This window comes from Artemia sp. Qi Xiang Cuo, chromosome 3 (genome assembly GCF_049724085.1).
Source record: "Artemia sp. Qi Xiang Cuo chromosome 3, ASM4972408v1, whole genome shotgun sequence".
Lineage (NCBI taxonomy): Eukaryota > Metazoa > Arthropoda > Branchiopoda > Anostraca > Artemiidae > Artemia > Artemia sp. Qi Xiang Cuo.
The window spans coordinates 64,220,626-64,292,714 of NC_142796.1; the positions used below are offsets into that span (position 1 = coordinate 64,220,626).

Here is a 72,089-nt window from a genome sequence, read left to right on the forward strand (position 1 = left end):
GGAGAATGATAAATTTCACCCACAATAAATTTTTTATTTGGGGACAGCAATAATTCTAAGAACAACGACTCGAAAATTCCTTCAGTATTTCGTGTAAGGTCTTGCCTAATTTGAACAGTGTGTGTGTTGCGGATATAAATTGCTATACCACCCCTTTTTATCTGTTTTCTGTGGAGAAAATGGCTAGTGTAACCTGGAATATCCAAAAGGCTTTCGGTTTGTTGTGTAATAAATGTTTCACATAGACCTATACAATCTGGTCTAAGCTCCCGACATGTCGACTCTAGATCAGAAAATGAGGAATACAGTCCTTGGCAATTCAAATGAAATACCGAAAGTTGAGAATCGGAAGACCTCCCAGTAATTAAATTAGAAATTACATATTTACTTTTAGGAAAATTTTTATCATCAAACAAATGGAAATCATTTTCTTGACCAATTTCTTGATCAAAAATAAGCTTGAGATTTAAATAAGACTCTTCTAAATTCTTTAATCTATCTATATCAAAATCTCTGATACCTCTCGGGGATGAAGCTGAAGAAAGAGTCATCACTTACCAACTGCAATCGGCGGTCCGTCATGAAAATTCCAGAAGAGCAAGGAGTAAAAAACAATATACATACACAATTGAACATCTTTATGGAAAACTGAAATGAAACAAAAACAAACTAAATACCTTTAATTTTGCTAACATTATAGAGGAGAACAGAAAATTGAACAAATATGAAACAAAAAAGGAAGAAAACAAAATTTTTGCTTTACTTCCTTCACTTTCATACAACTTGAAACAGAATTACTGTGTGGCTTCAATAATAATCCAAAAAACTTCTCACGATATCATGTACATAAAAATTAAATATCGGAGAAAAAAAAAAATGACAAAACTACTGGTCAGAAACAACCTCCTCTGGGTCATTTTTGGCAAACAGTTTTAGCGGATCGAAACAGTCATCATCGTATTTAACCCACTGCTGTGAGCTTTTTGACTTTTGTGTCTCCAGCCAGAGTTTTAGATTACGCTGGACCACACGAGTCTTACCGACCTTCTCTGCTCCCTTTGCATTTTTTAGCTTGTAACAGAGAGCCAATAATTCCTTTCTCCGCTTTCCTAATTCAGCAGGTAAGTCAGTTGACACGCTGTAGCCCGTTTTCTTTAGTTTACCGCATTCTTTAAGAATCAATGAGTGATCATAATTCTTGAGCTGCACGAAAATAGGCTCAACTGTTTTTTCCTACCGCTCCGCAGACTAGGGCCAACACCATCATCAGACGCGGTGGATTTTTTCACGCTATACGCAACACTGATACCTATTTAATCAGGATCTGCAATACCGAGTTTTTTTCTGAAGAAATTTTTTACTGTATCACGAAGATTTTCAGATTCATTTGGCGTAAATATACCACATCTCTGCTTGTAAAAAATCCAGAAACAGAAGCCACCAGCCAACTGGATCAAACTCAGTGGGCTAACAATGAAAAAAATGAAGAGGGGAGTACTGAGCACAAAGTAAATGAAGGAGCGTTGATCAGCAAACAGTCACGGATACCAACTCCAGGAACAGCTTTCAAGAAAAAGCCAGAAACAGGAAAACCGGGAGACACTCTCAAAAGACAGTATAGCAATGTCTCCCAAGATTCAGTGGAGTCAAACAGTAAGAAGAAAAAAGGTGCAAAACGAAGCGAAAAGAACAATAGGAATTGAAACAGAAAAAAATAATAAAGGCCTTTTCAAAAATATGGCTTTCAGAATAGGAACTCTAAATTTAAATGGTCTAAAACAGGAGAAAAGACAAAAAATGCTAGTAGATTTTATTTTAATAAATAAATTGGATATTTTGTGCGTCCAGGAGGTAGACACGACGAATATAAGGTACCTTTGAGAGAAAGGTTATAAGTTTGCATCAGCAGGGCTGGCACCTGACACAGGATTCATTTTTCGAAATAATGAAAACATAAATAAAGAGACCCTGAAATATGAAACCGATGGAAAAGTGAGCAGCATCACATGGCAAAATATCACTTTGGTTAATGTACACTTACCGTCTGGCACAAATAATCTTGAGCAACCCGAAGAAGTCCTCAGAAGGAAAATTATCTAGCATCTCACTGCAGAATCAATGATTGTCTTAGGTGACTTCAATTGCTTATTGCAGCAAACATACATCAGATGCAAAGCCAAGAAAATGACAAGAGGAAACTAAGCAAAGAACTAAAAGAAATTGTACGTGTTTGGGAGCTGAAAGATGCCTGGATCGAAAAGAATAAAGAGGTATCTTAGACACGTATTGACGCAAGAGGTGCGAGCCGTATGGACAGAATTTACTGCACTTCAAACCTCGTGAAAAATGTGACGAAGATTGAAAACATTGTGGTACCTTTCACTGATCACACGGCCTTAGTTATGACGTTCAACTTTGATCCAGACAGGACAGTAGTATCGACATAAAAAAAACAAGCATTTTGGAGAATGGACCCAAATATATTACGAGAAAAAGAGACCAGAACAATAATTCAATGTAAAGTAAAATAATTATTAGAAGTTTACGCTGAACAAACAGACGTTGTCAGTTTTGGATTACGTTCCAAGCAAAAATACGTCATTTAATTAGAGGCCTTGAAAAGCAACAGAGAAGAGAGAAAAAAGCTCACAAACACCCCCTATATAGGTCTTTAACTGACCTAAAGGAGGAAATGGATTTAGGGCAAAGCATCTGGCAAGAGTATTACCAAATAAAACAGCAAATAAGACAAATTAAAGAAAAAGAGTTTTAAACGTTCAAGATAAAAAATAGATTACAACACTTGGAAGGATTAAGACTGGTAACGATGTCAGAAAAGATTAAAGTGCAAGCAAAGAGAAACGAAAACTAAATTGGAAAAGTCAGAACCAAAAACGGTGGAACAACCTCTGATCAAACGACAGTATAAAAAGAAACCGCCTCCTTTTACAGGGTGTTGTATAAATTACCTCCCGTAAGAAACACAACAGAGAACTGCTTCGGTGATTTCCAGTCCAGATACCAGGTTACAGAAGAAGAAAATGCGCAAATAGGGGAAGACATTAAGAGACATGAAGTAGGAAAAGTGATATCCGGGTTAAAAAATGGAGTATCGGCAGGAATGGACGGGCTAAGCTATGATTTTTATAAGTTAACGTGGAGCAAAACCAAGGAATTCTTAATGAAAGTACTAAATCAATTTGGATCAAGAGGATACCCTGAAAGTGAACTGTCAGTTATATCACTGTTGCACAAGGGCGGACCTAGAAAAGACCTCCGAAACTTGCGACCAATCTCCTTAACAAACTGCTACTTTAGAATATGCACTAAAGTATAGTCTAAAAGACTGGAGAAAAGCGCATCGAAAATAATGGGAGATTACCAGTACGGTGGAATAAAAAGCAGGAAAGCCCAACATGTTAAGTACTTAAAAAACAGTACGTTACGTTAAAAGGAAACAAGTTCCTTTTTAAAGTACTTAAAAAACTATAAAGTACACTGTCCCTATCTCACTGATAAGATAAGATAATATTTATTTTCAAACGGCCATCACAAGCTCTAATAGAGCCGAATTAGCTTCATATGTCTATAAGAACAGAATAAGCAAAACAAAGAAACAAATAATACAGCAAGAATTACATTTATCCGTGCTTCATTTTGATCAATCAAACGTTTAAACGTTTAACATTTAAACATTTAAAGCTTAAACGTTTTAAATGACCTTAAATTAGAATTAGTGCCTTTGGAATTTTTTTATTTCTGTTATTGGACTTTTACTTTTGCCTTGGCTTGTCTTTTGTCATTATGAAAAACGTAATGCCGACCTTTGTTTTTTAACAGAGGTTGATGCAGTATCAGGCTCTTGGATAACGTCCTTATAAACTCTAATGTCGTGATTTATAGCTATTTCATTATTTGGAGCTCTTATAAAATGTGGAACGTCAACTTCCGCCCCGACTTGTCTTTTGTCTTTATAAAATACATATCGCAGAAACTTAATTTTTCTTAACAAAAGCATGGTAAGCATCGATGACCTTATCAAACAGTTCGTGGTAACGAACTGTAAGTAAGGAGCGATACGGCTCAATAGTAACCGAAACTCTAAAAAACGGGATTTTAATACCACTAGATACATCAAAAGAATCAGATTTTATGCTGATTTCAAATATATAAGTTTCATCAAGTTTAGTCATACCCATCAAAAGTTACGCACCTGAGAAAATGTGCTTTATTTTCGAAAAAAGGGGAGGGGGAAACCCTATAAGTCATAGAACCTTAATGAAAACCACACCATCAGATTCAGGGTATCAGAGACCCCTACTATAGAGGTTTCAAGCTCCCATCTTTAAAAATGTTTTAAGAAATATCACGGATGCGTGTTTATTTGTTTTTTTTCCCAGGGGTGATCTTATCAACCCAGTGGTCCTAGGATATCGTAGGAGGGCTCATTCTAACAAAAATTAAAAGTTCTAGTGCCCTTTTTAAGTTAAAAAAATGGAGGGCAACTAGGCCCCCTCCCATACTCATTTTTTCCCGAAGTCACCTGATCAGAATTTTGAGATAGCCATTTTGTTCAGCATGGTCGAAAAATATAAAAACTACGTCTTCGAAGATGACGTAATCCCCCACAGTCCCTGGGGGAAGGGTTGCAAGTTATGAACTTTGCCCAATGTTTACATATAGTATTGGTTATTGAGAAGTATACAGCCGTTTTCAGGGGGGGGGGATTTTTTCTGGTAGTGGGGGGGGGGTTGGGGTTACATGGAAGGATCTTTCCATGGAGGAAGTTTTAATGGGGGAGGGACATTATTATGAAGGAGGTGTCGGATTTCCCAGCATTATTAAAAAAAAACGATCAGAAATTAAGTAAAAATATAACAATTTTTCAACTGAAAAACTTTTCAACATCAAAACTTAAAATAAACAGAAACTATTACGTATATAGTTGGGTTCGCCCCCTAGTCCATACCTCGCTCTTTCCGCTAAAGTTTTTTAGTACTTTCATAAGAGCTATTTATTCTAATTAACGGCCTTTGTGATTTAAGGGTTTCTTAAATAATTCGGAAAAAAATTCGAACTTTAGCATAAAGGGCGAGGTATTGACTAGGGAGTGATCCCCCTAATATACGTAATTGAAATATACGAATATAAGTTCGTTACGTAAGTTAATTCGTAAGTTACGTATATTTATTACTAATAAAAACGTTCGTAAATAAAATTAAACAACTTTATAGAAAGCCATTTAGCCAAAAAAAAAAGTAAAATTAATGTGCAAATTTCATTTTAATTATTAAATTAGCCTACGGTGAGCCAAAATCAAAACCTGCATTAATTCAAAAACGTATAGAAATTAAATAAAAAAAACAAGTTTTTTCAACTGAAAAACCTTTCAACATCATAACTTAAAACGAACAGAAACTATTACCTATATGATTGGGTTCGCCCCCTAATCAATACATCTCTCTTTACGCAAAAGTTTTTTTTAGTAACTTCATAAGAGCTATTTATTCTAATTGTAGGCCTTTGTGATTTAAGGGTTTCTTAAAGATTAAAAAAACAATTCGAACTTTAGCGTAAAAGGCGAGGTATTGACTAGGAGATTAACCCCCTAATATAGGCCTACGTAATAAAATTATGCGAATGTAGAAATTCTCTACGTAAGTTAATTCTTTTAACTAGCACAGAAATCCTTTCAGCAAAGATATTTCTTATAAAAAATAACATAACAATTAATAATCAAACAATTCGTGGTAAATAACTGTAAGTAAGGAGTGACCCGGTTCAATAATGACCGAAACTCTAAAAAATGGAATACTGATACGCCAAAAGCATCCGATTTTTATGCTGTTCGACAATCAAAAGGGCATTAACCCTTTATATTTTCAATCGAATGGGTCCTTTTCGAAGTTCCTAAGACAGCTCCTTCGATACGGAGTGCCCTGGACTAAAAAAAAATTATAATAATAACACATTGTATCCATATCGATCTTTACTATAAAAATGTCAAGCCTTCCAATCACTTTCGACTATTAAAAAGAGCACAAGCCCTTTTAATTTACATTCGAATGAGCCCTTTTTGAGTTTCTACGACAAAGCTCTCTATAAACACCTTATATGCACCACGGCATAAATTACAACCCTTGCCCCGAAGGCTGTGAGGGGGTTGTCATACTCAAATAAATAATTTCCGGACCTTTCAACTACGGTGAACAAAATGGCTATCTCAAAAGTTTTTATTTGAGAGCCCTATTGCTGAAGTTTCAAGCTCCCATCTGCAAAAATGTGGAAGTTTTTTTTTGCCAGAAGAAAGATCACGGATACGTGTTCATTTGTTGTTGTTTTTTTTTTTTCAGGGGAGATCGCATCGAACCAAAGGTCCTAGAATACCGAGAAAGGACTCATTCTAACGGAAATTAAAAGCTATAGTGCCCTTTATAAGTGACGAAAAATATTGGAAGGGATTTAACCCCTTACCACGCCCATTTTCCCCCAAAACCACCTGATCAAAATTTTGAGATACTATTCTGTTCAGCATAGTTGAAAAGTCCCAAAACTTTGCCTTTTGAGATAACATGGAACAGGGAAACTTGAAAAGCTACAAATAAAAATGCTATACTTTCCTTTGGAATGGGGCGGAACTGGGGTAGCAGATTTCAGGGTTATATGCAAGACGATCTTCCTCAGAAATATTTGTGAACTTGTGGTTAAAGAGGAGCCATCAACTACAATTTTGAGGCAGTGGTTTCTCCCTATAGTGAATGAGGATGCAGAGGAAAAGGTGAAAAAATTGAGCAAAAAAATTCCGACCCCTCTGCGATCGCCCTGAAGAAAGCAAAGGAATTGGGAGCACTGAGATGTGACTTGGGAAAGGAGGAACTAAAGAAGGTATCACGGGATGTTTTTAGAATTGAGAAAGAACCGAATTATAGCCTCCTGGGACCTGATGTCCAACCGGTTGTATATTCGTTTACGAATTTTTATCATCCAACCTACTACAAATCGGGACTTAAAGATTGCCTCCTTTTCTGCAAGAGGCGTTTGCTGCCGTCTGTGATTTTTTTCAGTCCAGTAACAGTAATGGAGGCCGAACCAGGAGCAAGTGAAATAAAGAAAATCAACTTACGAAAAAGATCAAAAGGTAAGAAATTAGATAAAAAATATAAATAGATAGGCTAGACAATAGAAAAAATCAGGCGATAAACCCTAAGACCGAAGTATTGACAGGTTTGATTTTTAACGCAATTACTATTATTGCTGCCATCTGGCAGAAGAACTTTCAGTCTTGTACAATGGGTTGTACATTCGTTCTTACCTTAGAAGTCCAACGGGTTGGAAGATTTAATTTTATTATTTCAATTTTATTTAAGATGTCTATTATTTTTACTTTTTAACCTATTAAATTTTAAACATAGTTTTGAATTTATTTGTTTCTTGCTGCTCCGTATAGCCAAATATAACAATGCAATAACATTATTTCTCGGGCTTAGTGCTGTGGTGAGTTGTTAGTAGCAGTCAGTTATCACAGAATGACTGGTACCCCGTTTTAGTTCAATAATATTTAAGTGATTTGTGTTTATGGCATGTATTTATTTCGGAAATCTATTTTTTGTTTATATATGTATGAATATATTGATGTTGTATGTTTAAATTGTCTTTTGCTTCGTTTGATTTAGTTTTTATTTTGTCCTTGAGCTATTTATAATTTTGCGTTCTTATTTGATTTTTATTGTTTTTGTCGATATTTATCTCTTGCTATCGTTTTCTTTTCTTTAGCTTTTTTTAATATTTTGCTCAGTCAGTTCTAGGGTTTTTCATTTAATAAATAAATAAATAATATATTAATTAATTATAGATCTATATATTTTAATTATTTGTCTCTATGCTCTCTACATTCCGTTTTCTCTACACCTTTTTTTCTCAACATTATATTCGTATTACGAACTCTTTTTATACAGCTTTCCACCGTTTCGGGTTTTATTTTCGCCACTTTTTCGGTTTAATCCCAACATTTTTTTCTTCAGTGAGGCTATTTAAATGGAGTTGTTGTATGTCTAAAGTTTCCTACTGTGAGGTCTAAAGCGCTAACATTTTTTTTTCTTTTGCATTATCCTTGGAAAAAGCCTTGTATTTGCTTTAAAACAGCGATATCCGCGACATGTACTCTAGCGTATAATGACCCGACCCTTAGTAGTGTTTACCTTGTACCAAATGTGTAACAGATGCAGAACAAGTGTCCTCTGATAGTGAAGAAGAGTCTCAAGGATTTCTAGATCGGGCTAATCTCAATGACTTCTCAGTCCTATTTGACGAAGAAAATGACGACATTCCACTAGCGCAGCATATTCCAGCATTCAAAACTGATTCCGTATCAACAAGTCGCTCAGGAAAAAATCGCCGCCCCAACAAAATGTGGACCAGTTCAGGTACCTTGAACGAGCATCATTCATACATTCCCTTGTACTCAGATTCAAGTCAACGGGAGAGCTGGAAGCCACATGAATACTTTTTAAAGTACTTGCCTGACTCATTTTTTTAGACAATTACTTTTGCAATGAATTGTCATTACCGGAAGGCCACAAACAAATCTTTGCTCGCTAGTGCCTACGAACTGAAAGTATTCTTTGGCATTTTGATCGTCATGATTAATCTGAAGTTTCCTCGTCTTCGAATGTTTTGGAGCAAGATATTTCGTGTCCCTATCATCTGCGAGAAAATGCCTCGAGATCGGTTTTTCAAGCTTAGACAGAATGTGAAGTTCATTTTGTATGAAGAGGTTGACGAGGATACCAAAAGAAATTATCGTCTTTGGAAAGTGTGGCCCTTGCTGAATTTTGTGCAATATGAGTGTCTAAAGCTTGAGTGAGAACAATTCGTTTGTATTAACGAGCAAATGATTCGCTTTGCTGGGCGATGCAGCCTGAAGCAGTACGTACCAAATAAGCCAAATCCTGTTGGCTTGAAGAACTTTTTTTTAGCAGGCTCATCATGTCTGGTGTATGATTTCGTAATCTATCAAAGAAAGACAACCTTTGGGCCAGAACTACTAGCTAAAGGTCTCAGTAGTGCCGCTGTGCCGCACCATTGCCAAGATCTAAGTGAAGGTTCATATCTCTTCTTCAATAGGTAATTCAATAGCATATCTTTGCTCGAAAAATTATCAGAAAAGCGCATAAATGCAACCGGCACGCTCATGAAAAATTGATTTGAAGGTCTATCAGCGAAGACCGATCGCGAACTACAGAAAACTGGACGTGGGATGTCCTTTACGTTCACGCCAGAAGATCGAGTTGTAGCCGTTACGCAGTGGTACGACAACAAGCCCATTTTTCTAGCTTCAAGCTGCTATGGCAAAGAACCCGAGCTACCTGTGTCAAGATACGACGAGTCTGAAAGAAAATATCTGGATATTCCCAGTCCTCTTGTGGTAAGACAGTACAACTAGAACATGGGCGGAGTCGATCTCTGTGACCGCATGGTGAGTTATTACAGATTCAGCAGCAGGACAAAGAAGTGGCCAGTTCGAGTTCTTCACCATTTCATTGATTTGGCTCTTTCGAATGCCTGGCTACTCTACAAGCAGGATTCAATCAAAGGAAACAAACCCAACAATCAGTTGATTGACTTCAGATTTCAGGTAGCTGAATATTTAGTTGAAGATCTTCGGCGATCAACCGAGGGTGACTTTAGCGAATATGAAGACGATAATGATGAAGATAAACTGGAGCAGTCGGCAAAAAGAAGAAAAAGATGCCCTTTGCCATCCAGATCGGAAAGGGAATCGAATGCAAAGCCTCTTCCTCGCTTTGACGCGACGCTGAAGAATTTGGCTCAATGCCGGATGCCTGGATGCGAAATGCGAACGAAAGTGTTCTGCAAATCGTGTCAGGTCTATTTCTGCTTTCAGATTGGCAAGCAAGTTCGAGAATGTTTTTCGGATCTCCATAAATGATAAAGGATATTTTTGTGTGTTATGTACGCTGATCGTATGTTTTCTCATGGCATTTGGTAACTTGTATTTGAAAATTATATGAAGTTATGTCCCAATGTCCAACATGTTGTACATCCCCCCAGGCCCCCATGACGTAAAAAAAAACTTTCCTTCCATCATCTTGTGCTATTTTTTTTATCGGTAAATTCCAAATTCCATATTCGCCGCTACTCAGGAACATACCGAGGACTCAGGAGGATAGAGATAGAGAAAAGGAGCCGTTCATTGATTATCAGTTATCAAACAGTTCGTGGTAACAAACTGTAAGTAAGGAGCGACCCAGCTCAATGGTAACCAAAACTCTAGAAAACGGGTTTTTGATACCAATAGATACATCAAAAGAATCATATTTCAATGCTGATTTCAAATATATAACTTTCATCAAGTTTAGTGCTACCCATCAAAAGTTACGTGCCTGAGAAAATTTGGCTGATTTTCGAAAAAAAGAGTAAACACCCCCTAAAAATCAAAAAACCTACGTAAAATTCACACCATCATATTCAGCGTATGAGAGAACCCTGCTGCATAGGTTTCAAGCTCCTATCTACAAAAATGTGGAATTTTGCATTTTTTGCCAGAAGAAAGATCACGGATGCGTGTTTATTTGGTTTTTTGTTTTTTTTTCCCAGAGGTGATCGTATCGACCCAGTGGTCCTAGAATATCGTAGGAGGACTTATTGGAACGGAAATTAAAAGTTCTAGTGCCCTTTTTAAGTGACCAAAAAAAATGGAGGGCAACTTGGCCCCCTCCCACGCTTTTTTTTCCCAAAGTCACCTGATCAAAATTTTGAGATTGCTATTTTGTTCAGTATGGTTGATAATATGGTAAATATGTCTTTTAGGATGACTAAATCCCCCGAAGTCACCAGAGGGAGCGTTGAAAGTTTTGAACTTAACCCAATCTCATCACATGGTATTGGTTACTGTGAAGTTTACAGACGTTTTAATGAGGGTTTTTTTTCTGGTAGTGGGAGGGAAGGATGGGTGGGGGGTTATGTTGGAGGATCTGTCCATGAAGGGAGTTTTCATGGGGGAAGGTGGCGCCAGACTTGCCAGCATTATTTATTGGTTATTGGGAAGTATACAGACATTTTCAGGAAGGATTTTTTTCTGGAGAGGGGGGGGCTAGAGGAGGGGGTTACTCTGGAGAATATGTCCGTGGAGGATGTTTCTTTGGGGTAAGGGACATGTCCATGAACAGGGTGCCGGATTTCCAAGCACTATTTAAAAAACGATCAGAAATTAAATTAAAAAAACAAGTTTTTTCAACTGAAAGCTAGAAGTAACATTAGAACCTAACACGAACAGAAATTATAACGTATGTGAGGGGGTTCTCCCCCAAGTCAATACCTCTCTCTTTATGCTACAGTTTTTTTAGGGCTTTCAAAAGAGCTATCTATTCTAATTAAACGGCTTTCGTGATTCAGGGGTTTGTGAATGAAATTTTTTTTTAACTTTTAACGTAAAGAGCGTGGTATTGACAAAGGGGAGAACCCCCTCATATACGTAATAAGAAAAACAATAAAAAAAAATAAGCGATACGGCTCAATAATAATCGAAACTTTAAAAAACAGAATTTTGATGTCAATAAATGTATCAAAAGAATGTGTTTATAATGCTGATTCTAAGTATATAAATTTTATTAAGTTTAATAGTACTCACCAAAGGCTACGAGCCTGAGAAAATTTACCCGATTTTTTAAAGAGGGGGGAAACATCCCCTACAAGTGAAAGAATTTTAATGAAAATCACACCGTCAGACCCTATTACAGCGTACCAAGACCCTATAGCGTATCAAAACACCCTATTACATAGGTTTCAAGCTCATATCTGCAAAAATCTGCAACTTTGTATTTTTTGCCAGAAGAAAAATATACGAATATAGAAGTTAGTTACGTAAGTTAATTTGTAAAGACATCCATTTAGCAAAAGAAAAGTAAAATTTTTATGAAAATTTTGTTTACTTATTCAATGACGGTTAGCCAAAATAAAAGCTGCATTAACTAAAAAACGATCAGAAATTAAATAAAAAAACAAGTTTTTTAAACTGAAAGTAAGGAGCGACATTAAAACTTAAAACGAACACAAATTATTCTGTATATGAAATGGGCTGTCCCCTCCACAACGCCACGCTCTTTAAGCTAAAGTTTGACTATGTCTTACAACTTTATTTTTTAAAACAATAAAAAACTTTAGCGTAAAGAGCGAGGCATTGAGGAGGGGACAGACCCTTTCATATACGGAATGATTTCTGTTCGTTTTAAGTTTTAATGTCGCTCCTTACTTTCAGTTTAAAAAACTTGTTTTTTTTGTTTAATCTTTTAAAAATCTAAGTGAATTGCCGTTTAGTTATGAACAGAAAGAGTTTGTGTACTGCATGATTCATGGAATATTACCCTTTAGTGATAAAGTTAGTCGCATATTGAAAACTCAAACACCTACTTGTTTGATGTGTGGAGACGAAGTGCTTGACGGACTATTGCACGAATTGATTCAATGCCCCTCGAACGGTGGATTACCCCAAATATTATTGGAAATATTAGAAAATGAAGGAATAAAAACAACGTCTGTAGAAGAAAAGAAAAAAGCTATAAAGCTGTCATTTTGTGTTAAAGGTAAGCAAAGGAATTATGCGCTGTGTTTGTTAGTGATTAAATAAAAAAAACAAGTTTTTTAAACTGAAAGTAAGGAGCGACATTAAAAATTAAAACGAACATAAATTATTCCGTATATGAAAGGGACTGTCCTCTCCTCAACGCCTCGCTCTTTACGCTAAAGTTTTTTATTGTTTTAAAAAATAAATTTGTGAGACAGAGTCAAACTTTAGCGTAAAGAGCGAGGCGTTGAGGAGAGGACAGTCCTATTCATATACGGAATAATTTCTGTTCGTTTTAAGTTTTAATGTCGCTCCTTACTTTCAGTTTAAAAAACTTGTTTTTTTTTATTTAATTTTTGAACGTTTTTGAATAAATGCAGGTTTTGATCTTGGCTCACCGTACATGAATAATTAAAAAAAAAAATTTCATATTAATTTACTTTTATTTAGTTAAATGGCTTTCTCGAAACTTGTTTAATTTTATTTACGAACGTTTTTATTACTAATAAATATACGTATATGAAAGAGACTGTCCCCTCCTCAACGCCTCGCTCTTTAAGCTAAAGTTTTTTATTGTTTTAAAAAATAAAGTTGTGAGACAGAGTCAAACTTTAGCGTAAAGAGCGAGGCGTTGAGGAGGGGACAGTCCCTTTCATATGCGGAATAATTTCTGTTCGTTTTAAGTTTTAATGTCGCTCCTTACTTTCAGTTTAAAAAACTTGTTTTTTTTATTAAATTTTTGAACGTTTTTGAATAAATGCAGGTTTTGATCTTGGCTCACCGTACATGAATAATTAAAACAAAATTTTCATATTAATTTACTTTTATTTAGTTAAATGGGTTTCTCGAAACTTGTTTAATTTTATTTACGAACGTTTTTATTAGTAATAAATATACGTAACTTATGAATTAACTTACGTAAAGACCTTCTATATTCATATATTTTTAATTTGTTTATTAGGGGGTTCGCCCCCTAGTCAATACCTTGCTCTTTAAGCGAAAGTTCGAATTTTGTTCCAATTCTTTAAAAATGACCGCTTAATCACAAAGGCCGTAAATTAGAATAAATAGCTCTTATGAAAGTACTAAAAAACCTTTGGCTTAAAGACCGAGGTATTGACTACGGGGTGAACCCAATAATATATATAATATTTTCTGTTCGTTTGAAGTTTCGATGTTGCTGCTATTGCAGTTGAAATACTTGTTTTTTTATATTAAATTTCTGATCTTTTTTTAAATAATGCTGGGAAGTCCGGCGTCCCCTTTATAGCAATGTCCCTTCCCCCATGAAAAAATCCTTCATGGAAAGATCCTCCCACATAACCTCCGACCCACCCCTCTCCCCCACTACCAGGAAAAATCTCCCCTGAAAACGTCTGTATACTTCCAAATAACCAATACGATATGTTAACATTGGGTAAAATTCATAAGTTTCAGCCCTCCCCCGGGAATTTAGGGGGATTAAGTCATCCTAAAAGACATACTTATTATATTTTCGAACATGCTGAACAAAATGGCTATCTCAAAATTTTGATCAGGTGACTTGGGGAAAAAAATGAGCGTGGGAGGGGGCCTAGTTGCCCTCCATTTTTTTTGGTCCCTTAAAAAGGGCACTAGAACTTTTAATTTCCATTCCAATGAGCCCTCCCACGATATTCTAGGACAACTGGGTCGATACGATCACCCCTGGGAAAAAAAAACACAAAAAAACAAACAAACAAATAAACACGCACCCATGATCTTCTGGAACAATATGCGATAGTCCAAATTTTTGTCGATAGAAGCTTAAAACCTCTACAGTAGTGTTCTCTGATACGCTGAATATAATAGTCTGATTTTCTTTAAGGTTCTATTGTAGTTAGAGGGTCTTTCCTCATTTTGTCGAAAATCAGCCAAATTTTCTCAGGCGCCCAACTTTTGATGGGTAGAATTAAACTTGATGAAACCTATATATTTGAAATCAACATTAAAATCTGATTCTTTTTATGTATCTATTTGCATCAAAATACCGTTTTCTAGAGTTTCGGTTACCATTGAGCCGGGTCGCTCCTTACTTACAATTCGTTACCACGAACTGTTTGACAAGTGTTAGCATGCATGTGTGGAAAGTGCGGAAACGTCAGAAGCAGGTCAAAATTCCTTTGGCGAATGTTTGGCTTGAAAGTTATGACTTGAGACGGAGTCGAGACGGAGGGAGAGAGTAGATGTGGAATGGATGAGTAACATTGAGTTTTAATTTTGAAAATTTTGATTTAAATGATGTAAATTATTTAAAAAAATAAAAAAAAATTGAGGAATTGATGTTAGTATTATGATAAATCATATTAATTTTTTTGTTGGTTTTTGTTTGATTTTTGAGTAGCCAAATGGGTATTAAAAAGGTTTTAGTAGTTTTTTTGTTTGTTATAAACGAAGGATTAGAATGGCGTGCCTAATGATATTGTAAGGGCACAGCTTTCTACTCCTCCTAGGTTTGTTTTCGGGTTGAGGGAAGGTTGGGAGGATGGAGGATGATGTATAGTTGATTGAGAACAAGGTTTTATGAAAAGTATTTGTCTATTATTAATGTATTTCCACGGTGAAAGGGGTGCCCTATGGCAGAAGGGGACCCTGCTAAACCGGGAATGGTACTTTTTTGTAGTTTTGATTTTTTTTGTAGTATACTTTGTCTTTGTCAATTATGTTTGGCTACCCAAATCCAATTTTCAAAAAAATAAAAGTTGTTCTTAAATTAGTGTAGGTGACATTAAAGTTTAAAATTAAGTGAAAAAGATTATTATGTCACCGAGAGAAGAAGAGGTGGGATTTTTTAATTAATAAAAAAAAACAAAAAAAAACTTTTTTTTGCATTTTCGCATGTTAGAAATATCTGTTCCAACCTTAAAAATGCAAAGTGAACTTGAAAAATGTATGTATTGTTGTATTATCTGTAGCAAACGCGAGAAGTGAAGTTTGGATAATGCTAATAATATAAAACAAAATAGGATAAAAATGTAATAGTTCAGAAACAAATTTTGGCTATATATTTGCAAATCAGGGGGGTGGGGGTTAAGCACAGCATATATTAAATACGTAACCTAACCTAAACTCTGTACCTTTTTTGCCCCTAAACTCCAAAAAACAAAAGCTTAAATATTGCAAACGCAGTGATAAATCACTGTTTGCAATTCTCAGCAAAGGAATTGTCCTTTGAAAGAAACCTGTTTGACTAGTTTCTTTAGCAAGTTTGCTGTACAATATTGCCCGTGTGTTACAGATAGTACAACAGTACCAAAATATAATTTGATATATGGATAAAGCTGAACTTGGCGTAAAAAAAATAAAGAAAAAAAAATGTCACCTCGCGTTAAAAATTTAGATCAGGAGGGGGGGGTGCAGAAATAGAACATAAAACCCATACACAATGAAAATCTTTTTTAAACTGTGTATTAGGCTAATAAAAGCTTCTCTGATATGACTCTATGAATAGTTATAGAACTTTTCGACTATCAACAAAACGGTTTTTCTCGAAGTCTTTAGCACACATCTGTGGGTAAATAAAAGGCTTGTAGAGGAAGGAGGGGGCTGTTTTCCCTCCAATAACTTTTGAATGTGAAGAAGGGCGACAGTTTTAATTTCCAATTGAATGAATCCCTCCGAAGTTTTTACGAAAACTCCTTGTATACGAAGTGCCTTAGTAAGAATTTTTTTTTTTATATAAATATATAAAATAGATATATAAAATAGATAAATTTCCAAATACGTTCTTAAATTATCAGTTACTATGGACTAAAGTTCAACTTTAATAGGTTGCTTCTGACGGTGGTAATAAATAATTATTGGAAAGATTGGAACTGTTCTGCTCCGTGTACAGAGAAACGAGAGAGAGAGAGTGAGAGAGAGAGAGAGAGAGAGAAGATATACTACTACAAATACTACTGCTACTACAGAGGCGAATGGGATTAATGTGAAACTTTCTGAGAATGTTTAGGGGGATGCTGAATTAAATCAAAAGACACTATGTGCAGTCATTTTGCCAAAATGGCGTATCAGCAATATCTCGGGAACGGCTCAGAGTATTAAATTAACAGTTTCAGGACATATTGAAGAAGGGGGGGGGGTGTGTTGAACCAACCAAAAGGCACCATGTGCATGGAAGATATAAAGTCGAACTTACAGTCATGACAAAAACAAAGAGAAAAAGAAATCTCAGGAAGAAGAAGACTGGGATACTACGACTACAACACGTGTTTGCGACTGCTTGTAACTGTAACTGCGACTCCTTCCGACTGCTACTACTAGAATTACTACTACCACTGCTACTACTACTACTGTTACTACTACTACTACTACTAGTGCTGCTGCTAATGGTACTTCTACTGCTACTACTACAGAAACTATTACTACAGTTATAGCTACTACTGCGGCTACTACTTCTATTAGAACTACTATATAACTAACCGAAAGAGTTTAAGTGCATCCAGGTTGTCAAATGGCACACATGCAATATCTCAGAAACGGAATGAGATATTAAGTTAAAACTTCCAAGAAAATTATAGGAAGATGTAAACCTAAATCAAAATAAACTATGTATATCAAGATTGTAAAAAGGGGGCGATATTTCAGGAAAAACTCAGTTTCTATTAAAGCTTCAGGGTATGTTTTTGGGGATGCTAAACAAAATTAAATTCACTATGTATGTCTAATTTTTACAAAGGGTACATCTACAATGTTTCAGGAATGGCTAAGTTGTATTAAATTAAAATTATCAGTACAATTTGGGTGGTAAATTGAACTAAATCAAAATGCTCTATGGATCATAGCGTAATTTGTATTTTCTTGAAAATAAAATAAACTATAAATATTCTCTCTCTTATAACTTTAATAAGCCAAAAATTATTGAGACTTTCAGGAATGAAAAACAGTATATATTGAACTAACAATCTACATTCATTTGTTCTTTTCAATAAGCGGTACTTATGTATTAGTTGTTACCCACGCGATATGTTGCGCTAAAGGGAACTAGTCAAACGGGTATCTTTCAATAGAGAAATGGATCGCAAAACCTCGTTTTTCATTGCATTTAAAATATTTAAACTATTATTTTTGGGGGTTTAGGGGGGGAGGTACCTAGGTTAGGTTACGTATTTAATATATGCTGTGCTTTACACCCCCCCCCACCCCCAGTGTGCAAATATATAGCCAAAATTTGTTTCTAAACTATTATATTTTCATCATATTTTGTTTTATATCATTAGCATTAACCAAACTTAACTTCTCACGTGGGTACCAGCTAGTACATAAGTACCCAATAAGCTTGGTTATAATGGTAATTTTTAGTTTTTGATACTGTGAGAAATGAAAACATATCTTGACACAAAAATTGTTTTCAATACAGTGAAGATTACCTTCTCGTCTTTAAGAGGCACAGGGGGCGTCAGCCTTACTCGTCTTCGTGGTATATTTGGATGGTTTTGAGTTTGACCTATGAAGAGAAAGGAACTGCAATTCTTCACTTTTAAATGATAGCCAACTCGCAACAAATATACAGATTTGAACGAAAGAAGGAATACTTATGATGTGTGACGATGTGTTCAAATGGCAATATCGACCTTTGAAAGCCACGTCCTTTTGCTTGCTTGGTGGAATTCCAAATAAAAAGAAACATTAGGCTGACTTGTGAAGCAAAGGTGGCCAACCTGGCTAATCATGGAATGAGATCGTCAGAAAAAAAGATCCAAAGATGTAAATAGGAGAAAAGAATGTTCAAACAGTCTTTGAAGGTTTTAAATTCATCACAAGACAGGCTGAATTTGCTATTCAGTGATGTCACAAATCTGCTGAATAACATGGTCACAAATTTGTAGAAAGGCTATTACCTTAAAGAAAAAAAAACTGTTTAAACCGTGTGATGGAAAAGGGAGAATGTTGTTAGGTCTGTCATCCACCGATCCATTACATTTTGAACTGTTTACAGCAATATGAAGTATTTACAGAGAAAGCAGCTGCAAGTCTATACTTAAATGATAGCCAACTAGCAAAATATATACTGGTTCAAATGGAAGGAAGAATGCGATTGGATGGTGGATTTTATCAATAGAGTGCTATTCAGTATGTGCGACGATTTGTTCAAACAGCATACCTCCCATGGGCGCCCATAGGCTGGATTTAAGGGGGGCTCACCTGGTCTGATCGGCACTTCCAGTACTGTATAATTGAAATCTCAAGACAAAATATCATAAGCAGCAAGGTAGCGCTGCTTAGGATATTTAGTACTTTTAGCTTATGATATTTAGTACTTTTATGATATTTAGTATTTAGTTTTTTATGAGATTTAGTGCTTTTAGTACTAAACACTTCCTAGAATTTTCACCTTAATACTCTTGGTGTCATTAGTTACAGTAGCTGTAGTTTTAGTGCTAAAAGGATACACACAGTGCCTTCTGGCTAGTTCAAAATCCCCCACAACTTACTCTTAAAGATCTACCTTAATATAATAAGTTATTCTTGAGATATTGCTTTGTCACCTTTTTGAAAGTCCACTTGCTCATAATTGGTTTTGATTTAGTTCAACGTCCGCCTAATTATTCTTATATTTGTTTACTGAAGACGTTGTTATATTCGCTTTGGACTATTGGCTACAAAATGGCTATCTCACAATTGTGAGATAGCCACAAAATGGCTATCTCACAACTCTGGGGAGGGGGGGGGGGTTTATGTCAAACCCAAAGACCATGTTATGAAATCTTTGGACTATTTTTAACAAATGGCTATCTTAAAATTTCTATCGGATGAATTTGGGGAAATCGGCTCTTCAACTTCCGATTTCCAATCAAATGAGCCCCTTCCGAAGTTTATACGACCACCGTTTCCATATAAACCCTAAATGCCCTCGGGGCATACCTTACAACCCTTGCCCTGATGACTTTGAGGGGGTTTTCATCCTCAAAGACATAATTTCAGGACTTTTAAACTACGTCAAACAAAATAACTATCCTAAAATTTTGACTGGAAGCGTTTTGGGAAATGATGGGCGTAGGAGGAGGGGGGGGTGGTGGTTTCCCTCCAGTCACTTTTGACTATTAAACAGGGCACTAGCCCTCTCAATTATCAAGCGATTGAGCCTTTTTCGAAGTTTCTACGACAACAAATGGCCATCTTAAAAAATCAGATGCGTTTCGGGAAAATGCAACTAGGCGTTCCAATTAAACGAAAAAACTGTATACATGCAGGTTTTCAAAAAGCTATATAAGCAATATCAGAGGCAGCACCACTCTATAATAGCTAGAAATATCATTGAAACATTTAAAGAATCTAATTTGATTAAAAATTAAAAGTTCTAGGGTCCTTTCTGAGACTAAAAAGAGATTGGAGGGCAATCAGCCCGTCTCTCAAGCCACTATATTTCCCAAACGTATCTAGTCAAAATTTTGAGACAACTATTTTGTTCAGCATAGTAGAACGGTCCAGCAACTATTTCTTTTGGAATATTGGGCATGTCAAACCCCCCCCCCCAATTATGCTAAACTATAGATTCTTATAGAAAAAAAAACGAAAAGATATTAAACTTTTTTTTTCATGAAAATGACTTTGTCAATAGAAAACGAACAGAAATTCATCTAAAAAAAAACTTTCCACAAAACGAGTTTTTCGAAGAAAACTAAAGAGCTCCATTAAGCCAAAAATGGGCAGAAATAAAGTCAAGTAATCATCCAACCGTAAAACTAACACAAATCACTATCAATAAATAAATGAACAGAAGTCAGAATAAATAGCCGAGTCAAACTCGAAACGAGCAAAAACTAACATTAGTAGGGCTGATAACTCCCTTGCCTTCTCAAAACCAGAACATAATTTGCGCTATACTGAAAACTGAATATGTTTAAATGTTTTCATTTTTTACTTAAATAAGTAAAAAAAAAAATTACTCACTTTTGTTTACCCTTTTTTTTATTTTAAGTAATAAATATCAGTATACGTAGATTAAACTGACAATCCATGGTCATTTGTTCGTTTTTTTTTTTTTTTTTTATTTTTTTTTTTTTTTTTCAGTAAAGCCTAATTTATTATCTGGTCTTGAGAAGGCATGTGGGTTGTCAGCCCTAGTAATGTTAGTTTTTGCTCGTTTTGAGTTTGACTAGGGTATTTATTATAATTTCTGTTTGTTTTGAGTTTCATTTAATTGTTGATAGTGATTTGTGGTAGTTTTACGCTTGGAATGTTATTTTACTTTATTTCTGCCCATTTGTGGCTTAATAGAGCTCTTTACTTTTGTTTGAAAACTTATTCGGTGAAAAAGTTTTTTTTTTAAATTAATAAAAATATATGACACCTTAATTCATCCAGGGGAACTGGCGCCCCCCTCCCCCCTTATGGGCGCCCATGATACCTCCCTTCGGTAGGCGTGCCCTTCTGCTTGCTGAGCGGAGTTCCAATTAAAGAAATATTATAAGAAATCAGTTTAATAATACATCTGAATCTTCTTCGTTCCTCACTAATGGTGAAAACAAGGTTTCTAGCATCAAAGGTGAAAACAGTACAAATGAGAAAAATATTGATCAGAGGTTGAGATGATTTTCCACATAACTCAAGATGGGGGACTGCCATTCACATAAGTATGGTTTTCGGCTTTGGTGCTCCCACTGTTGCGGTTTTTATTTCGATCCGACACTATTACCGTTGGGGGTTCAGGCTATATTTTAAATTCCCATAAATTTGTTTTTGCAACTAGCTTTTATTTTTAATGTTAACTGAAATAATAGTCACCATTCTAAAATCACGTTGAAATGGGTTTCAAAATTTTTGGCTACCATAGATTAGGGTTTGTTCTATGCTAAGGTTGGCTCTAAGGGGGCAACCACGACCACTAATATAGATCGACGCTATTATAATTCAAAGAAAAGTATAACTATCAGTAGATATACACAACCTTTCATCCCAGAAGATAACAGTCATCAACACCTTACTCTTAATCAAAACTTCCTCACTTGTATTTGTATTCATGATTATTCTCATCAAATAAAAGGTGAACTAGAAGATTATCAGTAGAAATACACAACCCTTCATCCCTGAAGACGACAGTCTTCAGCACCCTACTCTTAATTAAAACTTTCTCACTTGTCTTTGTATTCATGATTATTCTGATCAAATAAAAGGTGAAATAGTAGACTATCAGTAGAAGTACACAGCCCTTCATCCGTGAAGACGACAGTCATCAACACCCTAGTCTTAATAAAAACTTCCTCACTTGTCTTTGTATTCATGATTATTCTGATCAAATAAAAGGTCAACTAGTTGACTATCAGTAGTTGACTATGAATAGACTATCAGTAGAAATACACAACCCTTCATCCATTAAGACGACAGTCATCAACACCCTACTCTTAATCAAAACTTCCCCACTTGTCTTTGTATTCTTAATTATTCTGATCAAATAAAAGGTGAAATAGTAGACTATCAGTAGAAACACACAACCCATCATCCATGAAGACGACAGTCATCAACACCCTAGTCTTAATCAAAACTTCCTCACTTGTCTTTGTATTCATGATTATTCTGATCATAGGCAGCGCGCTAGTCATAGGCAGCGCACTAGCGCTGCCTATGTAAACAACGATGTGGCCACAATGTGTTTTTTTTTCTTCGACAGACACTTCCTATAGAAGGAGTTGTCGTAGAAGCTTCGAAAAGGGCTCATTCGATTGGAAATTGGAGTGGCTAGTGCCCGAAAGTTGAAAGTGATTGGAGGGCAGCTAGCCCCCCCACTCCCATCATTCCCCCAAACACATCCAATCAAAACTTTGAGATAGCCATATTGTTCAGCGTATTTGATTTCCAGATAGAATATATGTTTTTGAGGAGGACACTCCCCCACAACCCTCAGGGCAAGGGTTTTAAGTTATGCCCTGGGGGCGTATAAGGCTTTTATAGAAGGCATCATAGAAACTTCAAAACAGGCTCATTCGATTGGAAATTCAAATGGCTAGTACCCTTTTTAATAGTCGAAAGTGATTGGAGGGCAACTAGCCCCCCCCCCCCCCCCCACGCCCATCATTCCCTCAAACATATCAAATCAAAATTTTGAGATAGCCATTTTGTTCAGCGTAGTTGATTATCAGATAGAAAATATGTTTTGAGGAGGACACTCCCCCGAAACCCTCAGGGCAAGGGTTTTAAGTTATGCCCTGGGGAAATATATGGTTTTTTATAGAAGTCGTTGTCGTAGAAACTTCAAAAAATGCTCATTCGATTGAAAATTTAAAGAGCTAGTGCCCTTTTTAATAGTCAAAAGTGACTAGAGGGCAACTAGCCCCCCACCCCACGCCTGTAATTTTCCCAAACACATCCAATCAAAATTTGGTCTTAGCCATTTTATTCAGCGTAGTTGATTTCCTGATAGAAAATATACTTTTGAGGAGGACACTCCCCCACAGCCCTCAGGGCAAGGGTTTTAAGTTATGCCCTGGGGGCATATAAGGTTTTTAAAGAAGGCGTTGTGCCGTAGAAGGCCTAGGCACTAGGCCTTCTTTTAAAGAAGGCCTAGTGCCGTTTTTAATAGTCGAAAGTGATTGGAGGGCAACTAGCCCCCCCCCCACACCCATCCTTCCCCCAAACATATCCAATAAAAATTTTGAGATAGCCATTTTGTTCGGTGCATTGGATTTCCAGATATGAAACATATTTTTGAGTAGGACACTCCCAAACAACCCTCAGAGCAAGAATTATAAGTTATGCCCTGGGGGCATATAAAGTTTTTATTGAAATCTTTTTCGTAGAAACTTGAAAAAGGGCTCATTCGATTTGAAATTCAAAGGGCTAGTACCATTTTTAATAGTCGAAAGTGATTTGAGGGTAACTAACCCCCCTAACCTAACATAAACCAGAGATGACACGCACACAGAGACGACACAAACATAGAGACGACACAAACACAGAGATGAAAAACACACAGAGACAACACACACACAAAGAAGACAAACACACATAGATGACACACACACAGAAACGACACACACATAGAGACGACACACACACAGAGACGACACACCCACAGAGACGACACACACACAGAGACGACACACACACAGAGACGACAAACACACAAAGACACCACACACACAGAGACGACACACACACAGAGACGACAAGCACACAGAGACGACACACACATAGAGACGACACCCATAGAGATAATACACATAGAGATGTGGTTTTTACTGAACTCTTTGTCGTAGAAACTTAAAAAAGGGCTCATTCGCTTTGAAATTCAAAGGACTAGTACCCGTTTTAATAGTCGAAAGTGATTTGAGGGCAACTAACCCCCATCTTACGCCCGCCTTTTCCCCAGACATTCCCTCACAGCCCTCAGTGCAAGGATTGTAAGTTATGCCCTAGGGACATATAAGGTTTTTATTGAAATCTTTGTCGTAAAAACTTGATAAAGGGCTCATTCGATTTGAAATTCAAAGGGCTAGTGTAAAGAGCGAGGCGTTGAGGAGGGGACAGCCCCTTTCATATACGGAATAATTTCTGTTCGTTTTAAGTTTTAATGTCACTTCAGTTAAAAAAAACTTTTTTTTTACAATAAATAACCGAGTCAAACTCAAAACGAGCAGAAATTAACATAAGTTGGGCACAAAACCCCTATGCCTTCCCAAGGCCAGAACAAAATTTGCATTTTACTGAAAAAATACAAATGAATGTGCATTGTCAGTTTAATATACATATACTGATATTTAGTAATCAAAATGTTAATATTATTTGATTTATTAAAGTTATAAAAGTAAAAACATTTATATTTTTTCAGTAAAGTGCAAATTTTGTTCGTTAGGAAAGCGAATGTACGGAAAGCGTTTGCTTACGCTGTTCGTTGTTTGACCGAACATTTAGCCGTTTGAACGAATGTGTATGTTTTGGAAAAGTTCAGTGATTAATTTAACTCATCTTTGCCTATGACATCGAAAAATAGGGTTTTAATTCTTGACTAACACTGATGATCACACAGGAGCCATATTTGGTTTTCGCTGCAACTTAGTTTCTGACTTAAAAATAATTTAGTTGTCTTGTAAAACAATTTTTAAGTAAAAAAAAATTCAATTTTTGTCAGGCAGCTGTGCAATTTTCCAGTAATTTCTTCTAAACAGCGGCAAAAACCATGCAAACCGATGGTCAGATTTGTTGCTCATTTGTTCGATTCCCTAATGCTCCCCACTGCAGCAGTTTGTTCCTAGGTGAACTTAGAGTAAGATCAAACGCCCAACAAATACAATGTTTTATCAAATACTTTTCAGTTTTCTTGATTTTTATTTGCCGACTAACTGCACCTAAATCTTAGTTTGGACCGAATGGTTAAGGATTGTTTCTAAGTATGCAGATCTGCAAGTCTTTTCAACATGACTTTAAATGATAACGTCGTATCAGTTGAATCAATCAATAAAACCGTTTAAACGCTTAAAACCGTTAATTGATAGAACCGTAGAAAACGATAAAACCATGGGTAAGAACATCACTGTTAAGCCAAGACGATAAAACCAACGGTAAATATTCCCAAGGAAGATATAATGGCGCTTTTGACATTAATTTATCAACTATTTGGTAGGAAAATATTATTTTTGTTGATTTGCCTACGTGTTTGAATATGAGTCGTTTTCTTTTGTACATTTTCGTTTACTATTTTAGCATACAGATATATTCGTTAATTTGGTTATATTTATCTTAAAATCTATTTTAAAAAAGGTTAAGAAAATTTTAAAATAAACCTTTACCCCAGTTTTAAACAAACACGTTCCGAATATATTCATACATCTTAATGTAAATAGTAATTTCTTACCTTTCTTTTTATTTATTTATCTTTTTTCTAATTATATGCGGAATTTAGACAGAACTCCATAGGAAGCGTTTGGAGCATGGAAATTTTTAATCCTAACAAATCACTTTTTGAAGGTTTCAGCCTTCCTTTCAAAAGTTTCTAAAATACTACAGCCCTCTAAAAATTTTGAATGTGGCTATATTCAACACGAAAAAAATACAAAATAAAAAGATAACTTTTGACTTTAAAATCCTAGTCTGGTAGCTGTTCCAGTTTCTTGTCCCATATCTGAAAAATCATGAATGTGAAAGTTTCTTTTTGCTTTTTTCTTTACATTACTGTTAAATGTTTCTTTCCTTTTCTCTTGCTTACAATTTATGGTTTTTGTTGTTATGTTGTTTTGCTGTTTTTGTCAAACATTAACAATTACTTTCTAAAAAAAATGATATATCATTTGATTGATATTGTCCTCCCCTCACGGCGAGCCCTCAAACTTTCTAAACTTTTTCACAGGAATACCCAAATTTTGAATTCTAGATTTTGAATATTTTAATTTTTTTGCAGTCGCATAAAATGAGGAGAACTAAGATTAGTTAAGGCTTATGATCCCTGAGAAACGTAAGATTTTGTTAAACATACAAAAAATTATAGCATATGATTTATTGGTTTTAGTCCTATCCATTCACCTAGCCAGAATTATAATGTTACGATAGAATTATGATTTCTTTTAGCAGAATAATCTGAACTTACTAAAAAATAGTAAAACATTCCTATTTTTGCATGTTTTTCTTACCTTTTCATTAGATTTTTCAATTTAAAAAAATACAGAGCAATGAACAATGCTCTGCTATCTCAGCTATCGGTTAATAGTAACAATTTTGCCGTACGTCAAAACATAACAAGCCTAGTACTGCAGAAAAAAAAAGTTCCAAAAATTTGTAAAGGAAATATAAAAGTTGAAATAATAAAAATTGATTGTTTTTACAAAAACTTAATCCAGACATAAGGCAAGAAGCCTTTGAAACTTGCTGGACATGTGTAAATATTTAACCATATTCGTTTGCACAAAATTGTGCCAAAAGAGAAACGTAATGTTATAATTAGGAGTATTTCTTCTCATGAGCTTAAAAACTACAGGAACAAAATCAAATGCGAAGGAGAAATACATCTTTTCTTTTTCGACCACAAACATTTTTGCAGATCCTCTTAGAGTTTGGAAATTTGGTGTATAGCTTTGTATTCTGATAATAAAGTAGTCAATTTTTTAGCCTCAGAATCAAAATTGAAACCCCTCTTACTCTTTGTGCTAGAATAAGGCATATTTTCAACAATTTCGTATGTTTTTTTCACGTAAATGAGTTTGGAAGAAATTTTTATTAAATACATTCAAAAAAAGACGAAATTTAACTCACTTGAACGTTTTGAACCAACAAAGCGCCGAGAGACATTGAAATATGAATTTAGATAAACTCGACGTGTAATATTATATCCGATTTCCAAAAAGTCACCGCTTTCAGTGAGTGTGCGTACACAAAATAACGTTTTGATTTTTTCGAAATATATATTCTGTTTCAAATTATTATTTCTAGCACAATTGATAAACTATACTATGATTACCTTTTTAGCTTCAAAAGTCCATCAGAACGAAGTCGGTGAACATGTATTTGATGGAAGTGACATTGATGATGAAGAAGGTGATTTTTCTGACGAAGACAATTTGTGGCTGCCAATTGGAGGTCTCGATCTAGAAGAGGATGAGGAAGAAACACTGATGAGGAGAGAGCTGAAGAAACCAGGTGTCTTGTATCCTTCCTCTCAGAACGATAGTTACAGCATACTTTTCGAAGAAGAAGATGTATCCAAGTTTGGTTCCAATTGCAATTTGGTTCCAATTGCAATTTGGTTCCAATTGTAATTGGTTCCAATTGCAATTTGTTCCAATTTGGCATCCAATTGCAATCCAATTGGATGCATCCAATTTTTTACACAGTATTTTCCAGATTCTTTTTTTGATAAAATGGCATTCTGTATGAATCACGAAAGTCTCCGTGAAACTGGCAAGTCTGTGTGTGTTACTGGCTCTGAGTTAAAGGTGTTTACTGGAATAAATATTGTAATGGGATGTCTTAGGTATCCAAGGATTGGAATGTACTGGAGCTCAAGACTGCGAACACCTTTAGTTACTGAGAAAATGACAAGAAACCGTTTTTTTCAGCTTAGAAATCGTCTAAAATTTGTAATTGACTCTGATATAACAACGGAAATTAAAAAAAAAATAAACTATGGAAGGTGCGTCCACTCCTTGACACTGTAAGAAAGGTATGCTTAGAGCTTCCACGACCTAAATATGCGTCTATTGATGAACAAATGAGTCCTTTGTTTGGATGTAGCTCAGTACGGCAGCGCGATCCAAACAACCCCAAGCCATTGGCTTTGAAAAATATTGTTCTTGCTAGTTCTGACGGACTGGTTCTTGACTTCACTATCTATCAAGGTGCAACAACCTTTAATCCTGAAATGTTGAAATTAGGTTATAGTGCTGCTTCTGTCTTAACCTTATCTAAATCCTTACGGCCGGGGACTTTCCTATTCTTTGACCGGCAGTTTACTTCTATTTCTTTGCTAAAGATACTTGCTTCCGAGTGTTCATCTATTTTGTTGACCTTTCCCTTGCTAACGGATGGAAAGAGTTACAGTTACATGTGAAAAACAAGGCTAATAAAGAACAGCTAGTGCTTTTCCGTCTGTGCGTTGCAGAAAAACTGATTTTTTCTTCCGAACCAGAACTATTCGTTGATAAAGAGGGTGGTGTTGAGTCTTATGAGCCACCGCAAAAACGTAAGCCCATTCCGTCCGAGCACGTTCGATGTTGTCAAGCCCTCCATCTTCCTGAATATAATGCAGCTCTTAAGAATTCAATGAGGTGCCGGTCAGCTGGGTGTCCTGGCAAATCAAAAATATACTGTATATATTGTAAAATTTATCTATGCCTCAATTCCAATCGGAATTACTTCCGTTTATTTGATGAGCAGAACCGGGTGTGAAGAAATGTGTTTCAAGTGCTTCAGTATTTTTGCTTACTTTTTTATATGAGTTGTAATTGCTTAATTAATTTCTTCGAAGAAATTGAGTAAGAAAACAAAGTTCATTTGATGGAAGTTAAGAGCAAAGACGGAACTTAAAATGAGCAAAAATTATCGCTTCGCAGTTTGTGCAATGTTGGATCAATAAAACTGACTCGACATATTTCCCGGAATTGTAGAATTCTGCAAAACTTGTGTGTACTAAAAACAAAAATCGACACAACAAAAGACGATTAGAAGCAGAAAATAAATAACCTCCGGGAAATAAAAGACTAATTTATAAGGCTTTCAATATTCTTTCACCGGCGATAAAACCAGTAAGCTTGTAGCATATATTTTTAATTCTCTCAAAATCTCAAGTAGTATTAGTTTTCAGTAAAACGCTAGTTTTTTTCAGAATTCTACAAAATTAGGGAAGTATTTCGAGTAAGTTTATTTGAAACAATGTTGCATATGCTACGAAATAGTTATTTTTATTCGTTTTAAGTTTCATCTTCACTCTTTTCGTCCATAAGAAAAACTTCTTTGTTTCAACTAATGTTTGTTCGTTTTTAGGTTCTTAAAATATACACTATAAATCTAACATAAATGTTTTTTTTCTTTTTTGAGACGATGAAACTAAAGAAGTCACATAAGTTCTGTTATAATAGGGCATTATACATATATGGGTTTTACATCACATTCCTCTTACACTTGCCAAAAGGAAATCTGGAATTTTGTCAAATAGAAAGTCCAAGGGGTATATTAAATAATAATAATAATTTATTTATTACCAACTATAAAAAAGAAGTGGAGTACATAAAAAAAAAAAAAAAAAAAAAGCAAACACGCACACTTAAAAATTATTTACATAAAACGACGTAAATTATGGTGCGCAGTAAGACCTGCAGATAACGACAGGTTTCCCACAAGCACAGTCACTTTTGTCCTGTAAATCAGGGAGGCCGAATCGGGATATTAGATGCCGGTTCCGGAACCACGGAGGGAGTTACAAAAGGTACTGAGAAAAATTAAATAATAAGTCCGGATAGATTTCCGATCTTTAGGCTTCAGAATTGGAAGAAAACCAGATAAAAAAGAATAGAATGATCGCAAAACGAAGAATATAATTTCCCAATCGCTTTTCTATTGTAACTCCATCAATTTACAACAATTTTTGAATATCCTCTCTGAATTTTGTTTTTTTTTATTAGAAACTGTCAGAGCCCGAAGTGTTTTGAGATTATTAGTTATGTGAAGACTAAGCCACCGACAAGAAGAGACGCAGGGAATAGAGAAAAAACCACAGTTACGAGGGAGACTCGGCACTCGAATTAAATGAAGTATATTCGCACTTATCAACGTTCAACATAAGCCCAATCCGTCTGAACTGGTCTGAGATCGAGCTGACTGAATGTGAGAGCCCAGCCCTAGAACGACTGACAAGGAGAACATCTTCCGCATAAGCAAGAAACGAGACATCAATTCCATCAGAAATGAAAGTCGAAGGCAAAGATGAAAGGAGGGGAGCAATACATAACTTAAAATAGCTGAAGAATCATGGTATCTTGTCATCGGTATCTTTAAGAAGTTGAAGATAAAAACTACCGTTACTTACAAAACACGAATTTTAGATGCATAGTTAATATAATTTACAAAAATCCATTTTAGGAGTAATATAATTTACTCCAAAAAAACTTGGAGCTTCTCATAAGAAAGTATATCTTCGTGGTTTTTACTTTTTTGACTTCAAAATTTTATCAGAACTAAAATCATTTGATTTTTTTTAAGAAAACAAAAAAGAGAATTGAGAGAAAGAGTCAAGATTTAATAATTACAAGCTACAGCTTAAGGCCTAAATTCACGAGCGGGAAAGTGAAGTCCAAAGACGATTTGCGCTATCGAATCAATTCAAATTATTACCCTTATTGAGTCTCTGGGCACGTTGAGTCAGAGATAAAAAAAAAGAGGAGAGAATTGCGAGCACTGAAGATACAGACATTTTCCATGGGATTCAGGCTCTTTTTTGAAAGGGCTATAAATTTCTTTTCGTAATAAATTTTCTTCTAATTTACAGGACCATTTGTTCAATACGATTGCCCCTGTGTAAAAAATAATAAAATAATAATAAACACGAATCCGTGATCTTTATTCTGACAAAAATACAAAATTCCACAGTTTTGCAGATAGGAGTTTGAAACCTTAGCAGAAGGGTCCTCTGATATGCTGATTCTGATGGTGCGATTTTTGTTAGGATTGCTTTGCTTTGTCGGGGTGTTATCCCCTTTTTAAAAAATCAGACAAATTTTCTGAGGCTCGTTCCTCTTGATTAATATCATTAATTTTATGGATTTTATACATTTGGAATCAGCATAAAAAGTTAATCTCTTTGAAGCATCTATTGTTATCACAATAACGTTTTTTAGAGTTCTGGTTACTATTTGGCCGAGTTACACCTTGGTTACAGTTCGATTCCACGAACTGTTTGACACAAGATAAATAAATCAAATGTATTAGTGCTATGTACAAAAATAACGTTGCTGCGGTTAATGTAGGAAATGAGGTTAGTAGTTGAGCACTGAATCCAATGGGAACAAGAATCAAATGAACACGGAATCAAATTGGGAAGTAAAACTCCTGGCCTTAGATTGTGCTGAGGATTTAAGTATTCTAGTTGAAAATGTTAGCAATAGTTGTGAAATAACTATGTGAAATAATAGTAAGTGAAATAATTGCACTTCCTGTTTTATGAGCTCAAGTAAAGTGATCCTCGCCAATATTTCACCCTTGGAAAATCAATAAATAAAAGTGATAGCATGATAATATCTTCCTGTATACAAGATATTGGTAGTGTGGGGCTCTGGAAAAATAATTTTCAACTTTTTTCTATGGCTAGACCTGCCATGGATGTTTTGCAGTATCTTTCTAACAATAAGACGAATCTTTAATTATTATGAATACAATTTCGATTCTTAAGGGAAAAGAGGGGGTTTGGGGTTGAGGCAGTGGATCAGCGAGAATTCACCCCACTTTTCTTCCCTATACAATTTTACTCCTGTTTTCCGAGCTTATCTGCTGTTTTCCGAGCTTATCCTGTTTTCCGAGCTTATATGAATGATATTTTAGGGATTTTTCCAGTTCAGGATGCAAGAATGAGTTTGAAAATTAATGTTAAGAAGACAAAGTCGCTATGACTGGGAATGAGTGAAAATGAAAAGATGATGTTGGGTAACGAGAAGATAGATTTAGTGGACAGCTTCACTTACCTAGGTAGTATTATTAGCAAAGACGGTGGGTACAGTGAAGATGTTAAAAGTAGAATAGCCAAGGCCCAGGGATTTTTTTCACAGTTGAAAAAAGCATGGAAGAATAGACAGATAAGTATGCGAACCAAGATTGAAATATTGGAATCTAGAGTGATGACAGTGGTCAAGTATGGTTCTGAAGCGCGGGCGCTCCGAAAGATGGAGGAGATTTTACTAGATGTTTCAAGAGTAATTGCTTACGGATTGTTTTTAGTACCCGACTGACTAACAGTATCTGAAACAGTAAGCTGTACAAAAAATGCCGTTCAAATCGTCTTTCTAGGGCTATATGGAGAGATAGATTGAAATGGCTAGAGCCCTTCCTGCGGATGAAGGATACGGATTGCGAAAGATTGTCCTTGTTGGCCAACCGTCTTGGAATAAACGATAAGCATGTCTCCCCGAATAGGGTGGAAGGATGTCGTAAGAAAAGATTTGAATGAAATGTGAATTTCCTCGGAGGGTGTAAAGAGAAAGGCTTTGATTAGATTGGGATGGAATAGGAGCGTGCGTTGCTGAGATAGTCTCGTTTGGTTAGGTGCTGCAGTGGGCTTTCAGAAGTACTAATACTACTTTTTATTCTTTCCTTGCCTTTCCATTCCGGAAATGGTACCCAAAGTTCACTTTTTGGGTGCCATATAACACCTGCTGATGGCATTATCAAATCTAATTTATCAAAAGATATAAAATTAGGTTTTTAAAGAGCGCTTACACAACTCTTTACGATGTTTTAGTGCCCCACTAGCTACGAAGAAAAAAAAGAAGGAGAAAAATAATTCCTGAATAACGTAAAAATAGAAATCTTTTCTCTGGACAGTTTTTTTGAAAATGCATTTTAAAAGTTGTGGTACTATGGACCGAGGTTCACTGTTTCTTAGGTTACAGCTATCGCTGCAACCACGACAAGTCTATAGCAAAAAATGAGTAAGTGTGTGCTGCAAGTTGTGTCAAATTGGTTGGACCTTCAAAAATGGGAGAAGAGGGGTTTTCAAAGAACTTTAAAATGTAATTTGAAGACACTTAGGTGTTTTGTAGCTATGACTCATGAATAAGGGTGGTTAGTATGTAAGAAGTATGGTGTTAATACATAAATGTAAATACTTAGAGAAAAGTAAAAAACTGAATATTATAATGTTTATTTAAAATAATAAGTATAGAATAGTATTGATGAACAATCAATAGTTGCCAGGAAGTATTGAAAGTGCTCTAAATATTTTTCGATCCGCAAGTTAGCAAGTCTCGACATATTTCCAGAAAATTGCCAGTTTAATTGTTTCTGCTAGAAAATTATTGCCGAACGTTCAGAAAAACACTTAAAATGCTCTGTATGAAGCCAAAGGTCTTTTTTGTGCATTTTCAGATGTGCTGCTTTTGTATCGAAGTTCATGTTGAACTTTGTTGACATTTTCTTTTAACTATTGAATGTTCGTTGTACTATTTAAATTTTGCATTTTCGACTTTTAAGCAAAATTGAAATGTATTTGTAATTTACTTCTGTAAAAGTCCTTGCACTTTTATTTATACCGACCCTCTTTAATATCTGTCGGTAGAAAACGATTACCGAGAATTGTGAAAACTACTTTGAAGCAATAGTAAATACTTATTTATCTCAACAATAAAAGTGTATTAGTTCTCTTCAGTGCCATATGTTTTAAGTTCCCATATTTCAGTGCACTGCTCTTTTCTTCTGCTCCACTACTACTCTTTCTTAGTCAATTAAAAATCTGGAGGAATAAAATTCCTATTAGAGGTAAAATATATATATGGAATTTTAGTAGCATTTATGTTGGATTAAGTAGAGGTCAGAGGCAAGATAGCGGTTAAACCTGACATTCGCCATTTGTTAATTTTCACTTGAAAAGTTCTTTTGAAGAAATAGAATAAGTAATAAATTATTTTTCTTGCACTAATTCTACTATTCCACTAATTCTATAAAAATAAAGTATTAGGTCTGTTTTCCGGATTTCAGTTTAAACGCCATAGTTGAGCTTCCCCTCGTACACTACATTTTGTGAAAAATATTCTGCTTAGTTAATCTCATATTGTTCAACATTTATCTTTCTTCTCGCTCATGTATATATTCATTTTTATTCATATGAAAACTCATGATACCAAACAAAATGTACAAAGTACAACGCTATTAGAGATGATCTTATATATTTACATAGACAGTAGTACAAAAACACCTATGTAACAGAGCAAACACCAATACAATGAACCCTTATAGTAAGTTAAATTTTTTAAAAACAAGTTTTTTTAACTGAAAGTAAGGAGCAACATTAAAACTTAAAACGAACAGAAATTATTCCGTATATGAAAGGGGCTCCCTTCTCATCGCCTCGCTCTTTACGCTAAAGTTTGAGCATTTGTCGCAACTCTACTTTTTAAAACGATAAAAAATCCCTCATCAGATTTGGGAACATAAAAAGAAGGAAAAACAATCACTAAATTTTCCTAATAGTTACATAAAAAGAAATAAATGTACAAATTAACGTAATTAGATATTGTTAAGCATAATATTCAAACTTGTTTTTAATTTATTCATTTCTCATTTATTGCAGCAACTGTTTCCCGATGAAGAATCGCAAGGTGAAGTGTCTCTTTCAAGAATGCTAATACTAGAAATATAGCGATAGGATCTATAAACGATTGAGGTGTTACCAGCAGCATAAGCAAGAAGTTGGCCTTCATCTTCAACTAACAGTTTTATGTTCGTATTCTCTTTGAGCACTCTCATCTCTGGAAATTTTACTCTGGTGTATCTGCCACTATTATGTTGGAATTTTTGGGGTGCTCCAATGGAATTTAATTCCTCAATTTTTTGAAAACGTGCACATACATTTCAAATAAGATCCCCATTATTGCCTGTTTAATAGTTAAATTATTTGTCTTTATCAGCATTCAATGTTACGATAACTTTGTCATGTACACACTCCTTCTTGAAATAATTCATCTTCACTTTTTTAAATATAATGTGTCTATCCTTCCAGTACACAATTAAAATTGAACAAAAATATACAATAAACCAACTAGTGGCGATGATAGGTTAAAGAGTACTAGGGGGGGGGCAGCGGCATAAGAAAAATCCTGGAGCCTATGGAACTCGGAGCGGAATTGGTGGAATTGGAACCGTGTAATCAGTGGAGCAGAAGTGGTGAATATGGAATTTGAGCTTACGGAGCCGGAACTGACAGCCGGAACCAGAATGGTTGGAATCGGGACTGGAACTGGAACCGGAGTCGGAGCCAGCAGAATCAGAACTAGAACCACTATGGCTGGGGCCAGAAGCGGAGGAAGCAGAAAAAGATACCAGTTTATTAAAAAATATCTAAAAATACCTAGGGGGTACTCTTGGCTTCATATCACTGCTTCTAGCACTTTCAATATTTTAACAGAGTAAAAGCACTCATAACCAATACTAAAAATAGGTTAAGAATCAAATATAAAAACCAATATTCACAATGTTGACGCTCTGAACTCTTTTCCAATATTGAGGTAAGATGACCAAAACAAATCTCGCGTAAGCTCTATCATCACAAGTGTCGAGGACACGCGAAATAACGACCTCCTCAATAAATTTGCGTAGGTAAACAATTAATACTATTATGTAATAATCACGTATGTACAATTGATCAATAATCTAAAACGCTTGTTGGCTGCTAGCGCATGCTGGCTGGAACTGGTTGCTAGGGTTTTGCATAAGTAAATATTAATATCCCCTAAACTATTACATAGCAACCACGTGTGTGCAATACATCAATAATCAATAATACTTGTTGGTTGCTAAGGCACTGCAGCTGGAACTGGTTGCTAGGGCTTTGCATAATTAAATGCAACCACGTACCAACCACGTTTGTACAATAGATCAATAGTCTATAACACTTGTTGGTTGCTATAGCGCTGCGGCTGGAACTGTCTGCTAGGGCTCAGCGACTTGGAGAAGGCCCTAAGGGGAAAACATCTTGAAAAAAAGAAATCTCAAAGAAAAAACAACCCCCTAAAGTATTGCGTAACAACCAGGTGTGCGCAACAGATCAATATTCAATAAATCTCGAAGCAAAATCAACCCCCTAAATTATTACGCAACAGCCAGATGTTCGCAACAGATCAATATTCAATGACGCTTGCTGGTTGATAGGGCCCAGTCGGAACTGGTAGCTAGGGCTTTGCATAAGTGAATAATAATATCCCCTAGATTATTACATAGCAACCACGAGTGTGCAATAGATCAATAATCAATAAAACTAGTTGGTTTCTAATGCACTGCGGCTGGAATCGGTTGCTCTAAAGTATTATGTAACAACCAGGTGTGCGCAATAGATCAATAATCAATAATAACTGTTTGTTGCTAGTGTTCGGTCGGAACTGGTTGCTATGGTGCTGCGGTTGGATCCAATAAGCCCCACTACTGCTTTCTCGGGATATAATGTTAGAAAGATTGAAATCACTAGGGCATAATCTGCGGATGAAGGCTGAAAGATTTCCCAATATTGTTTTTCTCGGCCAATCGTCTAAGGTTAAGCAAAAAGCAGGTTATCCTTGGTTGGGGTGGGAGGATGTCGTAAGGAAAGATCTAATGGAAATGGGAACTTCCTGGGAGGAAGTAAACAGGTGGGCTTTGAATAGATTGGGATGGAGAAGGCCTGAGGCAGTTTTGGCCTGAGGCAGCTTCGTGCTGCGGTGAGTTGTTAGTAGTAGCAGTATTTGAGTGGAAACAAGATTTTCATCATTTCTTAAAAGTGTCACTGAAAAATGAGGATGAAAATCTTCTCAACCGAGCAGAGATTGTACCAAGCACAATGTACTGTTTTTTGTGACCTAAAACTGTCTTCCAAGTGCCTTATTAAGGTGCTTTGTCCTCAATTTAGATCATTTGGTCACAGCCATCAATGTAAGCATCAATAATCTATGATCTGATCACGCCTACAAAAGTGAGTGTTCATTTTCAGGAAAAAATCTGTTTAAAATGCATCGTTGATTTTTGTATATCTTACGGTACATAATATTCAACATAGGAGCAACTAAAAAAAGACTAAATCCTCCAATATGGGGATAGAGTTTGTCTAGTCTAGAATATAAACGGTAGGCTTCGAGGGGGAATGGTGAGATCAGGCATACAGAACATTTCCTGCCAAGATATAGTTTAGACCATTTCAAAAATGACAGTAATTCACGGATGCTACCTATTCAGTGTCTGCTAAACAATTCACCTCAAGGGCTAATTAGTGCGCAGCATGAAAACACTAGTTAAAATTCAAAGAATTTTCTATGGTTGTTCTTGCAAAATGTGTTATTGTCTATGTTCATCTCGAACAGATAAGCGGCAGGGTTGCCACCGAAGTTATGTTCGTACTATTTTTGGTACACTTTTAAGCAAAAACTTTATTTTTTATGTTGCGGTCCTAAAAACTTTGCCCTATCTTGTCAATAGTCACCAACTTGTATCAATTGAATATGAATCTTGTTTAGTCAACAGTCATACTGAAATTATATAGAGAAGGAGCAAGCTGAATTTAGGAAGAAAAATTAATAATAAAATCATAGGTAGATACTGAAAGAAGCTATTTTCATTATAATTTATTTTTAAATATGCAATAATAAGATGATAAATGTATTTTTCTTTGGGTAACTTTCCAAACCTCCTTCCGATTGGTTGAACATAATATCAGGTTATAAATAAAACTTGCTGTTTTTATAAGGGATCATGAATAGCTAATATGGACAAAATAGTTAAAACTGTTTAAATGAGCCAATTTTCAGTCATAATTAAGGCAATACCCAAGCATTGGGGAAGGGGGAAGATTAATTAAGCCAGAATTTCCAGAATTGCAAGTATCCAGATCACTTTTTTGACAGTGTACACCCCCGTCCCCTCTGAGGTCCCTTATATAACTGTAATAATACATTATTTTATTAGTACCGTGATGACATTCTTTCTTGTTAATTCGAGTTTCTGCTACCTCGACTCCGATCTCGAAGCTATCTGCTATCTCAAAGATAATTGTGAGTCGGAATATTATTAGAAAGAAGGTTCCGCAGTTTTGCTTAATTCATATGTGTCTTGCATTGTTTTTGGCGCGTGACTGAATGCAATACTTGAACAAAACTAGTCTAGACGGTAAATCACTCTCATCAACCACTTGAGTCATTCAAAATTTCTATCAATCACAGTCAACGCTTGACTCAAGCGTCAAACAGGTTCCTAGACGGTCAATCATGCCTGAATAAATAGATTGAAGTGTGCTTCAATCAACCTTCAACTAACCCGTCAATCGTGATCAAAGCTAATTTCAAATTTAATTTTAACTCACGGCCAGATTTTTAGTTTCAGTTCAGAGTCAGTTAGTGAAGTGTCTACCGTGTGTGACATGCAGTTTAATACTAGATTTGACTTTTCTTACCTGCAACTGGATTGTGCTAAAGCGAAAACAAAACGAAAACGGGACACGTCGTCGGTCCAAGTAGTGGTATAAGATGATAAATCGCTTCACTTATGATTATTTACTGAACGTTCTGCACGATGCAGAACAAAAGAGACACAGGACCTTTATCAGAATGGACCAGAATAGTTTTGATTTTTTACTCAAGTTAGTACGGCACAATATAGATAAGAAGGTTCTCACTTTTATGGATGTTTTTTGGACGGTTATGTTTGTTTGAGAGAAAAATTAATATCCTATTTTTAAATAAGGTTTCGTTGATCTTTAGTGTCAGGAATTAGAAATGACATCACTTGTTATCTTGGAATTATGCGGGAGTCTAAAGAGATAGAAATTCTATTTTTAAATACGGCTTCACTGATCTTTAAGTCGGAGAGATAAATTGATATTCTAACGAAATCTTAATAGTGTAGCTAGGAACATTTATGAGATGAAGAGATTAACGTGGGAAATACTTTCCTAGAAATTTCAAATGTGAAAGCGCAGGGTTGCCAAAACAAATGGAACTCGCAGAAATTACGTTTAGGGATTATTGGGGCGAAACTGTTTTAGACAGTTTAGGGAATTATTTCGGCGAAACAGTTAAAGACATTTTAAAAGATGATTTTAGAAGATGTTTTGGAAGAGGATTTGAGGATGAAACTCTGTGGTCATTATAATGCACAAGTTCTATTTAAATAGTGTTGTGAGGTCCTCTACCCCAATCCCCAAAGGGCCCCGATCCCCCTACCCCAACCCCGAAGGAACCCCCCGGCCCCTAAAGGGCCCCCGGGCTCCCAAAGGGTCCCCCGGGCCCTCCAAAGGGCCCCGGACCCCCAAAGGCCCTCCCGGATACCCAAAGCGCCCCTTCCCCATTTTTTTAATACTTTTTTGTGCACTTGAGACACAGAAGGCCCCCCACATTTCAAAAGACTTTATTATATCTTTTCAGAACAAGTTCCTTTCTTAATGTCATTCCAAAACCCATTTTACAAGTTGAAGCACCCATCCTTTTCACCCACAGCTTTACTTTACAGCTTTTTGAATGCCCCAACACCAAGCAATACTTTTCAAAAGGCATTTCAGAACAAGTTCTTTTCTTAATGTCCCTCCTAAACCCATTTTACAAGTTGAAGTAGCCATCCTTTTCCCCATAACTTTACCTTATGAATTTTTGCACACCCCAACATCAAGCAATACTTTTCAAAGGCATTTGAGAACAAGTTCTTCTCTTAATGTCCTTCCTAAACCAATTTTACAAGTTGAAATACTTATCTTTTTCACCACAACTTTACTTTACGACTTTTTGCACACCCCCAGATCAAGCAATACTTTTCAAAAGGCTTTATTATATCTTTTCAGAACAAATCAATTTTTCATTTTCTCAACGAAGTGAAGGAAAGTTCAAGTTCTATTCTGAATTTTCTGTATTAAAAAGAAATTAGTTTTTGATCATTTCTATTTTTCCAAATAATATAGAAATTTTCCACTTTAGTTCAGATCTGTCTCGAAGAGATGAAAAATTTAAAATACTGTTCCAAATTTTTCATGGAAGATAGAAAAGTTCAAGTTCTCTTCGGAATTTTACCAAAGAACACAATTCAATTCTAATTTCTCCGGAGAAAATAAAAATCTTCCACTTCAGTTCTTTATTTCACAAAGACATAAAGAAATTTAAAGTTCAATTCTAAATTTTTCGTTGGAAGATAGAAAAAGTAATACCATACTTGAGAATATTTTCCCGGAAGATAATAAGTTCTAGTTCAATTTAAAATTTTCTCAACGAAGTGAAGAAAAGTTCAAGTTTTCTTCTGAATTTTACCAAAGAACACACTTCAATTGTAATTTCTCCAGAGAAAATAAAAATCTTCCACTTCGGTTTTAAGTTCCCCAAAGACATAAAAAAATTTAAAGTTCTATTCTAAATTTGTCCGTAGTAAATAGAAAAAGCTATACCATAGTTGTGAATATTTACCTGGAAGATACAAAGTTCTAGTTAAATTTTTAATTTTCTCAACGAAGTTAAGAAAAGTTCAAGTTCTATTCTGAATTTTCTCAATGAAAAAGAAATTAGTTTTTGATCATTTCTATTTTTCCAAATAATATAAAAATTTTCCACTTTACTTCCGATCTGTCTCGAAGAGATAAAAATTTAAAATACTGTTCCAAATTTTTCACAGAAGATAAAAAAGTTCAAGTTCTCTTCTGAATTTTACCAGAGAACACAATTCAATTCTAATTTCTCCAGAGAAAACAAAAATCTTCCACTTCAGTTCTCTATTTCACACAGTCATAAAGAAATTTAGAGTTCAATTCTAAATTTTTTGTTGGAAGTTAGAAAAAGTAATACCATACTTGTGTATATTTTCCCGGAATATAAAAAAGTTCTACTTCAATTTAAAATTTTCTCAATGAAGTGAAAAAAAGTTAAAGTTCTCTTCTGAATTTTACCAAAGAACACACTTCAATTGTAATTTCTCCAGAGAAAATAAAAATCTTCCACTTCAGTTTTAAGTTCCCCAAAGACATAAAAAAATTTAAAGTTATGTTCTAATTTTTACGTAGTAAATAGAAAAAACTATATAATAGTTGTGAATATTTTCCAGGAAGATACAAAGTTCTAGTTAAATTTTTAATTTACTCAAGGAAGTGAAGAAAACTTCAAGTTCTACTCTGAATTCTCTTTATGAAAAAGAAAAAAGTTATTGATCATTTCTATTTTTCAAAATAATATAAAAATTTTCCACTTTAGTTCAGATCTGTCTCGAAGAGATGAAAAATTTAAAGTACTGTTCCAAATTTTTCACAGAAGATAAGAAAGTTCAAGTTCTCTTCTGAATTTTACCGAAGAACACAATTCAATTCTAATTTCTCCAGAGAAAACAAAAATCTTCCACTTCAGTTCTCTATTTCACAAAGACATAAAGAAATTTAAAGTTTAATTCTGAATTTTTTGGTGGAAGATGGAAAAAGTAATACCATACTTGTGAATATTTTCCCGGAAGATAAAAAGTTCTAGCTTTAATTTAAAATTTTCTCAATGAAGTGAAGAAAAGTTCAAGTTCTCTTCTGAATTTTACCGAAGAATACAATTCAATTCTAATTTCTCCAGAGAAAGCAAAAATCTTCCACTTCAGTTCTCTATTTCACACAGACATAAAGAAATTTAAAGTTCAATTCTAAATTTTTCGGTGGAAGATAGAAAAAGTAATACCATACTTTTGAATATTTTCCCGGAAGATAAAAAAGTTCTAGTTCAATTTTAAATTTTCCCAACAGTAGAATGGCCTTATTGACTCGTGACAGGACCACGTGGTTTATGGTTTTCTCAGTGAGAATTAAAAAACATGAATTTTCTAAATTGGAAAAACAGGAATTTTCTCACATTTATTTTTGTTTTCATGGACGGTTATGTGTGTTGTTTGATTTATTTGATGTTTTTCTCGGATGTCAACATCAATTTATGGATGTTTTATGGTTTTTGTCAGTGAGAATTTGAAAAACAGGAAATTTGTCACATTTATGGATGTCAACAGCAATTCATGTCTGTTTTATGGTTTTCTCAGTGAGAATGAAAAACAGGAACTATGTCACATTTATGGATGTCAACAGCAATTCATGTCTGTTTTATGGTTTTCTCAGTGAGAATGAAAAAACAGGAACTTTCTCACTTGGAAAACCATAAACCACGTGGTCCTGTCACGAGTAGCACCTGTGAACTTGATTTACATAATCGCTAGGGGAAATTATTGATTCACGAAGGGGAGAATTAAGAAACATTAAGGCTTCTTTAATCTTAGGTCTGAGGGATAAACGTTCTTTAGGTCAGAGAGAAAAATTAATATTCTATTTTTAAATAGGGCTTCATTGATCTTTAGTGTCAGGAATTATAATTGACATCACTTGTTATCTTGGAATTATGCGGGAGTCTAAAGAGATAGAAATTCTATTTTTAAATACGGCTTCACGGAGCTTTAAGTCGGAGAGATAAATTGATATTCTAACGAAACCCTAATAGTTTAGCTAGGAAAATTTATGAGATGAAGAGATTAACGTAGGAAAGGGTTTCCTAGAAATTTGAAATGCGTTAGCGCAGAGATGCCAAACAAAAGGAACACGCTGAAATTATGTTTAGGGATTATTTGGGCGAAACCGTTTTATCCATTTTATGGGATTATTTCGGCGAAACAGTTAGAGACATTTTGAAAGAAGATTTTAGGAAAGGTTTTAGAAGAGAATTTGAGGGTGAAACTCTGTGGTCGTTATAATACACAAGTTCCATTTGAACAGTGTTGTGAGGTCCTCTACCCCAACCCCAAAGGGTTCCAATCCCCCACCCCAACCCCGAAGGAAGCCCCCGGTACTCAAAGGTCCGCCCAAGCTCCCATAGAGCCCCAACCCCCCAAACGCCCTCCTCAGACCCTCAAAGGCCCACCTCTGGTCCTCAAAGGGCCCCCGGACCCCCAAAGGGCACCCCGGACCCCAAAGGCCCTCCCCCCCGGTCCTCAAAGGTCCCCCGGGCTCCTAAAGAGCCACTGGCACCCCCAAAGACCCACCCAGACCCCCAAAGGCCATCCCCGGGCCCCCCAAAGGCCCATCGAGCTCCCAAAAGACCAACGGGGTCCCAAAGGCCCTACACCGGTCCCCAAATGTCCCCCAGGCTCCCAACTGTCCCCCCGGACCCCCAAAGGCCCTCCCCCGGCCCCCAAAGGGCCAATCGGCTCCCAAAGGACCAATCGGTCCTCAAGTGTCCCCCAGACTCCCAAAGGCCCCCCCGGTGCCCCAAAGGCCCTCCGCCGGTCCCCCAAGGTTCCCCGGGCCAGAGAAGTACCGCCGGGATGCGCCGTGGGCCAGGAAAGCGCAGGGATGCGCCGCAAAGAGGCACCGCAGGAAAGCGCCGCAGGATGCGCCGCAGGGATGCGCCGCAAAAAAAAGTAAACTAAAAAGTAAAAATTTCGAAATGTTATCCCCCACACGCCCTCCTCAGACCCCCAAAGGTCCTCCCCTGGTCCTCAAAGGTTCCCCGGGCATCAAAAGGACCACCCGGCCCTCAAGCGCCCCCGGATCCCCACACACCCACCCCGGGCCCCCCCAAAGAGTCCCCTCTCCATTTTTTTAATACTTTTTTATGGCTTTATTATATCTTTTCAGAACAAGTTCCAGAACCTATTTTCCAGATCCACTTCTCAGAACAACTTCAGAGCAAGTTACTTTCTTAATGTCCCTCCTAAACCCATTTTCTAACTTGAAGTACTTATCTTGTTCACCCACAACTATACTTTACAGATTTGGATACCTCAACACCAAGAAATATTTTTCAAAAGTCATTTCAGAGCAAGTTGCTTTCCTAATGTCCCTTCTAAACCCATTTTCCATCTTGAAGTACTTATCTTTTTCACCACAACCAGATCATACAGCTTTTTGGATACCTCAACACCAAGAAATACTTTTCAAAGATCATTTCAGAGCAAGTTAATTTCTTAATGTCCCTCCTAAACCCATTTTGCAACTTGAATTACTTATCTTTTTCACCCAAAACTATACTTTACAGCTTTTATTTTACCTCAAAATCAATAATTACTTTTCATGGAGCATTTCATAGCAATTAACTTTCTTACTTTTCCTTCTAAACCTAATTTGCAACTTGAAGTACATATCTTTTTGACTCACAACAATACTATACAGCTTTTTTGGTTACCTCAAAACCAAGAAATACTTTTCAAAGACCATTTCAGAGAAAGTTACTTTCTTAATCTCACTCCTAAAACCATTTTCCAACTTGAAGTACTTATCTTTTTTCACCCGAAACTATACTTTACACCTTTTTTGGTTACCTCAACACCAAGAAATACTTTTCAAAGACCATTTCAGAGAAAGTTACTTTCTTAATGTCCCTCCTAAACCCATTTTCTAACTTGAAGTACTTATCTTTTTCACCCGAAACTATACTTTACAGCTTTTTGGATACCTCAACACCAAGAAATACTTTTCAAAGACAAATTCAGAGGAAGTTACTTTCTTAATGACACTCCTAAACCCCTTTTACAACTTGAAGTACTTATTTTTTTCACCCACAACTATACTTTACAGCTTTTTGGATACCTCAACACCAAGAAATACTTATCAAAGACCATTTCAGAGCACGTTGCTTTCCTAATGTCCCTTCTAAACCCATTTTCCATCTTGAAGTGAAAAAGATAAGTACTTCAAGTTAGAAAATGGGTTTTGGATGGACATTAAGAAAGTAACTTGCTCTGAAGTTGTTCTGAAAAGTGTATCTGGAAAATAGGTTCTGGAACTTGTTCTGAAAAGATATAATAAAGCCATAAAAAAGTATTAAAAAAATGGAGTGGGGAATCTTTGGGGGGCCCGAGGTGGGTGTTTGGGGATCGGGGGACCCTGGCGGGCGGGGTGGTCCTTTGGGGGCCCGGGGAACCTTTGAGGACCAGGGGAGGACCTTTGGGGGTCTGAGGAGGGCGTTTGGGGGATAACATTTCGAAATTTTTACTTTTTAGTTTACTTTTTTTTGCGGCGCATCCCTGCGGTGCATCCTGCGGCGCATTCCTGCGGTGCCTCCCTGCGGCGCATCCCTGCGCTGTCCTTGCCCACGGCGCATCCCGGCGGCACTTCTCTGGCCCGGGGGACCTTTGGGGACCGGGGGAGGGCCTGTGGAGCCCAGGGGGGGCCTTTGGGAGTCTGGGGGACACTTGAGGACCGATTGGTCCTTTGGGAGCCGATTGGCCCTTTGGGGGCCGGGGGAGGGCCTTTGGGGGTCCGGGGAGACAGTTGGGGGCCTGGGGGACATTTGGGGACCGGTGTAGGGCCTTTGGGACCCCGTTGGTCCTTTGGGAGCTCGATGGGCCTTTGGGGGGCCCGGGGATGGCCTTTGGGGGTCTGGGTGGGCCTTTGGGGGCGCCGGTGGCTCTTTGGGAGCCCGGGGGACCTTTGAGGACCAGGGGGAGGGCCTTTGGGGTCTGGGGTGCCCTTTGGGGGTCCGGGGGGCCCTTTAAGGACCAGAGGTGGGCCTTTGAGGGTCTGAGGAGGGCGTTTGGGGGGTTGGGGCTCTATGGGAGCTTGGGGGACCTTTGAGTACCGGGGGCTTCCTTCGGGGTTGGGGTGGGGGATTGGAACCCTTTGGGGTTGGGGTAGAGGACCTCACAACACTGTTCAAATGGAACTTGTGTATTATAACGACCACAGAGTTTCACCCTCAAATTCTCTTCTAAAACCTTTCCTAAAATCTTCTTTCAAAATGTCTCTAACTGTTTCGCCGAAATAATCCCATAAAATGGATAAAACGGTTTCGCCCAAATAATCCCTAAACGTAATTTCAGCGTGTTCCTTTTGTTTTGCATCTCTGCGCTAACGCATTTCAAATTTCTAGGAAACCCTTTCCTACGTTAATCTCTTCATCTCATAAATTTTCCTAGCTAAACTATTAGGGTTTCGTTAGAATATCAATTTATCTCTCCGACTTAAAGCTCCGTGAAGCCGTATTTAAAAATAGAATTTCTATCTCTTTAGACTCCCGCATAATTCCAAGATAACAAGTGATGTCAATTATAATTCCTGACACTAAAGATCAATGAAGCCCTATTTAAAAATAGAATATTAATTTTTCTCTCTGACCTAAAGAACGTTTATCCCTCAGACCTAAGATTAAAGAAGCCTTAATGTTTCTTAATTCTCCCCTTCGTGAATCAATAATTTCCCCTAGCGATTATGTAAATCAAGTTCACAGGTGCTACTCGTGACAGGACCATGTGGTTTATGGTTTTCCAAGTGAGAAAGTTCCTGTTTTTTCATTCTCACTGAGAAAACCATAAAACAGACATGAATTGCTGTTGACATCCATATATGTGACATAGTTCCTGTTTTTCAAATTCTCACTGAGAAAACCATATAACAGACATGAATTGCTGTTGACATCCATATATGTGACATAGTTCCTGTTTTTCAAATTCTCACTGACAAAAACCATAAAACATCCATAATTTGATGTTGACATCCGAGAAAAACATCAAATAAATCAAACAACACACATAACCATCCATGAAAACAGACATAAATGTGACAAAGTTCCTGTTTTTTCAAGTGAGAAAATTCCTGTTTTTTCATTCTCACTGAGAAAACCATAAACCACGTGGTCATGTCACGAGTCAATAAGGCCATTATAATCATATGTTTGTATTAATTAAAAAAAAAAAATTTCACCGAATAAGTTTTCAAAGAAAAGTAAAGAGCTCTATTAAGCCGCAAATGGGCAGAAATAAAGTAAAAATAACATTCCAAACGTAAAACTACCACAAATCAGTATCAACAACTAAATGAAACTCAAAACAAGCAGAAATTATAATAAATAGCCTAATCAAACTCAAAACGAGCAAAAATTGACATTACTAGGGCTGACAAACCCCGTACCTTCTCAGGACCATGATATAATTTACGATTTGCTGAAAAAAAAACAACAAAAAAACAAATGACTGTGGATTGTCAGTTCAATACATCTATAGTGATTTATTCCTTAAAATAAAAAAGGGTACACATAAGTGAGTAAAATTTTTTTTTTACATATTTAAGTAAGAAAATGAAAACATTTAAATATATTTTGTTTTCAGTAAAGCGCAAATTATTTTCTTGTCTAAAGAGGGTATGAGGGCTATAAGCCCTACCAGTACTAAATTCTGATTGTCTTTTATTTGAATCGGCATTTAATCTTTTATTGGTTGGTTTTAAGTCTCGTTCATTTATCGATAGTGTGCGTTAACTGTTTTATGTCCAGACAATTACTCTCCTTCATTTATGCCCATTTCCGATTTATTAGAGAACTTTACTTTTCTTTGAAAAACTAGTTTTATGGAAAAAGTTTTTTTTTAGATTAATTTCTGTTCATTTTTTATTGACAAAGTCATTTTCATGAAAGAAATTAAGATTTTATATCTTTTCGGTTTTTTCAAACAGTTCGTGGTAACGAACTGTAAGTAAGGAGCGACCCGGCTCAGTAGTAACCGAAACTCTAAAAAACGGAATTTTGATACCAATAGATACATCAAAAGAATCAGATTTTAATTCTGATTTCAAATATATAAGTTTCATTAAGTTGAATCTTACCCATCAAAAGTTACGTGCCTGAGAAAATTTGGCTGATTTTTGAAAAAAGGGGGAAAGACCCACTAAAAGTTATAGAACCTTAATGAAAATGACATACTCTTATTCAGCGTATCAGAGAACCCTACTGTAGAGGTTTCAAGCTCCTATCTACAAAAATGTGGAATTTTCCATTTTTTGCCAGAAGAAAGATCACGGATGCGTGTTTATTTGTTTGTTTGTGTGTTTGTTGTTTTTTTTTCCCCAGGGGTGATAGTATTGACCCAGTGGTCCTAAAATATCGTGGGAGGGCTCATTGGAACGGAAATTAAAAGTTCTAGTGCCCTTTTTAAGTGACCAAAAAAAATGGAGGGCAACTAGGCCCCCTCCCACGCTCATTTTTGACTAGGGGACGAACCCCCTAATATACGTGTTAAAAATTTATGAATATAGAAGTTCGTTACGTAAGTTAATTCTAAGTTACGTATATTTATTACTAATAAAAACGTTCGTAAATAAAATTAAACAAGTTTCGAGAAAGCCATTTAACCAAATATAATATGCAAATTTTGTTTTAATTATTCATGTACGGTGAGCCAAAATCAAAACCTGCATTAATTCAAAAACGTTCAAAAATTAAATAAAAAAAACAAGTTTTTTTAACTGAAAGTAAGGAACGACGTTAAAACTTAAAACGAACAGAAATTATTCCGTATATGAAGGGGGCTGTCCCCTCCTCAACGCCTCGCTCTTTACGCTAAAGTTTGACTTTCTCACAACTCTATTTTTTTAAACAATAAAAAAACTTTAGCGTAAAGAGCGAGTCGTTGAGGAGGGGACAGCCCCCATCAAATACGGAATAACGTAGTAACGAACTGTAAGTAAAGAGCGACCCGGCTCAATGGTAACCCAAACTCTAAAAAACGGGATTTTGATAACAAAAGAAACATCAAAAGAATCAGATTTTAATTCTGATTTCAAATATATAAGTTTCATTAAGTTTAATCTTACCCATCAAAAGTTACGTGCCTGAGAAAATTTGGCTGATTTTCGAAAAAAGGGGGAAAGACCCAGTAAAAATTAGAGACCCGTAATGAAAATCACACCATCATATTCAGCGTATCAGAGAACCCTACTATAGAGGTTTGAAGCTCCTATCTACAAAAATGTGGAATTTTACATTTTTTGCCAGAAGAAAGATCACGGATGCGTGTTTATTTGTTTGTTTGTTTTTTTTTTGTTTTTTTGTTTTTTTTCCCAGGGGTGATCGTATCGACCCAGTGGTCCTAGAATATCGTGGGAGGACTCTTTGGAACGGAAATTAAAAGTTCTAGTGCCCTTTTTAAGTGACAAAAAAAAATGGAGGGCACCTAGGCCCCCTCCCACGCTCATTTTTGATTAGGGGACGAACCCCCTAATATACGTGTTAAAAATTTATGAATATAGAAGTTCGTTACGTAAGTTAATTCTAAGTTACGTATATTTATTACTAATAAAAACGTTCGTAAATAAAATTAAACAAGTTTCGAGAAAGCCATTTAACCAAATATAATATGCAAATTTTGTTTTAATTATTCATGTACGGTGAGCCAAAATCAAAACCTGCATTAATTCAAAAACGTTCAAAAATTAAATAAAAAAAACAAGTTTTTTTAACTGAAAGTAAGGAACGACGTTAAAACTTAAAACGAACAGAAATTATTCCGTATATGAAGGGGGCTGTCCCCTCCTCAACACCTCGCTCTTCATGCTAAAGTTTGATTTTCTCACAACTCTATTTTTTTAAACAATAAAAAAACTTTAGCGTAAAGAGCGAGGCGTTGAGGAGGGGACAGCCCCCTTCATATACGGAATCAAACAGTTCGTGGTAACGAACTGTAAGTAAGGAGCGACCCGGCTCAATGGTCACCCAAACTCTAAAAAACGGGATTTTGATACCAATAGATACATCAAAAGAATCAGATTTTAATTCTGATTTCAAATATATAAGTTTCATTAAGTTTAATCCTACCCATCAAAAGTTAAGTGCCTGAGAAAATTTGGATGATTTTCGAAAAAAGGGGGAAAAGCCCTCTAAAAGTTATAAAACCTTAATGAAAATCACACCATCTTATTCAGCGTATCAGAGAACCCTACTGTGGAGGTTTCAAGCTCCTATCTACAAAAATGTGGAATTTTATATTTTTTGCCAGAAGAAAGATCACGGATGCGTGTTTATTTGTTTGTTTATTTGTTTTTTTTTTGTTTTTTTTTTACCCAGGGGTTATCGTATAGAACCAGTGATACTTTAAAATCTCTGGAGGACTCATTCGAACGGAAAATAAAAATTCTATTTCCCTTTTTAATTTACAAAAAAAAATTGATGGCAACTAGGCCCCCTCCGACACTCATTTTTGACTAGGGGACGAACCCCCTAATATACGTGTTAAAAATTTATGAATATAGAAGTTCGTTACGTAAGTTAATTCTAAGTTACGTATATTTATTACTAATAAAAACGTTCGTAAATAAAATTAAACAAGTTTCGAGAAAGCCATTTAACCAAATATAATATGCAAATTTTGTTTTAATTATTCATGTACGGTGAGCCAAAATCAAAACCTGCATTAATTCAAAAACGTTCAAAAATTAAATAAAAAAAACAAGTTTTTTTAACTGAAAGTAAGGAACGACGTTAAAACTTAAAACGAACAGAAATTATTCCGTATATGAAGGGGGCTGTCCCCTCCTCAACACCTCGCTCTTCATGCTAAAGTTTGATTTTCTCACAACTCTATTTTTTTAAACAATAAAAAAACTTTAGCGTAAAGAGCGAGGCGTTTCGGAGGTGACAGCCCCCTTAATAGACGGAATCACACCGTTCGTGGTAACGAACTGTAAGTACGGAGCGACCCGGCTCAATGGTCACCGAAACTCTAAAAAACGGGATTTTGATACCAATAGATACATCAAAAGAATCAGATTTTAATTCTGATTTCAAATATATAAGTTTCATTAAGTTTAATCCTACCCATAAAAAGTTACGTGCCTGAGAAACTTTGGCTGATTTTCGAAAAAAGGGGGAAAGACCCCCTGAAAACTATAGAACCTTAATGAAAATCGCACCATCATATTCAGCGTATCAGAGAACCCTACTGTAGAGGTTTCAAGCTCCTATCTACAAAAATGTGGAATTTTCCATTTTTTGCCCGAATAAATAACACGGTTGGGTTTTTATTTTTTTGTTTGTTTTTTTTTTTTTTTTTTTTTTTTACAGGGGTTTTCGTATAGACCCAGTGGTCCTAGAATATCGTGGGAGGGCCCATTGGAAAGGAAAATAAAAGTTCTAGTGCCCTTTTAAGCGAACAAATAAAATGGAGGGTAACTAGGGCCCCTCCCACGCTCATTTTTTTCCCAAAATCACCTGATCAAAATTTTGAGTTAGCCATTTTGTTCAGCATGGTCGAAAATATAATAAAAATGTCTTTTAGGATGACTTGATCCACCAAAGTCCCCAGGGGGAGGGCTGAAAGTTATGAACTTTACTCAATGTTAACATAAAGTATTGGTTATTGGGAAGTATACAGACTTTTTCAGAGGAGATTTTTTCTGGTAGGTGGGGGAAGGAGAGGGTCGGGGGCTAGATGGAAGGATCTTGCCATGAAGGACGGGCTCCTGGGCGCAGGCCCATGGCTATGCAGGGGGCGCCGGATTTCCCAGAATTATTAAATAAAAAGATCAGGAATTAAATAAAAAAAAAACAAGTTTTTCAACTGATCAACTGATTGTGATTTAGAGGTCATTTTTAAATAACTGAAAAAAAAATTCGAACTATAGTTTAAAGAGAAGGGTATTGACTAGGGGGCGAACCCCCTAATATACGTGTTAAAAATTTATGAATATAGAAGTTCGTTACGTAAGTTAATTCCAAGTTACGTATATTTATTACTAATAAAAACGTTCGTAAATAAAATTAAACAAGTTTCGAGAAAGCCATTTAACCAAATATAATATGCAAATTTTGTTTTAATTATTCATGTACGGTGAGCCAAAATCAAAACCTGCATTAATTCAAAAACGTTCAAAAATTAAATAAAAAAAACAAGTTTTTTTAACTGAAAGTAAGGAACGACGTTAAAACTTAAAACGAACAGAAATTATTCCGTATATGAAGGGGCTGTCCCCTCCTCAACGCCTCGCTCTTTACGCTAAAGTTTGACTTTCTCACAACTCTATTTTTTTAAACAATAAAAAAACTTTAGCGTAAAGAGCGAGGCGTTGAGGAGGGGACAGCCCCTTCATATACGGAATAATTTCTGTTCGTTTTAAGTTTTAACGTCGTTCCTTACTTTCAGTAAAAAAAAACTTGTTTTTTTTATTTAATTTCTATAAGAATCTATAGTTTAGCATAATAGGGGGGGGGGGTTGACATGCCCAATATTCCTAAAGAAATAGTTGCTGGACCGTTCTACTATGCTGAACAAAATAGTTGTCTCAAAATTTTGACTAGATATGTTTGGGAAATATAGTGGCTTGAGAGACGGGCTGATTGCCCTCCAATCTCTTTTTAGTTTCAGAAAGGACCCTAGAACTTTTAATTTTTAATCAAATTAGATTCTTTAAATGTTTCAATGATATTTTTATCTATTATAGAGTGGTGCTGCCTCTGATATTGCTTATATAGCTTTTTGAAAGCCTGCATGTATACAGTTTTTTCGTTTAATTGGAACGCCCCGATGCATTTTCCTGAAACGCATCTGATTTTTTAAGATGGCCATTTGTTGTCGTAGAAACTTCGAAAATGGCTCAGCCACTTGATAATTGAGAGGGCTAGTGCCCTGTTTAATAGTCAAAAGTGACTGGAGGGCAACCACCCCCCCCCCACCTCCTACGCCCATCATTTCCCTAAACACTTCCAGTCAAAATTTAGGGATAGTTATTTTGTTTGAAGTAGTTTAAAAGTCCTGAAATTATGTCTTTGAGGATGAAAACCCCCTCAAAGTCATCAGGGCAAGGGTTGTAAGGTATGCCCCGAGGGCATTTAGGGTTTATATGGAAACGGTGGTCGTATAAACTTCGGAAGGGGCTCATTGGATTGGAAATCGGAAGTTGAAGAGCCGATTTCCCCAAATTCATCCGATAGAAATTTTAAGATAGCCATTTGTTAAAAAAAATAGTCCAAAGATTTCATAACAAGGTCTTTGGGTTTGACATAACCCCCTCCCCCCCGGAGTATGGGGGAATGGTTTTAAGTTATGCCCCGGGGGATGTAAGGTTTTTAGGAGGTGGTGTTGTGGACTTTAGAGGAGGCTCATTTGATTTGAAATGCATAGCTCTAGTTCCATTTAAAGAGTCTAGCTTAATGGAGAGAAAATAGCCCCTCCCCCCCCCTGATATACTATTTTCCTCAAACACATTCGATCGAAATTGTGAGATAGCCATTTTGTAGCCAACAGTCCAAAGCGAATATAACAACGTCTTCAGTAAACAAATATAAGAATAATTAGGCGGACGTTGAACTAAATAAAAACCAATTATGAGCAAGTGGGCTTTCAAAAAGGTGACAAAGCAATATCTCAAGAATAACTTATATTATTAAGGTAGATCTTTAAGAGTAAGTTGTGGGGGATTTTTAACTAGCCAGAAGGCACTATGTGTATCCTTTTAGCACTAAAACTACAGTTACTGTAACTAATGACACCAAGAGTATTAAGGTGAAACTTCTAGGAAGTGTTTAGTACTAAAAGTACTAAATCTCATAAAAAACTAAATACTAAATATCATTAAAGTACTAAATATCATAAGCTAAAAGTACTAAATATCCTAAGCAGCGCTACCTTGCTGCTTGTGATATTTTGTCTTGAGATTTTAATTATACAGTACTGGAAGTGCCGATCAGACCAGGTGAACCCCCCTTAAAATCCAGCCTATGGGCGCCCATGGGAGGTATGCTGTTTGAACACATCGCCGCACATACTGAATAGCACTCTATTGATAAAATCCACCATCCAATCGCATTCCTCCTTCCATTTGAACCAGTATATTTGTCGCTAGTTGGCTATCATTTAAGTATAGACTTGCAGCTGCTTTCTCTGTAAAATACTTCATATTGCTGTAAACAGTTTGAAAATGTAACGCATCGGTGGATGACAGACCTAACAACACAAGGTTTAAACAGTGACCATGTTATTCAGCAGATTTGTGACATCACTTAATAGCAAATTCAGCCTGTCTTGTGATGAATTTAAAACCTTCAAAGACTGTTTGAACATTCTTTTCTCCTATTTACATCTTTGGATCTTTTTTTCTGACGATCTCATTCCATGATTAGCCAGGTTGGCCACCTTTGCTTCACAAGTTAGCCTCTTGTGACATATACACCGCTTGTCAATATTTTTCTTTTATGTATTGTTTTCACTCTTAATGCTAGATTAGTTCTTTGCTTTTACTAATAGAGAGGAGCGAAGAAGATTCAGTATTTTAAGTGAACTTGCTTCAGGTAATGTTTCTTTTTATTTGGAATTCCACCAAGCAAGCAAAAGGACGTGGCTTTCAAAGGTCGATATTGCCACTTGAACACATCGTCACACATCATAAGTATTCCTTCTTTCGTTCAAATCTGTATATTTGTTGCGAGTTGGCTATCATTTAAAAGTGAAGAATTGCAGTTCCTTTCTCTTCATAGGTCAAACTCAAAACCATCCAAATATACCACGAAGACGAGTAAGGCTGACGCCCCCTGTGCCTCTTAAAGACGAGAAGGTAATCTTCACTGTATTGAAAACAATTTTTATGTCAAGATATGTTTTCATTTCTCACAGTATCAAAAACTAAAAATTACCATTATAACCAAGCTTATTGGGTACTTATGTACTAGCTGGTACCCACGTGAGAAGTTAAGTTTGGTTAATGCTAATGATATAAACCAAAATATGATGAAAATATAATAGTTTAGAAACAAATTTTGGCTATATATTTGCACACTGGGGGTGGGGGGGTGGTGGTGTAAAGCACAGCATATATTAAATACGTAACCTAACCTAGGTACCTTCCCCCCCTAAACCCCCCCCCCCCCAAAAAAAAATAGTTTAAATATTGTAAATGCAATGAAAAACGACGTTTTGCGATCCATTTCTCTATTGAAAGATACCCGTTTGACTAGTTCCCTTTAGCACAACATATCGCGTGGGCACCAACTAATACATAAGTACCGCTTATTGAAAAGAACAAATGAATGTAGATTGTTAGTTCAATATATACTGTTTTTCATTCCTGAAAGTCTCAATAATTTTGGGCTTATTAAAGTTATAAGAGAGAGAATATTTATAGTTTATTTTATTTTCAAGAAAATACAAATTACGCTCTGATCCATAGAGCATTTTGATTTAGTTCAATTTACCACTCAAATTGTACTGATAATTTTAATTTAATACAACTTAGCCATTCCTGATACATTGTAGATGTACCCTTTGTAAAAATTAGACTTACATAGTGAATTTAATTTTGTTTAGCATTCCCAAAAACATACCCTGAAGCTTTAATGAAACGGAGTTTTTCCTGAAATATCGCCCCCTTTTTACAATCTTGATATACATAGTTTATTTTGACTTAGGTTTACATCTTCCTATAATTTTCTTGGAAGTTTTAACTTAATATCTCATTCCGTTTCTGAGATATTGCATGTGTGCCATTTGACAACCTGGATGCACTTAAACTCTTTCGGTTAGTTATATAGTAGTTCTAATAGAAGTAGTAGCCGCAGTAGCAGCAATAACTGTAGTAAGTTTCCGTAGTAGTAGCAGTAGAAGTACCATTAGCAGCAGCACTAGTAGTAGTAGTAGGAGTAGTAGTAACAGTAGTAGTAGTAGCAGTGGTAGTAATAATTTTAGTAGTAGCAGTCGGAAGGAGTCGCAGTTACAGTTACAAGCAGTCGCAAACACGTGTTGTAGTCGTAGTTTCCCAGTCTTCTTCTTCCTGAGATTTCTTTTTCTCTTTGTTTTGTCATGACTGTACAGTTCGACTTTATATCTTCCATTCACATGGTGCCTTTTGGTTGGTTCAACACCCCCCCTTCTTCAACATGTCCTGAAACTGTTAATTTAATACTCTGAGCCGTTCCCGGGATATTGCTGATACGCCATTTTGACAAAATGACTGCACATAGTACCTTTTGATTTAATTCAGCATCCCCCTAAACATTCTCAGAAAGTTTCACATTAATCCCATTCGCCTCTGTAGTAGCAGTAGTATTTGTAGTAGTATATCTTCTCTCTCTCTCTCTCTTCTCTCTCTCTCTCTCTCTCTCTCTCTCTCTCTCTCTCTCGCTCTCTCTCGTCTCTCTGTACACGGAGCAGAACAGTTCCAATCTTTCCAATAATTATTCATTACCACCGTCAGAAGCAACCTATTAAAGTTGAACTTTAGTCCATAGTAAATGATAATTTAAGAACGTATTTGGAAATTTATCTATTTTATCTATCTATTATAACCAAATTACCTGATCTGTCCTGTCGAACTGATCTGTCCTGCTTTGTTGGATTTGCTTCCATCTTGCTTGCTCTCTTTTCTTATAAATAAGAGCCGAATATTGGAAGATTTTAAAATACGAGTCTTTTATTTTTTTTTCAATACTTTGCTTTTATATACATTTTGTGTTTTCCCCCTTTTCTTAAATGTTCCGCTTATGTTAAGTTAGTTAATTAAGTCTTCCAGACATAAACCCGAAATATTCAGACTTTTATAATTATTATTAGTACAAAAAAGTCGTTTGTTTTAAACTCCTTTTGTTTTTACAAATAATTTCGCTTTAATTTTGAATAGAAACACAGCGTGGTCTAAGAATTAATTTACCTTTAACGTGGATTTCTATAGCAATTTTGGAAGTTCACTCCCCCGACTCCCATTACCAAAATGTCAAGGAAAGATTATGTTGCTGAAAAATTTTCGTATTTTTACGTAATATGTGAGAGATTGTTCTCGGATTACAGTAATTTGTGGAAGTTATTCGCTGGGAAAAACCAAATGTTGATGATCAAGGATTAGTTTTACCAGAATGCATCTGTTCGTAACTGGGATATGTCTATTCTGTAAGAAAAGAAATAAAGTATTTTTAGCTTGGCAAAGTTACAAGTAGGCTAACTTTCAACCAAAATGTTACTGCTGTCTATAGAAGTAATAAAGGGAAATTAGTTTTCAAAGCAAATTAATTTTCATGTATAAATTACATTGAAAAACTAAACGAGTATTGCAAGGGAAAGAATTAATTTTAGGAATGCTATTTTTAGATGTGCGCTATTAAAAAAAAAAAAATTCTTACCAAGGCACTTCGTATACAAGGAGTTTTCGTAAAAACTTCGGAGGGGTTCATTCGATTGGAAATTAAAACTGTCGCCCTTCTTCACATTCAAAAGTTATTGGAGGGAAAACAGCTCCCTCCTTCCTCTACAAGCCTTTTATTTCCCCACAGATGTGTGCTAAAGACTTCGAGAAAAACCGTTTTGTTGATAGTCGAAAAGTTCTATAACTATTCATAGAGTCATATCAGAGATGCTTTTATTTGCCTAATACACAGTTTAAAAAAAATTTCATTGTGTATGGGTTTTTATGTTCTATTTCTGCACCCCCCCCCCCTCCTGATCTAAATTTTTAACGCGAGGTGACATTTTTTTTCTTTATTTTTTTACGCCAAGTTCAGCTTTATCCTTATAGCAAATTATATTTTGGTACTGTTGTACTATCTGTAGCACACGGGCAATATTGTACAGCAAACTTGCTAAAGAAACTAGTCAAACAGGTTTCTTTCAAAGGACAATTCCTTTGCTGAGAATTGCAAACAGTGATTTATCACTGCGTTTGCAATATTTAAGCTTTTGTTTTTTGGAGTTTAGGGGCAAAAAAGGTACATAGGTTAGGCTAGGTTACGTATTCAATATATGCTATGCTTTACCCCACCCCCCTAATGTGCAAATATATAGCCAAAATTTGTTTCTGAACTATTATATTTGTATCCTATTTTGTTTTATATTATTAGCATTAGCCAAACTTCACTTCTTGCGTTTGTTACAGATAATACAACAGTACCTATATTTTTCAAGTTAACTTTGCATATTTAAGGTTGTAACACATATTTCTAACCTGCGAAAATGCAAAAAAAAAAATTCATTTTCTTGTCACGTTTTGATCATTCTCTTATAAGAAATTCAAGTAATATAGTAATTCTGGTTCGGTGAATAATTCAATCTGATAGTTAATTAATCAGTTTTTTTTTCACGGTGCAAGTTAGAGCTACAGGCTTATTGCAAAATCACATGTTAAACAGTGACCATAAACTGAACAATTTTTTTTTATTTTGTCATTGTTGATGCAGTGGGATTTTAAATTCACGGGGGGGGAAAACCTTCGAAATTTTATCTATTGAAAATATAACTAAATCATTTTTGGATTTCTCTATAGGTTTTGACTGATTTTTGTAATGAAGCATCGCATACTCAACGTGCTGAGTATAACGTGCTGCAACTGATTTTTGATACTGAGAGCTATTGAAAACCTTTTTCTTTCCGCGCGTTTTGACTATTCCCCAGATTTTGTGAGGTTTCATTGAATGTCTCCAAAAGAAAATTGAGCTCTACACCCTAATTTTTGCTAAAGCTATTTGCTAATAGCTTTAGCAAAAATTATTTTTCGGGATTTTGTCTTAACCTTGTGTTTATCTATAACCTTAAGTTTTCGGGCATTTTTTGGAGAATCCAATCTTTTGAGTAAATTTAGGAATAGTGAAAATTCTGATTGAAGTGCTAGAAATTTCTAATCATTGATTTAATCGTGACCTAGCCTGTGGCCTTGCCTTTACATGACCTGTCTACCCTTGCCAATTCTTTTTGACATTGTTTTGTTTTATGATTGTTTTTCCTTGCCAATGCACATCATGCAAGTGTATGCCCAGGGGCGTCGACTCACGAAAATAGAGAAGGGAGGAAAAATGTATTTTCAATATTCAGGAATGCGGGAATTTTCTAATGAAAAGACCAGAAAAAAAGTATTTTTAATAAATAATCGAAAAAAAAAGATTCGTCAAAATCTAGTGGAAGAGGCACACAAAGTCTAGAGGGCATTTGTCCCCTCATTTAAATGCATGATTTTACTGACAGGAAAGAGTAGTTCATGCCTTTTTTGTATTCTTCTTGTATTTTTCATATTTTTTGTCTAGTTTACTTTTCGTTTAGTCATTTTTTCTTTTTTCCTCTTTTTTTTTCCTCTTCTAAGGTTATAGTTTTTTTGTTTGTTTTTTTGTTAAATCCTTGCAGTGTGCTTCTACTACTACTAACAACTAACTGCACCACCAAGCCCCATGTGGTAAGCACGGGTGCGCACGCTCCTCTTCCATCCTAATCTATTCAAAGCTTCAATCATTGCCCCCTTCTCCGTGTAGCTTCAATTCCTTTTGAAACATCTCAAGAGACCTCTTCCTAACTCACTCGGGAACGACCTGTTCTTGTTTGGCACCAGATGGGATGAGCAAAAACCACAATCTTTGGCTCTTCGTCATCAGTCCCTCGTAAACGTTGCTTAGCCATCTTAAACTTTTTCTTGATATAGTCCTAGAAAGTGGAATGGAAACAAAACTTTATAAAGAGTATCTAAAACTGAGTGGCGTTTCTGGCCTCTTTTGCGCCCGGGACAAAATCTTGATTAGTCCCACCCCCCGTCTCTCACCAAATTTTCAGGTCAAATTAGCAAAATTTTCGTCCATTAACAAAATTATTATCAAATTATTAATTAGTGAATAATTTATTTTATTATTTAAATTAATTAAGTACTATTAAATATCTTCATTTAATTATTCTAATTATTTTCATTTTGAACTACATCCTCTGATTTATTTAAATAAAAATGAAATTTCAAAAATTACAATATGATTATAACTGTTAGATTATTTATTTGAAATTCTGTCCGTATAAAATTTTTTGCACCCGGGGCAAGTTTCCCTCTGCAAATCCCCCCCCCCACCCTAGAGCCGTCTCTGCTAAAACTACCCTTGGGTAATTCCCCTGCAAAACATCTAGCATACAGTGCCTATGTTTGCTGATGATACTTCTTTAGTGGTGATCGCAAAGTCAGAGAGATTGCTCCTAGAGAGTGTACGAGAATCGCTAAATGAGGTTTCAAGATGGCTGAGAGTGAATCAGCTAAAGGTGAAACCCTCTAAGAGTTATTTTCTTATATTTTCGAGGACATCGAATTATTATCCATGAATACAGCATATAGCATATGCAGATGGTATGATTGCTCGCCAAAAGGCAGTAAAGTATCTTGGCATTATTATACATGAGACTCTCAGTTTTCGATACCGTATTTAAACTTCATTCTGTATTTTATCGCGTAATTTGGGGATAATTCGTAAAATTAAATATATGTTTCCAACTAGTATACTTAGGCTTCTCTATTGTTCGTTAATCCATCCCTATATTTTGTATTGTTCTTCTGTATACATGGGTACATTTTCTTCAATTGTTAGTCCTGTGTGAATTATCCAAAACAAGTCTATTAGAGTATTATCAGGAAAATCAGAAAGAGAATCGGTTCGAGAAGTGTATAGGGATTTTAGGATACTACCAGCGGCGGGTCTTCATCATTTTTATATATTAGTATTTATGTATAGATATAATATGAAGCAGCTGCCGGAGTGCTTTAACGGTTGGTTTTACAGCCGATGGAATATACATAACCAAAATACTAGGGGTAAAAATGATTATTATACTCCACCTATAGTGTCTGCCAGGTCCACGTTTTCTTTTGTTATAAAGGGTATAAATTTATGGAATAATTTGGATAATGATATGAAGAAACTAGAAAATTTTAGTGGTTTTAAAGCAAAATTGAAAGAAAAATTATTAAGTAAATATGAATTCTAGTTTTGTTTGTTTTGGAGGTGACTTGATTTGATTTAAATTAAGTTGTAATTGTTTGTTGGTTTGTGAGTGCGACCCCACAACATGAATATGGTATGTAGTTGCTGTCCCTTTACTATTATTATTATTCTTTATTTATTCTTTTCTTTCTTTTCTTTTCTCTCTTTTTATCTTTCTTTCTTATTATAGTGAATTTGAATGATGTTATATGTATGTATTATTTTTTTTGTTACCTGTTTCACCCCACGCCAACCGTTTGGTTTTGAGTGAATCATGTTGATTTTTGCATTTAAACTTTTTGTTAATTAAATATATCACTATCACAATCACTATCATATATTCTCAACCTTTGGAAGTTCCAACGTTTCAGAGCCATAGTTGACCACATTGCTGTGGCTTCCAGAATCTTAACACCTTCCTACTAAATTTTTTTTTCAGCAGCGGGAATACTCCCTGCACACTCGCCATTCTACTTTTTAGATCTTCACTTTTATCAAACAGTTTGTGGTAACGAACTGTAAGTAAGGAGTGACCCGGCTCAATGGTAACCGAAACTCTAGAAAACGGGTTTTTGATACCAATAGATACATCAAAAGAATCAGATTTCAATGCTGATTTCAAATATATAACTTTCATCAAGTTTAGTGCTACCCGTCAAAAGCTACATAAAAAGTTACCTGAGAAAATTTGGCTGATTTTTAAAAAAGGGGGAAAGACCCCTTAAAGGTTATAGCACCTTGATGAAAATCACACACTCATATTCAGCATATCAGAGAACCCTACTGTAGAGGTTTCAAGCTCCTATGTAAAAAATGTGGAATTTTGCATTTTTGGCCAGAAGAAAGATCACGGATGCGTGTTTATTTGTTTTTTTTGTTGTTGTTTTTTCCCCAGGGGTGATCGTATCGACCCAGTGGTCCTAGAATATCGTCGGTGGGCTCATTGGAACTGAAATTAAACGTTCTAGTTCCCTTATTAAGTGACAAAAAAATGGAGGGCAACTAGGCCCCCTCCCACGCTTATTTTTTCCCAAAGTCACCCGATCAAAATTTTAAGATAGCCATTTTGTTCAGCATGGTCGAAAATACGATAAATATGTCTTTTAGGATGACCTAATCCCCCGAAGTCCCCAGGGGGAGGGCTAAAAGTTATGAACTTTACCCAATGTTAACATGGTTATTGGGAAGTAGCCTATACAGTAGTTTTCAGGAGGGTTTTTTTCTGGTAGTGGGGGGGGGGTCGGGAGCTGTGTTGGAGAATCTGTCCAATGAGGAAGTTTTCATGGGGGAAGGGAAATTGCCATGAAGGGGGCGCCGGACTTGCCAGCATTATTTATTGGTTATTGGGAAGTATACAGACATTTTCAGAAAGGATTTTTTTCTGGAGGGGAGGGGGCTAGAGGAGGGGTTACTCTGGAGAATCTTTCCGTGGAGGATGTTTCTTTGGGGTAAGGGACATTTCTATGAAGGGGGCGCCGGATTTCCAAGCATTATTTAAAAAACGATCAGAAATTAAATAAAAAAGAACTTTTCAACTGAAAGTAAGAAGCAGCATTAGAAGTTAAAACGAACAGAAATTATAACGTATGTGAGGGGGTTCTCCCCCAATTCAATACCTCACTCTTTACGCTACAGTTTTTTTTAGTGCTTTCAAAAGAACTATCTATTCTAATTAAACCGCTTTTGTGATTCAGGGGTTTGTGAATCAAATTTTTTTATAACTTTTAGCTTAAATAGCGTGTTATTGACTAAGGGGACAACCCCCTCATACACGTAATAACATATACGTAATAAAAAAAAAATAATAAAAAAAACAAGCGATACGGCTCAATAGTAATCAAAACTTTTAAAAACGAAATTATTATGTCAATAAATGTATCAAAAGATGTTTATAATACTGATTCTAAATATATAAACTTTATTAAATTTAGTATTACTCATCAAAAGCTACGAGCCTGAGAAAATTTACCCGATTTTTTAAAGAGGGGGGAAACATCCCCTACAAGGGAAAGAATTTTAATGAAAATCACACCGTCAGATTCAGCGTACCAGAAAACCCTATTACATGGGTTTCAAGCTTATATCTGAAAAAATCTGCAACTTTGTGTTTTTTGCCAGAAGAAACATATACGAATATAGAAGTTAGTTACGTAAGTTAATTTGTAAATTACGTCATAACCCAATTTAGAGATATCCATTTAGCAAAAGAAAAGTAAAATTTTTATGCAAATTTTGTTTACTTATTCAATGAAGGTGAACCAAAATAAAAGCTGTATTAACTAAAAAACAATCAGAAATTAAATAAAAAAAACAAGTTTTTTAAACTGAAAGTAAGGAGCGACATTAAAACTTAAAACGAACAGAAATTATTACGTATATGAAAGGGGCTGTCCCCTCCTCAACTCCTCGCTCTTTACGCTAAAGTTTGACTCTGTCTCACAACTTTATTTTTTAAAACAATAAAAAACTTTAGCGTAAAGAGCGAAACGTTGAGGAGGGGACAGCCCCTTTCATATACGGAATAATTTCTGTCCGTTTTAAGTTTTAATGTCGCTCCTTACTTTCAGTTTAAAAAACTTGTTTTTTTTTATCTAATCTGGAATAGAACCTAAGACTATCTTTAAGCGGCGTCCAGGCGCTTGCCGAGTTGGAATTGCACATTTGGACTCATATCGGTCCAGACAATAGTATCCTGGGAGATACCGTATCAGAGATAATCGTATCAGATTCGCATCAGAGAACCCTACTATAGAAGTTTCAAGCTCCTATTTGCAAAAAAGTGGAATTTTGTATTTTGCCAGAAGAAAGATCACGGATGCGTGTTTATTTATTTGTTTTTTTTTTCCTTCCCCAGGGGTGATCGTATCGACCCAGGGGTCCTAGAATATTGCGAGAGGGCTCATTCGAAGGGGGCACCGGATTTCCCAGCATTATTTAAAAAAACTATCAGAAATTAAATAAAAAATAATCTTTTCAACTGAAAATAAGTAGCAACATTAAAACTTAAAACGAACAGAAATTATTATTTATATAGGGGAGTTCGCACCCAATTCAATATCTCGCTCTTTACGCTAAAGTTTTTTTGTACTAAGTAAAGCTGAAATTACATACTTTGTTTTTTTAGATTCAGCCTGTCCCCTAGTAATTGCAAGTATAATGTCACCAAATTTTGGGACAAATTTAGACAAAAAAGGCATATGGGCAGTAGGCATTCCATTCTATGCCTTTAATGGAAGAAAACGAAATTTTAGACAATCAACACTGTGCTGTCGACAATTCTTCTTAGATCCAGTCATAGTCTGTTTTAGTTTCCTAATTATTCTTTTGACGGTCATACGCAACAGAATATGAGTGTTTTACCAGAACAAGATTAGTTAAATATTGCTATAAAAAAAGTAGTACACGTGTTAATCCGATTCTAATTATTAAAGCACTAAATTGGTAAGATCCAAAGTAGAATGAAACCAGATGAGCGAATTTTAATGTAACATGTTTTCATTAATGATGATTTGATAAAATCGATAGAAAATACTTTAAAATAGTAAATAGTATGAAATCCAATTTGAAAGTATCTGCTGATGCTATTCATTATTTTTATTCTTCTATTCTAACTGATCTATGTAGGTTTTCTTATTTTAGTTTTCGTAACCTTAACTGAGTCAGTTGTGAAAACTTGGAAAACTAGGAGTAATTGGTATTCAACTAATTGGTTCAATAATACCCTACCATCCTGTCCTTCTGATAGACTTCACTTTCCTGAAAAGGGTGTTGTTTTACTTCCAATCTTTGGGAGCCTGGAATTTAAGGAGATAGTTTTACCATCATTCGGGGAAATTGTTCTGACTGGGTCTATGTCCGCTCTCCTTCTGATGAGTCATCTTGTCATGGGAAAAGTAAGTCTTTACGAAGATTAACATTGTGTTTTAAAAAGTCCTTAACATTTCTATTATAAGGTGTAAGAAACTCAGGTTCAAATGTTTCAAGTGTTAGAAGAATGTGACCCTTCCCAACATTTATCTAGCCACCGAAACCCATATTTCAAAAATAATGTCGTCCCTGATAAGTTGTTCAAAGAATCGATGCGTTTTTGATTTGAAAAATGTGGAATAAAATATTTGGACTAAATATTTAATCTGGATGCAAAAGGTAGTCTGGCCTCCTATTGTGGCAGAGATACTATGGGTGTGAAGTAAAACTTACACTTACAGGAAAGCTATTAAGTGGTTGGGAAGACTACTCAAAATAAGTACGGAGCACATTAAAAATTGAAGGGTATATCAGCTAGCTTTCATGTGAATACATTTATATTGATTAAACACTCATTTATTAATTATTTTGATTGTTTTGCTTGTTGCAATGACTTTTTGGCTGTTTTTTCTATTCAGTATCATATCACATGGCTACCTTAACAATGATGAAATCGGGGGGGGGAAGATTTCCTAAGATTAATATGTTTAACTGAATTGTCCCTGAAAAGATAAGCTTCCTTGAAAATTGATTTGGAATTTCAGACCCCCCTTTAAAAAAATCATCTGTGGCTCTCTTTTGCCGGGATAGTTTCTATTTTTGATGCATCGACATGAAACATTAGCCTACACTTTAGTGTAAGAACCAGAGACATTTGGGGTGGAGGCTCCTCTCGTATTTATATTACGATGCAAAAACGAAGAAGAACTGAATATAAAACTTGTTTTTCTTATGCAAGTAAAGGTCAACACTAACAATCATAGCGAATAGAAATTATCCTGTATTTATGGAAGGCTAATGAGTTCTGACCCTTCCCTCCTGCTCTTTATGACGAGTTTTGAATTTTTTCACCTACAAATGCCTTAATAGAGCTAATAGTGCCTTTAACATCGAAGGTTTTTTTTATTTTCGTTTACTTTCAAAATAAAATTTTTATTTCAGAGTTTTGAATGGCAGTCCGTGAATAAATTACTTATTAACAACTGTTTATATTTTTTGCTTTCTAAACTGCTTTTAGTTAAGATCTTTCACTTTAAGGAAGAAATGGAGGGGTTGGGGGAAATTTCCTAATATACAGTACTATTTATATGGTACCTTATATACAGTGTTATTTATGTTTGTTTTGAACTTTAATGTGGCTTTTTACTCTAATTGGAACAAAATAAGTTGTTTTTTGCATCATACATACAGAGTTGAATACTTGAATGACTTTTTCACTTAGAGACAAAAAATTACTCGGAAGGGGGGAGGGGAATTTGGTACATTGAAATGTATCTAACATTCACATGTTTTTTCAACTCTGTTTATATGTAGTCAATAGAAATTAATTAGGTAATTGATGTAAAGGTAAAGTAAAGAAATCTTTATTCAGCCTAGGATATACTCTTTTGTCAAAAGCATGATGTTTGATACAAATTATGTTAGTATGTACTGATTACGTGCTTTATCATGTTTACGGTTTATGGAATTTTTCAATTTATCAATTCTATTCCCAAATGAAGGGGAATTTTCCGCGGGGCAGAAATTTTTTGGCGAAGAGTTTTTCACGGGCATGGGGATTTTTTGAGAGGAGAATGAACCACAGGGGGAATTTTCCGGGGATTTTTTTCAAATACTCTTAAATTTAAAAATGTGATCGTCATTAACCTACAGGGAAAATTTTAGGTGAGGAAAGGGGTATTTTAATATCTGGGTAAATTGCAGGAGGATGACTCTAACACTTCGTAATTTTTTTGATTGCGCAATTTAGTGTCAAATGTAATTTTCTGGTGATTTGAATCCAGAAGGATGATTTTTAGGAACGATTGGGATTTATATGGCAAGTTAAATTTCGGGAAATGATCAGAGACTGGATCTGAAACTATAAATTTAACTAATTTTCGTATCACCCTCCATGACGAAAATGACTGAATATTACTTTGTTCAAAAGAAAGAAAAAAGAATAAAATAGCTACCCTATGTGAAAAAGGCTTCAAGACTGAAGCATACATGCACTTATGGAGAAGTTGATCTGAGAGTGAGCCAATGTTCGACAAAAATGCAAAACCAGATGAATCGTAATAAAAACTTGGGAAAAAAAAGAAAATGGTAATAATCTTGAGATTTCTTCTTTTTGTAGTTATCCCCAACTCCTCAACACAGGGTAGAGGGGATAGATGATGATCTAATCCCCGAGATTATCCTCAGAGAAGTTTGAAATTTGCAGTGTACTATTATATTTTTGTGTTTTTCCGCAACTCCTTCTCCTGCGACCTGGGTCAAAGAGTATGAGTAACTTACAAGAGTGGAAACTGGCACTAGGGTTGATAAAAAAAGACCCTCAAAGGCATCTAGCTTTTGGCGACGTTGGGTTTTTGTTTTCTCCTGTAATAATTAGTGTATTAGCCAGTATCTGATGTCAGATCCTGACAGAAAAAGATTAGAAAGCTTGAAAAAATGCCAAATGTCACTAAAAACTAGATGGCGTTGATAGTCTTGCCGACACTAGGGCCAGTTTCCACTCTTATAAATTGCCCATGCTCTTTGGCTTAAGCCTTGTATATTAAGAAGGTTAGTTTGTTACTTTGATATTCAGTGAAGCTACAACGCAGTGTGGCCAGATTGGCTTATTTTACGCCAAACTGGCTTATTTTGTTGGCGACTGGCGTGAAAATTTTTGGAACTGGCTTGTGGCTTAAAACTTGGCTATTTTTATTTTGAACTGGCTTATTTCTTGGCGTGATTTACTTTTTCGGGAAGAATTTATATTTTTTGGCAATTCATCCGATTTTCGAACGAACGAACGAACGAATGCTCACGAAAGGTCAAAATCACGTTTCAACTCTATTGTCAAAATACGAATCTAACCGTGGCACTGCGGTGAAGTTTTCAAATCCTAAGAGACACGTGGCTTCGTAACAACAGCATAAAAAGTATTAGCCATCAAGTAATGGTGTCGAACTGCAGCTGAAGGTACAGTATATTAGCTGTTACTTATTAGTATAGAATAACGCTAAGAATCAAACTCATAACAGACATGTCTGTAACCTCTACAGATCCTGTTTAACTGTTTAGTTCATGTGAGTCGTCCAGGAGTCGTCATGTACACTCTAGCTATTTTCTGTGGTTTGTATCTCTGTAAAAACAGATTGGGTACACAGCCTAGCCGTCCGGGTACACACCCCAATGCATTGGGTACTGCCCCCAATATATTGGGTACCCCCATACCCGTTTTCACTTTTTGTCTAGGCCTATTCTGAGAAAATACATTTATTTATATTTTAGGTTTTCTTTGCATCACTTCAGTTTAAATATGCTCAAAGGAAAAAGCAAATTGGTCATTGGTTTTCTCAGAATATATGCAAAAGTGAAAATCACTATAGGGCAGTTGGGGATATTAATTGTTTTATGTACTACCATCAACATAATGTACTACTTCACCCCTGCAGTAGTACACCACAGGATCTGTACCTAAGAATTTGAGTGCTACACCCCACAATCAGTATACATTAAACATGGCATAGTTCCTACTATGCTATGTATGGAGCATGTCCTGCTATGCTATATATGGAGTAGTACACTTGGTTAGTAGTAGGTATCAAATTATGAGGTACAGATCCTGTGGTATACTACTACAGTGGTGACGGAGTACATTATATGTTGATGGTTGTACATGAAACCCTAACTGGTATGGGGGTTACCCAATGCATTGAGGTGTGTACCTCAATGCATTGGCTACCAGCAAATTGTGTACATACCACAGAAAAATAGCTGGTGTACATGACTGGTTTGCACCCCCATTTTTAGCAGTGATGAGCATCAGCTTATGACAAGCAAACCTGAAGCAATCAATCTGGTTTCAAACTCACTTTTATTCATTTTTCCCAATGTGTTAGCCTATAGTTAAGTACTAGAGAAATTAGTTATATATAATATAGGCTAATAGCTAATATGTAATAAAGTACCATATAATACTAATGAAAATATCAGAAAGAGATATATAAGTACAGGAGCAGGATAAGTAGAAGAGTTACCCTTGCTTTGATGTCTGATTTCTTTGTTACTGTTGCTGTAGCCTAGGCCTATAGGGTAAGACTCTTAGTGATTAGCCAGTGCCTAATCTGAGCTGTATCTCTGATTAGAATGCAGTACGTCCTTTACCTGGCAGCTGAGACTTTAATCTTGACCACTACTAATCTTCAGAATTATCAATCTTGGCCAATGGTCTACAAATCTTGACCACAACATTGATAATTAAACATGAGACATTACCTTTAACAGACAGCAACTATGGCAGTTAAACTATAGTTTTTTTATTTAGAAAAAAACATTTCAGATTTTGAAATAAACAAGGTTCATTGTTATATTAAATTTAATCAATCAACTGTAGACAATCAAGGCAAGTGTCCTGAAAATCAGATCATTGACCCCTTTTCTTTCTGGGCTGGGTTGACAATAGATCCAAATCTTTAGTTTGTTCTTCTTTTCTCATGATAAGTTCATACACTTCTTCTTGGGAGAATTCAATTTTTACTGAATGAGATAATCCCTTAGCCTACTACATAGTTTCTGTTGTAAACACTGCTTATTAATATTCAAAATGTGGATGAATATGGAAAGATGTAAATCAGCTATTAGCTAATAATGTGAGGTAACATCATAGTAGGGTTTATCTAATTCAATATAGTCAGCGTATTTTGACCTACTATATATGGTGTTGTAGATTTAGATCCATTGACAGTTTTCTTTCCAGTATTTTACAATTCAACAGTATATGCTCTGGGGTTTCTTCTGTGTTTTTACAGTACCTGCAAAATGGGCTATTGGCAATTTCTCCATTTGGCTGCTTTATTTTGTATGAGGGAGAGTGGTGGTTGAAGTTAGCTGTATTTAAACACAGGCAGTTGAACCAGACTGATTGTGTACTGGTTGGAAAGGGGGATAAATTTGGTGGCTTTAATTCAAGCAATGTTTTTAGTCATAATCTAGTTGTATCCCTTATAGTTAGAGATTTCACTGGTTCCAGTTGGCTTTTTGCTTCTTGCTTTTCTATCTTGTCTGCTTTTTCATTTCCTTCTTTACATAGATGACTAGGTATATATTGAAATTTAGTAACAAAGCCTAATCTCTCAAGGCTGCTTAGGTTTTCTTTGGTTTGATGTAGGCCTATGCCCAGTGTTTCAAAGTTAGTGTTTCATAGGATATAGAGAGCAGATTTAGAGTCAGAGAATATTACTATATGTTAATTGCTCTGTTTCAGTTTAATTAGGGTCTCTAAGCACAAATTGATTGCAGCTACTTCAGCTGTTAGTGCGCTGGTCACTGCCTTGTGTTATTTCACAATGCATAGGCTTAGCTCTATTAAAAAGCATCCACTTCCACATCCTTCTTCACTTAAAGATTGATAAACATATACTTGGGCATATCCATTGAATTCCCTTTTTAAGAGCTGTTTGAAATCATGGATTGCTGTGTGGGATTCAATTTGTTCCTATTTTGAGGGGAGGGATTCTAGTTTAACCCTGGGGAGATTGATCCCCAATTAAATTCAAATTCAACTCCTCCATACTCTCCTCCAGACTGCTCATGCTGGGTGGGCTTATAATAAAAATTAACCAGGAAAATATTAATTTTTAAAAGATTTAATCAGTCGGAATAACATAACTACAACTGTAACTTGACCCTACTAAACCTCTGGAGAAAGGTATTTAAGCTATGACATTTTTCCATTGTTTATATAAAGTATTTGCTATTGAGAAAGATGTATGAATTTTTTCCTTGGGGGGGGAGGTTTGGGGAATTCGGCCTAATGGAAGGACTACTAATATAACCTTAAGAGCGGGCTAATGTTTTTGGAAATTGAAAGTTATATATAAATTTTTAATCAAAAAACTTTTTGGGAGGTTAGCCCGCTCCCCCTCCCCCAAACATCTTTTTTTCCTGATGCATCCAATAAAAATTCTAAATGTTTCCAATAAAAATGTTCAAAGATCATATAACAAAAATTCTGGTGCCAACACAACCACCCAGGGCAGGCATTGTAAGTTGTGTCCTGGGGGCATATATGAGTCTTATGGAAGGGATGCTCATATTCACTTCAAAGAGGGCTCATTTAATTGGAAATTGAAAGTTCTAGTTCAGTTTTAAGAGTCAAAAAGGATTGGAGGACACCTAGCCCCCCTCCCCTCCATTCCCTTTTTTCCTCAAACCCATACACTACGAACTTTGTGAGAGCTTTTTTTTTTAAATAGTTAAAATAGCAAAAAAAACAAAATAAAGGGTACCAACAGCCCCCCAGGGCCCCGGGGCAGGTGGTGTACGGTATGGCCGGGGGACTTTGGGGCTATTAGTGGAGGGATAACTGTAAAAACTTCAGAGATGTCTCATTTGTTTGGACATTGAAAGTTCTAGTTCATTTTTTTAGAGTAAAAAGATATTGGAGAGCAACTAGCCCCCCCATGCTCCTTTTCCCCAAATACATCCAATAAAAATTTTGAGATAGCCATTAAGTTAAAAAGTTCTCAACAGTCATAGAGCAAAAATTCATGGGTCCTCACTGCCCCCCAGGGCCTGGGGCAGGCATTGAAAGTTGTTCCGCAGTGGGTCACAGAGTATCATTATAGTAATCGGAGGTCTGACTCAGTGAAATTATGGGATACTGAAATTGCAGCGCACACACGGACAGTGCTCGAACTAACACAGGAGAAATCCAGCCAGTGGGCGTCCTCGTCAATAATTTTCCCCGAACTGTTGGACAGGAAAGTAAGCATGGTCGAGCATTTTCTGAACATCGCGCGCGGTAATTTCTGTAAAGTCTCTAGAATTCCACATGGGGTAGCGGTTTATTGCAATTCTACTAAATGCAGCCTCAAAATAATCTCTACAATGGAACTGAACTTCCGCAAACCAGGGAACGAATTGAAAGGTGGATAATGCCAGTAGGATCAAAGGACCTGAATAGTGGTGAGTATTTCTATAAAACGGCCGTCAAAACTTGGACACCATTAAAAGTAAAGTTAGATTTAGGGCAAAAAATTGTCTGGCTTATTTTTGGCTTGTTTTTCAAAGGCTGCGGCTTACTTTTTTGTTCACAATCTGGCCACACTGCTACAACGTTACAATGAGGAGTTACATGATAAGAGTAATTTTGCGGTAGGAAAAAATTTGATTTGGATGTTTTGAAGGATATTGTTCACAAACGAAGTAGTATCAAGTTTATCAAAGTAGTAGCAACTCACTTTTACTTATATGGTAAGTAAAATTGAGGTAAGGCTTGTTATGTCTCAATTATTTCGATATGCATAATTTTGAGTGTTCAATTAAACCAAACATATTACATTTAAATTGGGCAAGGGTCAAAATCGTCAACCTCATTATTGTTGTTCCATCACAAATTATTCATCTGAATGCCACTTATATAAAATAAGTAAATGTTTAAACCAAATATTTCTTGTTTTTTTTTGTGTGTGTAAATGTATCCTGTGCCATAGTTGCTTTGCTTCTACTTCCTCTTATAAGTGGCAGATTTGCCCCTCTTATACACTACTGAAACTTAAGTTTGTGCTATCTATACATGAACCAAGATTAGACTCCTTTCGCTCTGTTTTACTTCTCATTTTAATCTTAGATGTTTATTACACCGCAAGTGTCCCAAACAGCTGGTTCGACCCTAGTAGCTGGATAATGGAGAAATTTAAAGATGACGATATCGATGGATGGGATCCCAGTAGAAACAATTTAGCCATACCTCATTGACAAAGAGTTTCTTACGAAAAAGATGTTGTAAAGTTTCCTCAAGATTCAATATTTCAGATTAACTTTGAAGGTGAACCTGTATTCATCTCTGAATGGATAATTGGTGAAAAGGTAAAAAAAAGGAAAAAGAGATAAGACTGTAGTCTCCCTTCTTAAACTTATTTACTTTACTTCAAGTTATGCTTATTTCAGGGATTATATATCAAAGACAAGGAAAAATATTTATATATATAAAAAACTAACTACGTAAAACTTTTTCA

General features: G+C 35.8%; 1 protein-coding gene across 2 annotated transcripts; it reads left to right on the forward strand.

Annotated features, from left to right (window-relative positions):
• The first annotated feature begins 7,054 nt into the window (after positions 1-7,054).
• Positions 7,055-34,591, forward strand: LOC148954410 (uncharacterized). Of its 2 annotated transcripts, XM_089087082.1 has the most exons (3): positions 7,055-7,138; positions 26,996-27,166; positions 34,299-34,591. In XM_089087082.1, exons 1-3 carry the CDS (start codon positions 7,078-7,080, stop codon positions 34,313-34,315), a joined length of 249 nt encoding a protein of 82 aa, XP_088943208.1. In that variant the 5' UTR covers positions 7,055-7,077; the 3' UTR covers positions 34,316-34,591. The 2 variants fall into 2 exon arrangements, with proteins under 2 accessions (XP_088943208.1, XP_088943207.1); XM_089087081.1 differs by lacking the exon at positions 34,299-34,591 and having other exon boundaries at positions 26,996-29,107.
• Positions 34,592-72,089: the final 37,498 nt, after the last annotated feature.

Excerpts from the sequence above, each read along its gene's own strand:
- LOC148954410 (XM_089087081.1), top strand. The coding sequence starts at position 7,078 with ATGGAGGCCGAACCAGGAGCAAGTGAAATAAAGAAAATCAACTTACGA. Across the intron at positions 7,139-26,995 it reads CTTACGAAAAAGATCAAAAG|CTTCAAAAGTCCATCAGAAC; the intron begins GTAAGAAATTAG and ends TTACCTTTTTAG.